At 34.4% G+C, this 72,089-nt stretch overlaps 1 protein-coding gene across 1 annotated transcript; it reads right to left on the bottom strand.

Moving 5' to 3' along the window:
• Positions 1-12,160: 12,160 nt before the first annotated feature.
• LOC118751018 (sodium/potassium/calcium exchanger Nckx30C-like) lies at positions 12,161-62,305 on the bottom strand (the record flags this gene model as incomplete). The annotated part of the gene is made up of 4 exons (XM_036485779.1): positions 12,161-12,487; positions 36,616-36,752; positions 37,931-38,185; positions 62,213-62,305. Coding segments are annotated over 4 exons (726 nt in total), but the record flags the coding sequence as incomplete, so codon positions are not given.
• Between the last annotated feature and the right edge of the window lie 9,784 nt (positions 62,306-72,089).

Here is a 72,089-nt window from a genome sequence, read left to right as displayed (position 1 = left end):
TCGTAATTGGCGGATCAAACAAAGTAATTCACGGTGCCGTAGGAAAGCCGTATTACCTTTTACATCACTGAAAGACTAGCTAGCATATGTCATTTCGTTTGCCAGATATGTATGTATGTATAAGTTTTATCAGTGGCAATATATGTATGTGTGTGGGGATTTTTTATCTTGATAAAAGAATTTGGAGCACAAATATGCTAAAAAAATTTAGAAAATGTGCTATTTCACATCCAAGTACATAATCAAAAATAACACAGGTCCAGCGGCGGATCCAGACTTTTTTTCGGGGATCTTTTCCGGGAAATTCTCCACTTATTCTTATTACTGTAGACGACTAATTCTTGTATATATATAATCAATTTTTTTTTCGACATCGTTCCTAGCAGATTCGGATTCTACATAAAATTCTAAGAAAAAAAGCCCTTTAGACCATAGCACTAAAATCAATTTCGAGCCTGCGCAATTTTAAAAGAAATTATTTTTAATTAATACTAAGTCTATAATCAGATTATTATTTACTAAAGTGTTAGGAATGTTTTTTTTTTGTAATAAAGAATTGTGTTCGGGAGTTTTGTGATATGAAAAATTCATTTCTGATATCTATTTTTTATTTAAAGAACCGCAAGATGGCGCTTCAAAGCAAATCTACTATATATTTGGGGAAGTATGTATGTATGTATGTACCAGGTTGCAGCCTGAACGGATGTATAGAATCGAATAAAATTTTGCCAAAGTATTGCCATGACTCCTGGACCTATAATAGGGCAAAAAAATTGAAACTCGCCAAGGGGGGGAGGGGATGAGGGATACCTCCCATAGTGAAAATTTTTAATCAGCTCTAACTTCGGAATTATAGTCACATGAGCTCGAAATTTGAAATGCACACATACCTATGTTAGGTGCTTATGGAAAGATATATGTATATAAATGAGTTTGTAAAAAGGGGCGTGGCACATCTTATAGGTGTGGAATCTTTTATCAGCTATAACAGCAGGCAGTATTAGTGATCTCATTGTATTGGATTTTGAAGATTTGTTATAATTGATCAAAGTTAAATTCAAATAAATTATAGATGATATGAAGTTTACCTGGTCATCTTCTAGTCTTTAATATATACTCAGTTAATATACGGATTAATATTTACTAAAGTGTTACGAACGTTATTTTTTTTAAAACAATAAGAAAAAAATAACTATAATTTAAAGGAATGACACACAATGGCTAGAGTCGTCGCATGAGTGTATTCTTTCATATACATATATATATGGACCGTTCTTACGGTTTATATATTTTTCATCCACTCGCTTATTCCTTACCGAAAATTTTAAATAAAAATTTAACAAGTTTTAACCGCTGATACAGTACAGGTAGCAGCTTAAAATGGGTAACTGGGTAAACTTTATAAAGAAAACAAATTCTCTGGCTAAATTAATAAGCCTGCCCGGATAACATAAAATCCCAAGCTTGATAAACATTTGGTGTTATAAAAGTTTTATAAAGCTCTACTTGTAATTAGGAAAAATGCCAAAAAAAATTATAAAATTGATTCATTGATTGATTGATTGATAAAAATAGAGAGTGAATTATGGCTATGACAATAGAAACTAGAAAAAAGATACCACGTGTTGAAAGCAAAAAGGATCTAAAACCAAAAAAAAAGATAAATACATTGTTAATCATAAAAAAATTTATGATTCGAAAAATAATTTTAAAATATTGTAAATTTTTTTTGGTTTTTTAAAGTTAAGGGTGTAAATAAACCCTTAAACTTACAGTAACGAACAAAAGTATTGGCACAGTAAATTTTACGCAATATAGGCAAAGTATTTTTTAGAAAAATTCCAAGTATGCAGTTTAATAATCCATTCAATTTTAGTTTATCAAAGTACAGGTTTGAAGTTGCTTGAAAATCTGAATATAGAATTGCAAATTAGTATGCAGATTTATTGAATTTTCCTGAGTTTTTCACAAAGTTTACACATTTGATTTTTATGTGTTTTAATGTAGTATGAACTATGTTTTTATAAAAAATTATCGGAAAAAAATTAAAAATTTTGCATATATGTAATGCGAAAATTTACTGTGCCAAAACTTTTGTTCGACACTGTACATATAAAAAAATACATACAGTAACTTCTCCCGTTACAATAGTAAAAAATATGTAATTTGCTTTGTAGTGCAATCTTACGGTTCTTTAAATAAAAAATAGATATCAGAAATTAATTTTTCGTATCAATAAGCTCCCAAGCACAGGTTTGTATTAAAAAAATATATCCGTAACACTTTATTAAATATTAATCTGCATATTTTATCAATTCGTCGGAATATATTTTTATGTATGTTACCGCGTAACTTTGGACTACGTTATCCGTTTTCTATAATTCTTTTTGAAAGGAAAGGTGGTTCCTCAGAGGTAGTCTCCTACTAATTGAGTGTAGATCCGATAATTGGGCCATGAAGAAAATAACGGTACTTTTAAATTTGTATATGAGAATTGAAGTCGGTTTTGTTTTTTTGTTTAAATTTTACTCCAGTGTCCACAGCTTCTATAAAAGAGTCGTAGGCCATATTTTTTTGTTAGTTCAATAGTGGAACATTTGTATGAACTGCTTCGGCTAATACTTCGGCTTTTGTTCTCTTTTTATATCGAGGCTGAGTGCATTGTTCGATGGGGTGATATCATTGCCAAACATGATAGTACTTTGTTTGCCATCAATAAACACTATCTTGACGGAGTTACAGTATTCCACATTGATGCGAGCCTCAAAAGTTTTGAACAATATTTGCGAGTATGGCTTTCAGTTTTTACCGCTCAGGTAGGTGGCAGGCCTATAGAAAATATTTCTTAATCAATAATTTTTCAAATACTTTTCGCTCGACACCTATATTATAATACATACTTTATCTTATTAACTTAATTGAATTAAATTTTCGAAATTGGTGGCAACTCGACTCAAAAAATATTTTCAGTAGTAAGCCTTCTTAAACCCTTTTAATTTGATACCCATAATGCAATATTTAATTTATCTTATCAATTTTATTTAACTAAATTTTGAAACAGGTGGCAACCCCCCTCAAAAATATTTTTGCCTGTATGCCTTCATAACCTCTTTCTTTTGACACTCATATTGCAATATCTAATTTTTGTAATTAATTTACTTATATTGGGATTTTTAAACAGGTGGCAACTCTCTATTTTTTCTGGTTTTAACAATCCGGATATTATAAAAAACAAACCAAAAAAATAAAAATATTCAAATCGGTCAAGCTGTTTTCAAGTCTTAGCGAGGCTAACGGACAGCAATCCAATTTTATATATAAGATATCTTCTTTTAAAAATGCGCAGGCTCGAAATTGATTTTAGAGCTACGGTCTGGAGGAATTTTTTTCTTAGAATTTTATGAAGAATCCGAATATGCTAGGAACAATGTCGAAAAAAATCGATCCATACAAATTGACCCGCCCTAATATATATATATATATATATATATATCAGGGAGAAGGAAATTCTCCAATTTGGAAAAATTTTTATTTCAATTTTAAAAGGTGTTAGTCGGCATTTGAAATTTTCTATGTAAAAAAATGTAAAATAAATTGTTTTCATTCAAAATGCTATTGATTTTGACCCGTTAAAAAAAGTTATAAAAAAGCGATACAGGTTTTCTCTAAGCATACTCTTGCAGGGCAGAGAGTTTAATCTCTAAATAATGACCGTTAAATTGGTTGTCTTAGAGACGGTTAAAAGTATTAAATATGTTAATGATAGTGCTGAACGAGATATAGCGTTGATACAAGATTATAATCGAGCTTTGACGAAAGACGAAGAACGAAAACAAGTAATTTTTAAACAAAAATCACAACCGACTTGAATTCTCTTATACAAATTTAGGTGTTCCGTTATTTTTCTCATGATCCAATGATCGGACTTAAATTAATTTAGTATGGGATGACATGTGTGTCACTAACTTTCTGGTAGAAAAATAACTCTCGAAATCGGTTGACGTGGTCCAAAGTTATGCGGTAACATACATAAAAAAAAATATTCCGACGAGTTGATAACGTTTTAATTTTTCTCTTATCTTATAATTATGCAACGCAGTGTACTATTAACTTGTGTTTGGAGAAGCTTTGAATTTGTAATTTATTCGTTATTATGACGTGATTAATTTTGTCATATTTGTTATAAACATAAAATTTATTATAAAGCTCCTTAGACCTGGGTGTTTTTATAACCAATAGCTTTTAAGGATTAAGTGCCGTTATATGGAGTTTGCACGTATTTACTTTGGATAGTCAGTTTATTTGCTTGCTATACTGGCTGCCCTAGGCCTGGGCCTCAGGGCAAATCCGCCCCCCTCCCGCCAACTATACCACTGCGAGTGAGAAAAATGGTACGCAAAAAATTTAAAACACGACAGGATTTTTTTTTTTCAAACAACGCATTTTATTCAAATATTTCATTCAAAATTCAAATAGTTGTATGTACGTTGGTAATGATTTTGTTATATGTATGTATGTATATAATTATAATAGTAATCATAATAATAATTATAATTTTAATAATATTCTTCACTTTGCTTCTGCTTTTATTTATATTTTTTATTTCTTTTGTTTTACTTATTTCTTTTTGGTTTTCATTAAGTATATAATATGAAGTGACTAATTTTCAACAATTTTTTTGTATGCAATTCTGTTGCTTTCTTCTGATTTTTTTGTTACCTTTTCTTTATATAGTAAATGTTATGCTTTTTTGGTGTATTATTTTTTATTTTTATTTTTTAATGTAACTTTTTTTTTCATTTTAAAACTCTATAACCATAACAACTTTTTCGCTAATACGTATGCCACTCTACCTACATATGTATGTATGTATGTATGTATGTCTATGTGTGTAAATCGTCTCTTGTTTTCTATTATAATTTTCAAGCTTTTTTCCCCGCTGTTTCAATATTTTGCGCAACGCATGATCGATCAGGCATAGTCAAATAGAGATTCGATTTTAAGATTAGAATCTAGTAACATTTTTGTATTTTTTTTTTGATATTCCATTTCAGATTTTATTCTAACTACCGTTATGGTTGGTGCCTTACAGTTGCAGGTTTTTTTTTGCGTCAGTGTGAGTAGAGAACGTCTCTAGAGGAAGAGAAGTTGAACGCTTGTGCTGCCCCTATTTAACACAAAACTCCAACGAAATTGGAACTTAAATAACTAAAAACGCAAAAACAACTAACTGCGTGCAATGTATTGTTGATTTTGCACTCTAAAATCTCAGAATGGTTATACATAAAAAAAATTTGAGATTTTACAGTAAAATGTAAACTAAATTGTCAAAAAAGTCAAATCAGCTGCTCTAGTGCTGCTACCTGTTCAATACCCTTGACCCAATTGAATTAATTAAATAATGAAATAGTAAGTGTGCTTTTACACAGTTCAAGTATTGAATTCAATTCTGCTCGGACATGGAAGAGAGGGGGTGAGAAGAAAAGGGACGAGTACACATGCGTCTGTACCGTCAAGTCGTTTCAACTTTCTTGCTTTGCTTTTGGCATTTTCGTTGCTTCCCATTTAAAGAACCAAAGACTTGAATTCAACAGAATTGAAACGTGTAAAAGCAAATAAAAAACACAAAAGAGAATGAGCAAGAATTGCTTTCAAGTACTTGAATCATGTAAATCAGGTGTAAGCACTGGTTGATTGTGAAATATTTTTCACAGTTCGTACCACAGTCGGGTCTACGTAACCGGGACGACCCAGTTTCATACCTGACAGTTCTTATCACTCCAGCATCATTCCCCCCCAAAAAAAACTCTTTGGGTAATTTGTATGCTGTTTCAACAACAACAAGGATATTCCAAATTGAAAGAAAAACTCTTACTACTCGAGGGTATTTGAATATTGACGTAAGTTTATGTATGGTCCAGCCAGGCTTAAGGTTAGGTGGAAAAGGCTGCATGTATATAAAGAGAGCCGCATACTTAGGCACAGAGAGTTCGTTGTGATAGCAATTGAGAGCTCGTATTCGATGCCGTCCGTCTGTCTAGGAGTAGAACCAGTTGGTTAGGTTAATAAAGCGGGGGAATTTATGACTGTCTGCTTCGCTAAGGTCCGCTAGACATATAACGAGGTGGCGGTGAAATTAGTGTCTTCTCGCTCACGAAAGGCCAGGGCTGTGACAGTGGTAGTGTTTCACACTCTCAATTTCTTTCTCGTCGCGACAGCTTTGGCACAAGTCTCTGGCCGGCAAGTCCATTCTCTCAGCATGCCTTCCCATCAAGCAGTGACCCGTTATAATACCGGTAACCTGCCTTAATAGAGGCCATTCTAACTGAATGAGTGCGTTCGATCAATTCTTGTCGAAGCTGGGCGAGATTTGTTAAATCGTCCAACATGTAGGTTCTTCCGACCATTTTTTAAGCCGTGTCTTGAAAGGTGCATAGCGGTATGCTCGCATTGTGAGAAGAGTTGACGTCAGACAAGGTGATTACCTTCCTCGCAAGCTCATCTGCTGTGCAGATACCTTGTACGTATCTGTGACCTGCTGTCTTTGAAGCTAACTCGCTGAGGACTTTAGTAGCAGTCACAAAATCATTTCCCCGTTCTTTGTTTTCATTACCTATATAACTGCCCGTTAATTCAACTTCTTCTGTATTTTATAACTTTTTGTTAGTTATTTACGTGGCAATTCTAGAAACTGTCTTTCAACTAAATTTTTTTTTTTGTTTTACGAAATACTAAATAAAAGATTTGCTAACTGTTTGTCTTTTAGCGAAGCCTTTTCTAATAATTAAATGAAATAAAAAAATAATACTTTTTAAAATAATAAAAACTAAATATTAAAAGAAAATCAAATTTAAAAATGAAAAAAGAATAAAAATAATAAAGCTTCTAAAAATTAAATTAAAGTATGCTTATTTTTAAAATAATAAAATTTGGAAAATAACGCAGTTTGTGGTTCTTTAAAAAGAAAATTAAATTAAAGAGAAAAAAATAAATAAATTGTGTCCCTATTAATTAAATGAAATTAAAAAAAATATATATTTTTTTCATAAATATAATCTTAAAATTAAACGAAAATAAAATACAGTTCCGTAAATTAAAAAAAAAAATATATATATTTTTTAAACATAATACAATTCAAAACTTAAAAGAAAATTTAATCAAAGAAAAAAAAGAAAACGATGTATTTAAAAAAGAAAAAGAAAATGTAAGTTTATGAAAATTAAATGAAAGCAAAAAAATATTTTTCTATGCAAAATTATAAAATCTAGAAATTAAATTCCACCAAATATAGTAAAAAAGGTAAATAAGTTTCTAATAATTGAATGAAATGAAAACATATACAAATGTACCTATTTACATATATATATTTTTCTTATTAAACATAAAATCTACAAATTAACGATAATTAAATTAAAAGATGAAAAATTTAATCAATAAAAAGTAGAGAAAAAACAATTTCTAAAAACGAAATGAAACAAAAAAAAATCATTTAGAAGGAACTTAAATACTATAAATTAAAATAAGTTCCTAAAAATTTACTAAAAAACTTTTTCGTTAAAAAAATTAAAAGAAAATTTAATTGAAAAAAGGAAAAAATTTAATGCAAAAAGAAGAGAAAAATTAAACGAAATAAAAAAAAAATGTTTTTGTTTTTAAAACAATTTAATTTAAAAATTACGTTGAAAAATAAAAAAGTAAAACAAGTTTCTAAAAATTAAGAAGATTAAAAAATATATATTCTTTTCCTTTGAAAACAATGCTAACAACGAATTAAAAGAAAATTAAATAAAAAAACAAATTCCGCTAGCCAAGGACTCGACCTCGGAATTCGCGATTTGCATGCCAGGATATACATAAAAGTGCTTTTTGTCAAAAGAGCTTTTCACCATGAAAGTTGGCAAGCTTTTTTTGTAAGACTTTCAAGACAGAATAAACAAAATCTTTCAAACTATCTTGTCTACAGTTTTTCCACTGCCTTACAAAAGGCGTTCAACTATCTTCGACAGAATTGTCCCATTAATTCGTTCACGTTCGTGCTGTTCGTTCACGCTCATCTTATTTCATTCGTGTTCGTATTGTTTCGTTCACGTTCGTCTTATTTCGTTCAAGTTCGTGTTCTGTCGTTCACGCTCGTCTTATTTCGTTCACGTTAGAGTTTTTCCGTTTCGTCGTCTTCGTTAATTTTTTATATGTAGTTTTTGTTGTTTCAATGATATACGAGTGAATATTTTCGTTCGGTCTCTTAGATTGGTTTTTAATTAGTGTAAATAGCGTATGAGTGAGTGATAAGATATGTTTAATATGTACAGTGGCGATCACAAGTGAGTGCATTGTGTTTTTTCTTAAATATTTGTCACGTTTTTCAAGTCAAAATGTTTTTGTTATTTTTTTTTATAGAAATATGGTTTATGCTTTAATCAAAACCACATGAGTCAAACTTTCAAACGACAAATTTTCATCTAAATTTTGAACTTTTTAATCTGAATTTTAAAAAAAAATTTGGGTACGCAGATAAATCGGTTTTATTTTTAAATCTGTTAAAAAAGTGCAAATTTCAAACGGCTATAAAATCGCGTTGATTTTTAATGATTTTTTTTTATCGCTGACCGCTTTTTGCACTTTTTACCATAAAAAAAGGAATTTCTTAAAGAATAAAGTGCGCAAGACAGTTTGCAAACAAAATTACGCATAAAACCGCAAATACCGCCAGAAAAAAAAATAATTAAAAATCAACGCGATTTTTAGCTGGTTAAAATTTTCATTTGTTTACCTAGAATTACATAACCGCATCCACAATTTTTCTAAAAATTCAGTATAAAAATTTCAAAATTTAGATGAAAATTTTCTGTATAAAGTTTATACGTTCTGTATAAAGTTTGAAAGTTTAACTTATGTATATGGTTTGGAATAAAGCGTAAAACATTGCAAATGTCATACCAAAAAAAAAAAAAAAAACAGACACTCACTTTTGATTGCCAGTGTATGTGTGTGTGTGTGTTTTTATTAGTTCTTTTATAAACATTTGAAATTAGTTTTTTTCTTTTAGTATTTAGGTATGCATTTTCGCTTATATTTCTTCTACTAAGTTTGCTTTGGTAAATGTATGGAAGATTATTCATTTTTTGAATTCGAATTTGATTTTTTTGTAATTTTTTGTTTTAATAGGTTTTAATAGTAAATTTAGTACCTTAATTCAGTTAACAAAATTAAAATGTGAAAAGAATGAAATATTCGCGATTTTTATAATTGTTTATTAGAATTGAAGAGTTTTTAGTTTTGTTTTTGTTTTTTCTTCTTTTGCTTGGACTTCATATTAAGGTAAAATGAGTTGCTATGCCTTCTTTATATTACTTAAATAGTCTATGTTTATAAAGTGTAATACGTATTTGCTGTCTCAAATAGATTTTGTTTCATTTTGTTTTTGTTTTTTTTTTTTTGTTTTTTGATACAATACTTTATGTTACTCGTGTTCATTTGCTTTATTGAAATTTTCGAAAATTAAACAAATTTTTCAGTTAGTTTTTGAGTTAAAACATTTTTTTTTTTGTTAGTTTACAGCTTGTTACATTAGATCTAGTGTAGTTTAGTTAGTTTAGCGCCACTTTATAAATTATTGCTTTCTTATAAGCTATCCGCTAAAGAGAGTTTATTTATCCTTACTGCCATCGCATGTTGCTTGCTTTTTTTCGTACTGCGTTTCTTTGCTTGCTTTTGCAACATTTGCAGCGAGTTAGATTAGTGGCTGTTTCCTCATTTATTAAGTCATAAATGCCTATAGATTTTTTAATAGATTAATTACTAACTGCTTGCACTGTTGCAGAGAAATTTAACAGGTTTTTACTAATTTGCTTTATTTATTTATTTATTTATTTTTTTATTTCACTTTGTACAAATTATCTTCTATGCATCTGTTACAAATTTTCTAACTTTCTAAATTGTTAACAATTAATTCTGCCTGTCTGCAAAATTTTATATTTACTAGTTATTTTTTTGTTTTTATGTTTTTTTGTTTTATTTTGGTAGCGCAAAAATGTGAACTGCTTTTGAAACGAGTATTGAAAAAACAAAATATTTATGTAGGTTTTATTAATATGTGCGTTCTCGTTTTCGGAGCGAGAGCTTGGAATTTGCGCTTGAATTCAAGCGAATGCGGAATAGGAGCGCTAACAAAACTAAAGTTTTTATCGCAGTGATTGTAAGAAGGTCCGTATGACGAGTTTTTTCTTTTGTAAGCAGTAAAATATTAAATAAGTGCTGTTAACTGTACAATACATGTAACGCCAACTAACTAATTTTTAAGCATATATGCAAAGGGTTAAAAGTTATAGTTTATAGTACTAACAGCTGAATGAGTAACGATCTTTTAGTAGGGCTTTTCATTTTGAAAGCAGTATAAGCTGCCTTCTTCTCCTTCTTCCTTTCGTATATATATTTTCTTTGGTTTAGTTAGCTTTTGTTAACCGATTTGGCTTAGCAAATTAGTAGCACGTTTATGAAAAATAATTTATGAGCTTACTAGCTTTTCGTTCAATTCAATTTAGATAGTAAAGTTTTGAAAATTTTCGAGCATAATTTCTATTTGTATGCAACAAAAAAAGGCTTGAACGCATTTAAATAAGTGCTGGCCACCGAAAGCTTTTGTTTTGTACCAGAATTTAAAAGCTCTGGCACGCGTGCCTATGATGTGGCCAGCTGTGATTTAAAACAAATATTTTTGCAAATGTTTATGATGGGTTTGATTCTAAAAAAAAGATCTAAAGCTAAAGTTGCGCTGTCGCTTCATCAGTTGCCAATTTAGAGTCATAAATAATATCGTGTCTGAGCATCAGTTTTTTTACGAATTCAGTAAAGTCACTTACAAAACATGTCTTGTGGTAAAAGCTTTTTAAAGCTTTCATTAAGTTGTTCATGGACGCTGTTAGAGTAAAAGCTCTCTCTGATCGTCACAGATTTAGAAGACTAGACACTGAATTAAGAACTATAATACAAAAGTTGACCAATTGTCAGTGAGGCTTAAAAAGTTTCCCGCTTCTTTAAGTAGCGCTTTTTTGTGTAGCTAAGCACTTGCGCACACAGCTGAAAGCTTACACTGCACTTTGTTTTGAAGTTGAAGCTTTGAATTGCGCAAAGCTATTATAAAAATCACAAGCCTTTTTTTCATGTTGCAGCTTTCGAAGCTGTGAAAGCATTTTTTTCGTGTATGTGTGTGTGTAAATCGGTGATGTGCACTACCTTGCCAGCGGGCAAAGCTCTTTTAAGGTTTTCCATAGATTTTGTATAGGAGCGTGCAGGGTAAAAGCTCTCTCTACCCATCGCTGGTGTAAATTAAGTAAGCAACCTCCAGTGTGGTAGTAGTGGTACGAGTACAATATAATTGCCGAACTGACGATTTTTCCAGCATATCTTCTAAGTGCTGCCATCAACATGCGTGAAAGTTCATTTGCTGTAAATTAATTAGGTTAAACACGCTTATATATACATACATATGCATGTTGTATACATACGCCAGTGTAGGTACTAATTCATACAAGTTTTTTCAAAATTAAATTAAAAAAAAAAAATTCAACACTTCAAAATACTGCCTATAAAAATTTAATAAATATTTTTTTACATTTTGTTACATATTTCAGAGAGAATAGAGGAAAGCGCATGAAAAAGACGAAATTTAACAATTACATTTTATTATATGTATGCATATATGTATTTATTAAGCTATAGCTTGTGAAAGTATTTAAGAGTTACATTTTTTGCTATATAATAAATATTTGTTTGGAAATAACGCTTAGTCTAAAATTTTATGCACTTGTATGTATATATGTACTTGTTTTTGTATTTATGCATGTGTGAAAGCTGATTGGCAACTTCAAATCTTCATTTGCCCGACTGCTTCCTCGCTTTTTTTTTGGAATTTTTAATTTAACTTAATATTTAATTCGTTTTAGCTATAATTATAATTTGTTATAATATTTTTCTAATATCTAAAGTTTTTTTTTCTGAAATATTATTAACAATTTTATTATTTCCTTATTTAGTTCATATAATTTTTTTCATTTATTTTACTTAAAAATATTTTAATCAATCACCTATTATTTTCTACATTATTTTGGTCGCAATTATTTTTTAATTAATTTATTGTTTATTACATATTACATTTTCCTATTTTGCTATTTTATTTTTATTTTTCTTAAATTTTTTATTTTGTATTTTATTTTTTAAATTTTTATTTCTTCATTTACTTGTCACCTTTTACACTGGACATGTTAGTGTATCATATTCGAACATTAACGAAACAGCAACAAAAACGAAATATAACAAAAACATTGTAAAACCTAAACCCCTATTCATTTTCCAACGGAAGCAGGCAATCGACATTACGACAAAGATCAACATCATAAAAAGTATCGTTATGGAACAGACCATGCCCACGGAGTTAACCTCGACAGGTGCATCGTAGATGATGCCATAGATTAGCCATGGTATAGGTAAACTGGAAATAGAAGATATGAAAGAAAAAGATTAGCAAAAAATATACAAAAGTTAAATTATAGTTATGTTGAGCTATAATCATAGGATACATTAGTTGCCCTCACCCGCTACGTTGAATGTAAGAAATTTTTTCGAGTTACATTAGGTGTAATTTATTTCAATAAAACATGAGAGATTTTTAAATACTTTTTCAACCCACTTTAAAATATTTTCAAACTACAACCAAACCCCTTTCGTCTGACCGCAATATTTATTTTAATTATCTAATTCTGTTACATAATTAAAGTTGAATTTGATCCTTTAAACAGGTGGCAACCCAGAAATGTTTTAAAAGTCTAAACTAAGGATTTCTTTCGTTTAACATCCGCATTTGTTTTCCGAAAACTTGTGTATAATTGAATTTAATTTAAATTTTCAAATCGGTTCCAATTATTTTCAACTACAGTACAATTTTCGTAAAGTCCTTTCGTCTGACAGCTTTGTTGTAATAACTATTCCAATTATCTAATTCAATTAATTCTCGTTGAACTTTATTCATCAAACAGGTGGCAACCCTTCTGCATATGGTTAAGAAATAAAGCCGTTTTGAAAACCATTTCGATTTATATCAATATTATAAAATTGAAATAATTTGAATTTAATATATTTTTTAACCAGGTGGCAGCCCTATTAGAATACCTAAGAAATATTTTAAATGTCAAATCTGAAGATTTTTTTTTTAACATTTTTATTTAACACACGTTTTTTCATAAAACTTGTGTATAATTGAATTTGATTCGAATTTTCCAACAGGTGTCAACCCTCTTCAATATATTTTTAAACTACAACCTTCTTAAACTCCTTTCGTCTGATAGCCGTATTGTGATCTATTTCAATTAACCGATTCCCTTAATTCAAATTGAATTTGAATCTTCAAACAGGCGGCAACCCTCCTACGTACAGTTAAGAAATAAAGCCTTTTTAAAACCATTTCCACTAATATCCATATTGTAATAATGTGTATAACTTATTGAATAATTTAAAGTTAATTTAATTTTGTACCAGCTGAAAACCCTCCAAAACAAATATTTTAAAATTCTAAACTAAAAATTTCTTAACACTTTTACGTTTAACAACCGAATTATGTTTCATATAACTTGTGGATAATTGAACTTAATTCGAATTTGTAAACAGGTGGCAACCCCCTACAAAAATATTTTCAAACTACAACCTTCTTAAATCCCTTTCGGTTTACAGCCATATTGTGATATATATTTCAATTACCTAGCACCCTTAATTCAAGTTGAATTTGATTCTTCAAACAGGCGGCAACCCTCCTACGTACAGTTAAGAAACAAAGCCCTTTCTATTGATACCCATATTGTAATAATTAATTTAACTTCATTGAACTTAATTTTTTAATAGATTCTTCACTGTTAATTATTTTTGAGTTTATGAAGGATTTTCTTTAGTAAAATTTTGCAGCCAGTTTGTATGAAATACGGCTAAATGTGATAAATTTTTTTACTAACTTAGCGTTACTTTTTACTCAATATCTTCGAAAAATGTTGATTAGCTCAGTATGACCACCACTTAGTAGTCACCAAATTACCGGTACAATTTTAGTGAATATCTCCGAAACTAAAGGAGATATCCAAAAACTGATAGCACCAACCGAAAGATCTTATTTTAAAATATATAACTAAAAGTCATAAAATTGGCGCTTACGATAATCGGTGAACCTGGTGCACCCGGTCCACCGACATCAAAGCCAACTGTTCATTGCAGCAAGGTAATGCTCTGCATTTGGCGGGACTTGTACTTAAATCGAATCGTACCGGATGGGAAATACTAACCGATCCACATTATAGCCCCGGCCATGCACCAACAGATTACCATTTGTTCCAGTCGATGCAGTGCACCCTTACAAGAGTATGCTTCACTTTAGTTGAAGGTATCAAAAATTGGCTTGATACTTTCTTAGTCTTCAAACACGAGTAATTTTATTACATATATATTTAATTTTATCGGAAGCCATGCACTGCTAGAGATGACACCAATTTTGCACAATAAAATTTCCTTTAAAACCTACTTCTATACCCAATATAGACATACATATGTATGTATGTATTAGATAACATTATGCAAACTTCTTTTCCTTTATATGTAAATATGTACATATATAAATTAGGATGGGTAGTTGTTTTACTATATCGTATGGTATTTTCTGATTCTGCATTTAATCCTCAAAATATTAGAATAAACCATGGGTCGGAAATGAGTTTCGAGCCGGCGCGCTTTTAAATGAAAAAATTACCTTTTCACGATTTTAATTTTTTCATATTTTCTTACAACTTTGGCATATAAAATGTGTGTATTTTAGTTTTTTTTACATTTGTTTTATTTATAATAGATAAATAAATTCACAAATGTTTATACTTACCGATTTTATTTTGTGAACAAGTAAATTTCTATTATAAATCCGTAGGCTATAAACTCATTTCCGACTTATAGTTTCTTCTACATTTGCTCTTAGAATAATCTATAGAAACCGACAATGCCCTGCGATTTGTCGAAAAACCTTCTTCCGAACAATTTGACCCATCCTAATGTACATCCCATCGTGTTTGAAGCGAATGCATATGAATAATTACTCATACGCCAGGGTGTCTTCAGAGATAAGCCGCATTCATAGGTTTTTATGTGTTACTATATTATAGTATATATATATATCTGTGTGTTCAGTCTGCTACTTAACGTAAGACAGACGCCATTGAAATTAAGTTTACCAAAGCTGAGAAAACCTGCGCCTTTGGGCATTGCCTTCAACTACTATCCCAAGCGGACAGTCACAGAAGAGTGAGTAGAAATGGCCTAGGAGATATTAGATGAAAAAGTTGACTACATTTGTGCATAGCTTTCAGCCTTCATATATGTAAAATGTATGTACTATGAGTACTTTCTTTTTGTTTCGCTCTTCTTTATAACTTTTTCGTGAATAGTGGCAGGTGTGAAACTTGTAAACATATAGAAAAAACCGCCTCCTTTTTATAACATCAAGGTCTACATAGCTTTTCAGTTTAGCAACATGTCGTTGGCGCTTCTCTGTATGCGATAACATGAAATACTTACATGCAGCTCCCACACACTCTTCTTTGCGCCGCACTTTCTTTTCACACTTTTAAAATCGTCTACATCTCCATATGTATATGTATGTATATGTATGTACGTTTGTACGTTGTTTGTGGTGTCGTTGTGTTGCCATCAGCACAATTCAAGGCCATTACTTGGCACTTACCGCACGCACTTGCAATAAATAGATGCATGCATGCGTAACGTAACACACACCTGCGTAGTCTTTTCTCTGTATATATGTACATATATATGTATGCAGATGCAAAGGGTTTGAATTTTGTTGTGATGAATTGCATTTTGTTTACGAAAAGATACACTTTATAACACATATATGATATTTAAGTGTATAAATAAGTAGATGGGTCTATTTTATAGTAACTAGTATGTAGGTAGGGAGTGCAATGGGGTATAGTCGTTGCGCTGGGTATGCAGTTACAGTTGCATGGCTATACTCAATCCCGACTCTTGCGTCCTCGTTCTCGCACTCTGGGCAACGTGAGCAACCCTTGTGCGAGATGCGGTAACCAATCCGAGTGGAGCCTTGGGTCACGGCAGAAAGAGAGGGAGCCTCTGTGGGGCTACTCCGACTTATTCGGTTTAAGGACTCACTGAAGTCTGCAGCGTCTGTTCACCAGTAGGTGCGGCTGCAAGCGGGTATCTGCTTGGAGCAAGCGGCTCGCTATATAAACGTGTATTTGGTTGCGAAACCACCCCCGTCTCAGCAATGGGTTGTGCGCTGGGCTTGGGATCCGCCACGTAAAAACCACGGCCAGTGAAGAAGCAAGGCAAATCCTCGGATGAGACCCCCCCTTATGATGACGACCACGGCAAACGTTTAAAGGACTACGATTTGAGGGCATGCACCTGGAATGTCCGGACCCTTAATGGGGAAGGTGCCTCTGCCCGGCTGGTTGATGTCCTCGTAAGGACAAAAGCTGACATCACCGCCATCCAAGAAATGCGTTGGACGGGGCAAGGCAAACAATGTCTGGGGCCTTGCGACGTCTACTACAGCTGCCATGTAAAGGAGCGCAAATTCGGAGTTGGATTTGTGGTGGGAGAGACACTCCGTCGCCGAGTACTGTCGTTCACCCCGGTGGACGAGCGTCTAGCCACAATCCGCATCAAAGCGAGATTCTTCAACATCTCGCTCATCTGCGCCCATGCCCGACGGAAGAGAAGGATGACGCATCCAAAGATCTCTTCTATGAGCGCTTGGAGCGCACGTACGAGCGCGGCCCCCGTCATCAAAATCGTGCTTGGCGACTTCAATGCCAGAGTGGGCAAGGAAGGGGTCTTTGGAACCACCGTCGGAAAATTCAGCCTCCACGACGAAACGTCCGACAACGGATTGAGGCTGATCGACTTCGCCTGGGCCCGAAACATGGTAGTATGCAGTACTAGGTTCAAGCATAAAAATATCCATCAAGCTACGTGGCTGTCTCCGGATCGAAAAACGAGAAACCAAATCGATCATGTGGTGATAGACGGAAGGCACGCTTCCAGTGTTTTAGATGTACGCACACTCCGAGGCCCAAACATCGACTCGAACCACTATCTTGTTGCAGCCAAGATAAGCACTCGCCTCTGTGCAGCAAAAAATGTGCGCCCAAATATGCAAGGAAAGCTTAACGTCGAAAAGCTGCAATCACAACAGACAGCCAGCGCTTTCGCTACTCGACTCTCACACCTGCTCTCAGAGAGCACTCTTCAACAAACCGACATATGCGAGCAGTGGAACCACATTTCCCGCTCATTAAGTACCGCCGCCGAAGAAGTAGTCGGATTTCAGTGAGCCCGAAAGAAAACTGGTACGATGAGGAGTGTCAGGAAGCTGCAGAGAAAAAAGATGCCGCCTACAGGGCCACGCTGCGATCGGGCGCAACGCGCGCTATGTGGGACCGCTATAGGGATCTGAAGAGGGAAGCGAGACGTTTTATGCCGCAATAAGAAGAGAGAGGCCGAAATACGTGAGTGCGAAGAGCTTGAAATGCTGGCCGATAGGAGGAATGCCCGAAAATTTTACCAGAGAGTTAGGTGACTTACGGAAGGTTTAAAGACCGGGGCGCACTCCTGTAAGAACAATAATGGCGACCTAGTAACTGATGTCCAGAGCGTACTTAAATTATGGAGGGAACACTTTTCCGCCCTACAAAATGGTAGCAGCGCTGAAACTAGTGAGGAAGACGAACCCGAGTCCCCAGTCGATGATGATGGAGTAGCTGTCCCACCGCCTGACTATGACGAGGTACGAATAGCAATAACGCGGCTGAAAAACAACAAAGCCGCTGGAGCTGACAGCCTGCCAGCTGAGCTATTCAAGTACGGCGGCGAGGAGTTGATAAAGTGCATGCATCAACTCTTGTGCAGAATATGGTCAGATGAACGCATGCCCGACGACTGGAATTTAAGTGTGCTCTGCCCAATCCACAAGAAAGGTGACCCCGCCATACGCGCCAACTACCGCGGGATCAGCCTTCTAAGCATAGGTTACAAGGCCAAATCGGCAAGTACATATCGTCCCCCGCATACCAGAAACATGAATGTGTAAAGATGAAAATTTTTGGGATTTTTTTATATGTGTTGATAAATTAAACTCTTAATTTTGCCCGCATAAGCTTTTTCACATACATACATACAATATAGTACATACGTACATATGTATATAAATATGTACATATGAGCGATGTATGTAGCTTAAACTCTTTGCCAAGATATGCCGCTGTGAATCCTCTGACAGCGTTCACTTTTCACTTAAATTTTAGTCGGTTTTTTACTACCCACACATTTGCTAAAAACATGTGCATTTATATCGAATATTTGGTTGAGTTAGCGGTAGAGCTTTTTCTAAATTTCACAAGTAATACTCGCACAAATGCACAAGTACATATGTACGTAGAAATGTAGTATGCACATTAGGGCGAGGCAATTTTTTTTTAACTATGCGCGCATATATACCATAGGATGATTCTACGTGTAATTCTAAGCAAATTTGCCGAAGAGGCCATGGGTCTAAAATCCATTGGTAGTTTGCCAAATTAGAAAACATGTCTCGAAGTAAATGTGAAAATTTGCACTGTTGCGCTCTCTGGTGGAAGTTTATAGAAGAAGATGAATGCAGAAATAGTTTCCAAAATACCACAAAAACCCTTATACCTTAATTTTATACAAAATTTAAGCAGCTCTTTACGACAGTACAGCAAAATGCCAAGAAACATATTATCGCAATTTGGCAAACTCCAAACTGATTTTAAACCAATGGTTTCTTCGGCAAGTTTGCTTAGAATTACACGTAGCAGCCTTCTGTGCTATGAGCACATAGTCGAAAAAAGCTCCCATACAAGCTGACCCGCCCTAATGTACATATGTATGAATATATATAAATATATGTTAAAACCAGAATTCCTTGCACGCAGCCCACTTCGACGAACCATTTTTGGTACAGTGAAAAATGTGTTTAAATGAAAAATACCACAAAACGAAATTACAAAACAAAAAATCAAAGAAATCTACGGGTAACATGGCATAGACGAAAATGTTGTGAAAAAATAAAAATAGAGCGTAGAAAATATTTGCAGTTTGTAGACTAACTACGTATGTGGATATGTGAAAAAGGTATGAAGAAGTGAACATATGTGTGGCAGCTTTAAGCGACTGCAGGAAAGGAAATTTATGTGTAATGAAACTCACCCACTATGAAGCTTACTATGTACAACTGTTAGTATGTATGTATGTATGTATGTATGTACAGTGCATATGCATTTCAAGCTAGGTAATTGAGTATGTATGTCTCTATGTGTATTAGACCGTACCACATTACAATTAAACAAAAAAGGTTCGCCCCGATTCTAAAGTATTTTTGCAAGGCAATTTCGAATTATTTTTTTTTTGGCCGAACATTTTTATATTTTATATTTTCAGTTGAGATAGGGCGTTCTTCAACCAAGTGTTGAGATAGAGCGGTTTTGAACCAAATCTTGAGATAGGGCGTTCTTCAACAAAATTCTGAAGTCGGGCGTTCTTGAAATGCTTTCTGAGCAAGGGCGTTTTCGAACCGAGATATCCCGTGTATATGTCCAAAATACATCTAGAGTAAAATATACTTCGTCTACTTAGAAACGTAAAGTATGGTGTCAGCACCGCTTTCGGCAAGAGGAACAATTTTTGAAGGTGCCCGGACCTGTTTTTTGGATCACCTTAACCTACATATTTATGTATATTCGGCAATAACAATACGATTTTTTTTTAAATAGTTGTACTGGAATGATCAAAATACTTACTTCCTTTGCAAAAGTTTATTGATTTTTGGTGAGCTTTAATTTATTGATATTAGGGTGGAGCGTTTGGGTTATAAGAAATGAGATCCGGTGGTTTAGTACTAGAGCGGAGTACTTAAGGACAATGAACTGTGGCAAAAAAAAAAATTGTCACCTCGAGAGAAGAAGCATCCATATGTCACACTTAAAGATCGAACTGTAAGTGCTGTATATACATATGACTAAAAGTATAAAAGGAAGGGTCCGGTTCGGGCAAAATAAAAAGTTCGAATTCGGCTTCGAGTGCAAATTCTTCTTTAACAAAAGTACACCGATTTTTGGCGAGCTGCAATTTAATGATATTAGGGTGGTACGTTTGGGTAATAAGATCTGAGATCAAGTGGGTAAGTATTGAAGTATTAAAAAAAAAAAAAAAAAAAAAATTGTCCCCTCGAGAAAAAAAAATCGCCATAACATACTTTTAGATATGTTGGTAAATGCCGAAGATTTGGCGAAAAATGTACAAATGCCATGCCTACGTTCGGCAAATGAAATTTTTTTCCAAATTGCCTTCCCAAAATAGTTCCGATCCGAAGGCGTACGGCGATATTTTTTTCCTGGTACGGTCTTATGTGCATACACTATTGTTTTAGTTTTTATTTTTTTTATTTTGTGGTTGAGTTTCCGCTTGATTTGTTCTATGCACGAAAATTTTCAACTGCATTGTCAGTGTGATTTATTTAGTGTTTTGCATTTTACACAACATACCTACAGGCGTAGCTGCGGCAATGTACACAGATGCATACATCCATACATACATACCTGAAGTAATATGTTTTGTTTTTTTTTTTTCTCTCGGCCTTGGCTCTACTACTCCTAACTGATTTCTAGTTCACTAAACTCTCGTGGAAAGTCCATTTCCTTTTCGTGTGAGTTTTTCGTTTTTTGCTTGTGGAATTTCAATTTAAACATGACATGCGAAAAATGTGTGCTTTCTGCACATTTAAGAGAATTCACATTTCAGTAAGTTAGCTTTGCGACTTAGGGCGCTTGCGTACATACATTCGGTGATTTAGCGCTGTCAGTCACACACGATTTTTTGTTGAAAAGTTTTGTTGTGTTTTATTTATAAAATAAAATCTCCGGTCATATTTAATCACCCTGTATCTGTACTTTGTATATAGGAGAGTCGTGAATTTTTGAACACGCTAATCTTGAAAACTAATGAATGAATTTGGACGAGATTTTCTCTAATACATTCTGACTTTTGGTATAGGGTTTCCACCTGTCTAAAAAATTATAATATCTGCACCGTTCATTGGAATACAAAAAAAGGATTGGCCTCTACCTAAATAAGCATTAATATCTTATTTTTTTGAGTAGGATTGCCATCTGTTAAGAAGCGAAGTTCTGCACCGTCACTGTCCAATGAAAATACGTAGCCTCTAGATGTTCAATAATGTATTATTTTTTGAGTAGGGTTGCCATCTGTTTAAAAATTAAAGATCTTGAACGTTCGTTGGATAACAAAATAATAAACCAAATGGCTTTCGCATGTACAAAAACTTGTATTTTTTGAGTAGGGCTGCCACCTATTTAAAAATTACTAAATATTTTATCCTTACATAGTAGAAGCAAAGTCGAGATTTTTTGACCTCGCTAATCTCGAAAATTACTGAACGGATTTGGACGAGATTTTGTTTAGTATAATCTGTATCGATAGGGGTATTATCTTTAATACAGTAATGTGTTATTTTTTGAGTAGGATTGCCACATTTTTAAAAATTATATTCGTTGAACTAAAAAACTAGGTATGCACCAAGTGAAAGAATATGGTCTCCAGACGTGAATAAAATTTTATTTTTTTAGTGGGGTTGCCACTTTTATAAAAATTAATACCTTACATATAATATGTGAAGGCATTTTTTTTTAATGACATCAGATTTACACAGTCCATTCAATTATGAAAAAACGAAGTGTGCAATGAAAGAGCTTGGCCTTCAGATGTGCATTAAAGTTTTATTTTTTCGAAAATTATAAGATGTGGGCTGTTCGTTGGACTAAAAAGTGAGTTGTCGAATGAAATGATTTGGCCTCCAGATGTGCAATAAGGTTTTATTTTTTCGAAGAGGGTTGCCGGCCGTCTAAAAATTATAAGATCTACACCGTTCGTTGCATTTATAGCATAAGATGTCAATGAAAAGGCTTGGCCGTTAGGTCTGCAACACGGCTTTATTTTTTCATAGGGTTGCCAACTGCTTTTTTCAAATACGTATATATATGTACACTTACGTATATATATGTACAAATACGTATATGTATCATACATACGAGTACTACATACATATGTCAGTACATTCAAATATTGTAGGGACGTCACCAGCAAACCGATTTTCTTATCTTCCTAACTCGCTGAAAAGAAAAGTCACAGATGTTTTGTTTCCTACACTGCGTGTAACAGTTTCTTTACATACCCTTACTATGTATTTAGCGGAACATTTTGCAAAAGTATGCAACAACTTTTTTCTTATTTCTACTTTATGCCCGCTCAAGTTGTTGCACTCACATTTACCACTTCCTTCCAATGCTTCGCGGAGCACAAAAGTTTAAATTGCACTTTCCTTTATTGTTTTTAAAGCAAACAATGTGCCAATTTACATATGGCAACTTGGGTACTTCCTCTGTAGATATGTATGCATGGACATGTTTCCTATGTTACATTGTCTTTATTTGCGAGTGTTTTTTTTTTTTAACCCTGTGTTTTATGTTGGCTGTAATGCAATGCACTGTTGTCTTTCCAAAGTTGGCGAGCATATAGTTACATTGTACGGTAAGTAGATACTGTTAATTACATTTGAATTAATATTCATACTTATAAGGGGAAAAATAAAGAAAATAATATTTGCTCTTCCAAAAATTAATATTCCTGGTACATATGCCAAGGAGTTGTTTGCATATTTATGGTCCTAAATAAATATCTAGAGTAGAGAGAAGGCGAAAAAGATCTTCTAAATGAACAGTGCGGCGGGGTACCTCTAGGAAATATTTGGTATCAGTATGAGATATATAGCAATATCCACAGTTATGATAAGACAGAATATTCCTAGACCTGGCACTAGCAGCCAGCAAGAAAGCAGTCACTGCCATCCGTGGCTGTCTTCAAAGTGCAGTCTTATCGCCCCTACTACTGTCGACAGAACGCTGGTGTGCTGAAAAGGAGTTGTCAACAAACCCAACATTTACCAAAACAAGGAACAGAAATTTAGTTCATAGAAGAGGCTAAGTGTTTAGAAGTAATTCTGGATAAAACGCTCAATCGGAACTCACATCTCTTGAATATTGCCAACAAGGCTACAACGGCATTTTTTGTCTGTCCGAGACTTCATGGACAATTTTTGGGGAATATAACCCAAGCTAACGTATTGGTCGTAAAACCCGTTTTTGCGTATACGAAACTGATCTGGTGGCCAAAAGCTTAGCCAGTTAGAGCTTGCGCCACCTGAAGCAAGCTTCTTTGACTGCTCTGCGTGGCCATCACAGGGGCTTTGTGCACTTGACGAACGGATGCTCTAGTCATTAATGGCATTCCCTACGCTCTACGGCTGCCTAATACAATCAGCATGAAAAATAGAGTTCTTCCACGCCATTTGGAGGTTCTCAAGCCATTCTTAGATGATGCCGCTTCTTGCTCACATACATCAATGCTACCGAAATTATTCTTCCTCAAGCCCTACAAGCTCAAAATGTTTGAAAAAGAATGCTGTGAAGAGATAGTATCTGTGATTGACAAAGGATCGAAAGTATGGTATATCCAGGGAATGAAAATTATAATGACAATAGAGATGGCTTAAAAATAGGACAAAGAGATTTTCTTTGAACGGTATTTTTTTTAATATATTTGACATAGTATTAGTTGCTGTGATATTTTTAACCCGATTTGTCACCAGATATAATTTTTTCTGACCATTTTTCAAAATCAATTTGACTTAGATTTTTGTGATCTTCTGATCACACTGGTTAATAGTTAAGTAACGAAATACCCACCAATCCTGGCAGTTAGGGACAAAACTGTACATCATGATAATGGCAGAGAGTTTGAATGATAATACCCCAGGTGGTACCCACACGTATGGAAAGTCTCCAGCGTCACAGATCAGGAGCGCATCTTGGAGGAAGCTGGGGTGGTAGTGTCAATCCTATATTCTTCAGAGTCGGAAGAGGATCAATCTATTGCTGGAGATGTGGTTCGAGAAGCAGCTCGCTGCGTTGACGGAGTTGGTCCTCTTTCACAAACCCCTAAAGAGGAGTAGAAGGAGGACGAATCGCGGGCGAAACGTAAACAAGGGAATCCTCTTGCGTGGCTGACTGAACTCCTCCTGTCACTGTATCTAGTAAGAGGACCAGGTCTACGGAGGCTATTCCAGAAGCCAGTGGGACTTTAGTGGTGGATGCACCGACATCCAAATCTGTTGGCGAACGCTGCAAGAGAAGGGAAACTTCGGCGACACCCACCAATGCCTGCCCCAATGCTTCTTGGAGTCATAGTGTGGCGGGTTATGGTGTGGCATTGTCCAATTCCGATCTTGGAAAGTATACCGCGCACAGGTAGAACAAGATTCACTATTTACAGTGAAGAGTATACCCCTATCAGGAAAATGCTATGCTGGATTCCAGATCCCAATCTGAAAACGGCGGATGTTCTTTCCTGCTTCCGTGCCCAAAATCCGCCGTTGACACCAAGCACTGGCATGCCATCTATCACAAAAAGGGTAGCACCGTGGAAGGTAGAGAAGATGCTACTCTAGTTGTGAAGATGGACCAGGGATCTTTGCATACCGTCGAATGAGGGTAAAGAAATCGCTTGAGTATCTTTTTCGGGACAATTTATTTCATAGCTGATCCTAAATGAGGGAGCAAAGCGATCCGGGATACCATTTAGTGACGGTTACTCAAATAAATGTTCAGCAATCTAAGGCCGCTGCTGCATACAAAACCCACATAACAGCCATTCAGGTGCCCTGGGTGTTCAAACAAACTTCCCGTGGACTGAGTGGGTTACGTGGTGCTAACATCCTATACGACGAAAACTCGGCCACACCGAGAGATTATCTTCTCATTTAACTGTGACCAAACGTGCACAATTCTGTTCTTAGGACTTGGGTAGAAACACTTCATTATTGCCTCCGCGTCCATTCCATATGACTCCCTGTTGCCGCCACCTCCGGGCGTATAATCTTGTTGAATACTGCGATAACCGAAACGTCAGGTTTCTTACGATGCTATTGCCAAGAATAAAATCTGGGGCAGCAGCAAATACAATGATTGGCGAAATCAGCTTTTCGTGTGGGTTGAGTACGTGGCACAAACACTTGAATGTCATGGGCATACATGCCAGCTCGATTTGCCCATCCTGCCTTGAAGAGGTTGAGACGGTGGATACTTTTGGTGCTTCTGTCCTGACTTTGCAAGAATTAGGTATGAGGAATTTGGCTGCAATGTGTTAAGAGACGAAAACCTGAGCTCTTTGATACCAAACAATTTGCTTTGGTTTATTAGTAAATCGTGCAGATTTAAAATAGATTAAAAGGCACAGTACAAAGGACGACATGTAGTCTGAGTGCTGTTTTCTGCACGCGTTGTTGTGGTCCTGGTTCCTACAAACAGAAGTGGCCCCTTACACTCTCTTTACCCGGCAATAACTCTTCAAGAGTCCTCTGCCTCTCTTGCCCTTCAGACAACTTCTGGTGTGGGAAAACCACATTAATTCGGGTGCCTTCACTTCGTTCTTGAATAAGCTCACTGTACCATGGTTTCATATATGGATGGTGCCCCACTGACCTTAACAGTGTTGTGTGTATGCCCCGATATGAGAATGGGTTCAAAATTAGGTTACTTAAATTACTCAATAGTCTAATGGACACCAGTTAGCTTTAATCAAGAATCGCAGAACCACACTGGGATCGTTTGGCTACCATCATAGAGCTTGCTAAATCCTCATAAAAAAAAAACATGCTCATCCAGCGTTTTTTTGAGTGACGTGCTTTCTGCCATCCTGGTAAGCTTACAAAACTTTTAAAATACTTTTACCAAAAAAACCCTACGCTCTTAGTTACTTAACCATCATATTGATACGAAAACCAAATGCTCAGCTCCGCAAAACCCTCAATACCCGTTCTTAGTAACCACATAATTCCCAAGCGAGTGCACCTTACCTTCTATGGCAACGAATTGCCCTTAAAGTTAGCTTAACATCTACATGCATATGGAAGACGAACTTGTTAGCTGTAGCTAGTGTAGATTTACTAAAAGCTGTCCTTCTTCCTTCACCTTCAATATTGATTCGTACTATCAGTGCACTCATAGTACTTTAATGCATTCAACTTTTACTTGGAAATCGTTAACCGCCAGCAATCCCAGTAAATGACACTTAATGCTGCCTCTATCTGTGCTCGTCGATGCACGCTGATACGCATACATATGCATTATATGTACATACAGACATGTGTAATCTACGTTTTTCACATCCTTATTTTTGTGGTTTTTGCTTGATAGCGCGGTTTTCATGCAACCACCGTTGGCAGCAGCTACATAAACCTTCAATCAATCGTGGTATTGCTACGTTTAGGAGCTCCTGTTACGTGCAGTGCACTTTACTACCTAGTACCTGATGAAATATGCGCGCGATAGCGCAATGCAAGGTGTGCTTATTTTGATGTTGATGCTTTTTTAGACACAAGAGTTTACTTCAATCGCTGCGTGTAGCTTGTGTGGTCGTAACTATGATTAGAGTAGGAAAATTTGTTTTCAACCAATTTCGGGTTATTTAAACAGAATTTTAAAATTTGTGACGAAGAACTCAACACCGGCAGGTGGGGCAAGGTAGGAAATACTTGAGACCTTACGATGTCTACTATAGCTATCATGTAAAGGGCCGCTAATTTGGTATTGGATTTGAGGTGCTAGAGAAACTAAGCCGCAGAGTAATGTTCTTGAACCCGGTGGTTGAACTTTTCCTTATGATTATGATGACCCACGCATCTGCCGATGAAGAAGGATAAGGCATTTGAAGATCTCTGTCAACTTCAAGTACATATTAAAATCGTACTGCTCGTCGGGGTAATAGGCAATCCTTGAATAGGACCCGAGGACGGCTTTACATCACTGTTAATGGACAATGACAAATGACCAAAGAGCGAGAAGTTCAGCCAGCTTTTCCAATGAAGAGGTACGAGAAGCATTTAAGTGACTAGAACCAGCTAAGGCTCCAGGGCCTGATTGCACTCCTATTGTGGCATTGGAAAAGGCGATTAGTCAATTCAGTGATATCATCGCTGCATTGTACAACACATGCATACAAGAAGGCTGCTTTAAAGCTTAGCTCACACTTTTCAATCTGGAAGCAACTGACACATGTGATACCTGCGCTGGAAGCGTTACCAAAAACAAGTTCGCCAGAGAACGGATTTTTTTGCGAGATGTCTTTAAAGCAGACGCAACACCTGATCATATTGTTGCAGATATGCTTCAATCCCCAGAAAACTGGAATGCAGTTTCCAATGAGCAGCAATGAACCCACTCAGAAGAGCCGAGCAAGGCAGAAGAAGAATCATGGTAAGTTAAACCAGTATCCTGACCCGCATGTTCGATAGGGTGGTAGTAAGAAATGACAAACAAACTGAAAACACTAGAGCAGTAACGTACGTATGAGCTTCGTGATCAAACTGCCTGCCGACGAAATATTTGACGGTAGTACCGTGAGGAAATACGGTACAGGACGGTAGGAGATTAAGTGCGGGTTAATGTCCTACACCGACGGTGTACACAGCTTTTCGTTGCTTCATCCTCGTAAAAAATGGACAGAGGCAACATCAGATGGGACGTGTCTTTGCGTATTCGAGACAAACAATTCTGCGGAAGATTTACGGATTCTTACGCGTTAGCGACGGCGAATGCCGCTTACGATGAGACGGTTAGTAGTTTGATTTTTGCAGCGTGTCTATCACTGGTGTAAGCTAGTGCTGAAAATGTGTGAGTATCCTCAGCTTTGGATGCAGTTTGACTCGAGAGGAGGGCGGGCTGCAAAGGATCCTAAGTATCCTACAAGTCTCTTGTTAACTGGTGAACTGAGCTCGTCTCTTGAACAATTGTCCTGCTTAGTACTGAGGTGGCAGCTTTTGGATACCGTCCGTCTTGCAAAGTAATATTGAGACCGAATCCAGTAGAATTCTTGGTCTTAGGGCACTTTAAAGGTCCGTTACCATAACGATGGAGGTGAAAATATGCTTGAGTCAACTCTTGCATGACCTTCGCCATTGTTGGGATCGTGGGAAGAAAAGCTACATTCGACCCAAGATAGCGGTCCCAGCTGGAGAGCCATGAAATAAAACGATTAGCAAAGAAATGTATAAAGACGATTTCGAAGGAGCATTCACACAATTTTGTGGTCCGTACGTTAGCCAAAAAACTATTGAATTAGCAGGTAGAGGCTTTGACTTCTATGGACTGGCAAACATAATATCTAGCGAAAGAAAACTATTCGCAAGTAAAGTCAATAATCCAAAGCGCGCTTTAAGCAAAAAAAAAATTAGACTAATATTGACAGCCTACAGAAGAAAACGATGACTCTGGGGAAGGCCATTGTTGAACTAATTGAGTTGTTTTAAGAGTCGAGGAGGATCGATGGAGTTACGGTATGCCATACAATTCCATACATATGGCTTCAAATTATAAAGTAGAGTTTTAGGAGGTGTTTCCTAGGAATAACATTTGAATAAAATGTTTCCGTCTACCTGACAATTATAGCTTAACTCGGTCACTATACATTCGCAAATGGCAGAGAAGTTTGCTTTGCACCTGGTATGGGTACCATGCACCTGGTATAGATACAGTGATCCATCAAGATATTAGAAGGTAAACACAGCCTGGAATGGGATATATACGCTACTACCATTCTGCTAGTTGATACAAAGGGAAGATTTTCTTGAAGAACCAGGTACCAGCTGGGAAAGTATTGATGCCTGAAATACAATGAAGTTTATACGGCCTGGATGACATAACGATGGACATATGGAGATCAAGAGAAATTCTCATTAATTCAGAAGCGAAATTTCAATGACCATTAGGTTATTAACAAGAGCTATTTTCATAGGAGGACATGCAGAACGACTCCGGATCCGCCCTAACGACATCCTCAGGAACTGGTACAACGAAAAAAAAAAAGCCTGAATAAATCTGGAATTTACTCTGCCATTGCCCTACACTCTGCAGGAAAGCGATAGACATTTAGTCGAGGTCTGGAAAGAAACAAGGCTCAACACATTGGCAGTGCAGCAAATAGATGGTTAGGTTACGTTGAAGCCAGATGTGTCGAGTAATCCTAAATGCAGGCTCTGCAGACCGATCTCTGTTAGCTCGATTGATAAATTGCGAGAAAATAGCGGCAAACCAGCACTGAGAGTGGAATTGATGGCAGACAAAGAGGTTGGCTTCCCCAGCAGTTCATCTAATGATTGTAATGGGCGATTTTCAGGCGTTTTCGAGGTTAGGCTTGCGTGGGAGGTAAGCGCTATGCTAAACAAATTTTGTACATTTATCGTATTTTACTTGATTTATGTCCATAAAAATTACATAAGTATAAAGAATGGATGCCCTACGCCAACTCCTTCTGATTTTTTCCAAAAAATGTATGTGGATCACACCCACTGGGCGGCGGTCCCGCGGAGTTGAGTTTGAACATGCCCCTCAGGTATAGTGAAACCACTAAATAAATCAAAATGTTAGTTTGCGAGCAGCAAAAACCTTTTTTCTCTACTTTCTATTATACGTGGGTGTAAGCTATCGCTCTCGTTAAACAATTTGTCAGTTAAGTAAAACCGGCATTATTGGTCGCGCATTCAAATTTCACTACACCACCGCACTAAACACTGCTTGTGTGTCCTACGAAACTTTACTACGCATACAGTCGGTGCAAGTACAAAAACCTATAGTTTTACCTTTCCGCTAGTAAGGGCGCTAGTAGTTGTTGTTGTCCAGCGGCAATTTATACGTTTTTTTATCACAGGGCTTAGCAAGGCATACGGCCCGACGCAGCACGATGTCTCAATTGCTTATTGCGTATCGACTGATGGGGTGTGTGAATGTGTGTTGCGAGAGCGTTGTGGGCAGTGTTGCCGTTTTGTGCTTTTGGAGCTAGATTTAGCTCTTGGGTTGTAGCTCCCAGCTCTTTTTTTAGCTCTTCAAATTTATCTAGCGCTCTCTTAGCCCCAGAAAGTTTTAGTTGTATTTGGTATATATATGTCGAAACTTAAGCGTTGATATAATGGAAAGTTTCGAAATGCAGTGTGTCCACCATAAACTCTTGGATCTAGGTTATAGAATTCAAATATAATTTAAAAGAAAATCCTTTTTCTGATAGCCCGGATTTTGTTTTACCTTACTAATTTTACCTTTAAGGAGAGCTAGCTGGAAGGGAAACTTTCTAGAAAAATTTTGCGAAAAAATTATTCAATTCAAATATCTGAAGGTACAGACTTTAACAGTTTGTAAGATGTTTTTAGTTCCCTGTTATAAGTGCCATAGCAACGAATTCGAAATATATGCACCTTATTTTGGTTTTAAAAGATTTTTTTCAGCCCTTAAACTTACAAAATTCGTTGTGTTTATTAAAATTGCCGAAAATGTAAAAACAACCTTACGTCAATAAATGCTAAACCCTAACAAAAATATTTAGCTCTTCATTTTAGCTACTATTGGTATTATTTGGCTCTTTTTTTCGACCGTTTTAGCTCCAAGCGAAATTTTTCTCTGGCAACACTGGTTGTGGGAGAAAACAGATCCGCTGTGAAGGTAGTTTTTGCGGGTAAGACTTGACTGCTTGACTGTGAGGAGACTTCACGCATTGGCTGCACACACGAACTTGACTTGTTATTTGCATGCATGCCGGTCTATCGGGGTATGTGTGTGTGTGTGTGAATTCCCTGCAGGAAATGTATCTAACTATAAGCTAACTTTAAGTTGATTAGGAAGGAGCTAAAAGTCACTTATTATCTGTATATTTTCTTTGACGAAAGCTAACTATATTTCTATGGCGATGGCCGCGAAACAGTCAAGGGTGGTTTAACTCTGCATTTGATGTAACTAACTTGTAACTAATTACTTTTGCACATAAAATATCAATAGGAAAACCAAAATATTTTTTTATTTTATTTATTATTTTTTTTTTTAATTATTTTATTACATTTCATATTTGTTTACATATTCAGCTGTAGGTGGTCCCATACTTGAACTCCGTTAGAGATAACTTCAAAATGATAATATGTATGAAATTTCGATCTTCTTTTATTTGTCCTCAATTTGAAAAAAAGTATTTGCGAAGTCCAGGATATTTTAATAGAAACGCGTTTAAAGAAAACAATCCCCCTTATTACTGCTGCATTACTTGTCAACTAGTTTCAAGTTAGCTTTTGTAGCTAACCACAAGTTATATATTTAATAGAAATCCCGCAAAAAAGCGCGCTATTTTTTTATCAATTGATAATTTTTTTCTGCAGGGTTATGTCCACGTTTATGTGTGGAAGTTAAGTTAGTGCGAGTGAGCGTGCACGCAGATAGGTCGGCTTTACAGCAGATTTGTGGTACTTTGTTAAAAATTGATGTACCTCAACTTGTCACTGTCTCACTGATTGTACTTGTCTCGGCCATATGCTTGCATGTGCATAAGTACGAGTATTTCATTGCCACCGCATAGATATGTATGTAGGTAGTAACTACATGGTATGCATTTGAACTCGCTCAAGTGTGTGGTTAAAAATTTATGCCTGTACGCGTGAGTTTGTTGATTGCTTCTGTAAGCGATTTTTTGGTTATACGAGTAGAAATAAGTGCACCTACATTTGAGCCATGCTCACATACGTTTACATTACATGTGCTACAATTTTTGGGGCATACAAACAAAACTAAAGAATTTTTTTTTGCATTTATTTCAATCAATAGAGTTTCAGAAACTAGCACATTTAAAAATAATTCAAGTATTTGAACAACTTAAGGACTTTAGTTTTAAAATGTTTATTTAGGCTAAAAAGTATTACGAAATTACATATTTTTTATTGTCGGTCGCAAAAAATAACAATTGTTTTTTTTTTAATAACTTTAAGAAGTTTTGAAATATGATGTTCATATTAAAAGGAAATGAACGTTGGCATCAAGTACAACATATCTGTGAAGTTTTAAGAGTGTGCCACAAAAAAACAAAAAAAAAAAAATAAAAATCAGCAGCTGTTTTGTAATTTTTGATATTTAACGATTTTTTCGTGAGATTTACTCATATACTTACATACATTGTGTACATATGTATGTATGTATGGATTCAATAGTGTATTATCGCTTGTGCATTTCGTATGGCTTGTGAACATTTTCATTATTCAATGTCATTCCAAATGTTGAATGGCGTATTAATGAGTGTTTGTGAGACTTAACTGCCGCAGCTTAACGCACACAAACACAAACACAAGTGCCAGTAACATCCTTGCAAAAAATGCGACTAATCCGGGATGACTCCGGGAGCAATCGCAAAGGAGCATGCGACTAATATCACTTTTGATCTCTTTATATGGAATAAACTGATCGCTTTTGTTCGAGCATGTCCTATGAAGCGACTAATTGTTCACCTTTATATCCGAACGGGTATAAAAAGCGACTAGTCACTTTTAAAAAAATACAAATAAAAATTTGCGCCAGCTGAAATTCGAACCGGGGTGCTCAGTTTTGTCAGGCGAACACTCTCTCTGTGGGCCAACGCCGCACATGAAATTTCATTGACTAAGTGCGTACGTATCATTAAATCGTTAATAGTACCCGTTAGAGATGAGTCGGTGACTAATTGATCTCCAATTATACCCGTAAGGAATGAGTCGAGACTAATTGATCTCCAATAGTACCCATATGCGACTAGTTGTGACTAATTAATGCCCCATTGTACCCGATTGAGAGTAATCTCGGAATACTCTCTTTAGAGATTAGTCGCACAATGTGTTGCAAGCATAGTATACATTCATATGCACAAAACAGGCATACATACATACGTACATACTATGTATATATGTATGTTACTGAGTATACTATTTGTATACGCAAGGGTTTGAGTTTTTTCAATTGTTCGACATTTTTCCACATTTTGCTGGTTGCCTTTTTAGCCCACGGCACTCGAAAGCTATATTGGCGTAGGTGTGTGGTACAAGCACTCATGTACGATATGTATTCATATACAATATGTACATATGTATGTATGTAACCCAAGTTAAGGTTAAGTGCTGAATGGTTACATGGTTTAACAAGGCTTAAATTTTTGCGACTTATGTCTGTCAAAGTCTCTTTTCGGTTTTTAAATGATAAGCCATACGGGAAATATGGTGAACACATACTTGCATACATACTTATGCTGTAGTGTCCTTGTTGATTCAATTTTAAATGTTATATTTAGAAAAATTGACTAAAAAAAAAAAGTTTAAATAAAATTGAAATTAGTGTAAATATTTTTAACACAAAAACGATCATAGATGTATGCATATACATTTAAAGGAGAAGCCGCTTAAAGTTTCTAGTCGATAGTTTCTATGTTGAACATGATCGTGAAGGTTCATAGCTAAGTTAAAAGAGTGTAAAAAGTTAAGTTAAATTAACTTAATAGGAGTTTAAAAAGTTAAGTTAAATTAACTTAATAGAACATTAAACAATTTTTTTCAGAGGGTTGCCAACTGTTTGAAAAATTAAATTCCATTAACTTGATTAGGTGGAAGAAATGTTAAAATATGGGTGTTGAAAGAGGTTTAAGAATGCTCGCTTTCCAAGTAATTTCAAAGAAGGCTGCCACCTGTTTGGCTAAGTAAACTCGATTAAATCATATATGTATACTAGGGTGATATTTTTGCGACCATTGTTTTTTTCACTCCTACCTCGAAATTTTGTGGAAAACACCTAAAGAACTCCCTGAAAATTTGAACCCTAATATTAATATTAAGTACTCGCCCAAGGCGTGCAAAGATTTCCCATATAAAATACACGTAAGCTTTGATTTTTTTTTCAAACCTCTACAGCTCAGAGGAATTTTATCGTACAAATATAGTCCATGACGGATTTTCTTCAGATTTGAGTACTCTACAAAACTCCCACCAGCGAGTTAGTACGTGTCACCAAACTCAATATTTTGATTCAATTGCCGTTTTTTTTGACCCTATCTCTTAAATTACAAGAGCTACAGAAAAAATGCGAATGACAAACTTGTAGGCCATTCAATTTTATAAAAAAAAAATTCTAGAACACCAAATCACTAACATTGAACACGCAGAAATTTCACACACTCCTGTTCACCTGGGAGTTGCCGAAAAAGATTCTTTTGCATCCGGTTTAAGCAGCTCATAACTTCCGGATCATGCATCTTCTAGGTAGCTACTGAACACCCCTTCGGAAGCTAGCTAATCTGTAAGAAGGAGAACGCCCAGCATTGCGCTGCGCGGTACCCGCCACGTGAAAGCAAACTGCAATTAAAATATGAAGCCAGAGACAAGACCTATTTCTTCTGATGATGACCACGACAAATGTACCAAGGACTAGTAAGATTTGTGGGCTTGCGCCCGGAACACCCGGACCTTTAGTGAGGAACGTGCCTCTGTCTGGCTGGTTGACGTCCTTGCTGCTCCCGTCACGATATTAAAAACATGCTTGGCGATTTCAACGACAGGCTCGGCAAGGAAGAGATCTTTGGTAACACTGTCGGAAAACTCGGCATCCACGACTCAGTGAAATTTCGCGACTTGACTCAATGACTCATGCTCATTTTAATGTGTCAGTTTGGCGCTAAGAGAGTGTTGAAGACTAATACGAAGTTATTTCAATTCGCGAATTCTGCGGTACGAAACGAAACAGGGTCTGCAACTGGCTGAGATAACAGGTGGCGTTCTACAAGAACCCGTACTCGGTCCTTTGCTATGGGATATTATCTAAAATAGAGTTCTTAGCACCGAATTAGCCGAGGATTCATTTATAATAGGCTTTGCAGAAGATACTGCGGAAGTAGTGTTTGCGAAACAGCCTGATGCCATATGCGAAAAGTTGGCCTCGTAAGTCGGACTGAAGCTAGTCGAGCAAATAACATAAACAATACTTATCTCGAGTCGCAAGAAATTAGAGGAGATAGCGCTGAAAATTGGCTACCACATCATCACGACGAATCCCACAATTAAATACCTCGGAGTGGTGCTAGACAATCGTCTTCTTTTCAGCGCCCACTTGAGCTATGGGAGAGAGGAAGCAACTTCAACGATCACAAGACTATCGCGAATAATGCTTAAAAGGAGTCTACTCTTATCAAGAGTGGTTAAAAGCCAAAGACTGTATGTGGCCCCAATGAGGTCAAACGCGGCACAGTGTCCAGCAAACTTCCGCGGAGTCAACTCAACATAGTGTTTGTCGGACGAAGCAGCTTTCGTAATCGCCAGTATGATACCCGTCCATACTTATACTGGCGAGAAAATCGACGCACCTTGCATCCACGCCGCATGCTCTAACTCAAATAGGAAAAAAGAAAGGAAAAAGGAGTGGAAAATTAAGCGGAATAGTATGACTAAGCGTCGTTGGAGCTATCTCTGCTTACCAAATCTGGTATCCTAGCCTAGTATAGCGCATGGCGAAGAAGATTTTTTTTGAGCCAGTTCTTGAGCGAGAATAGCTGTTTTAAGGCATACTTATCTGTTTATATACAAAGAAGAGCAGGACCCGTACTGCGACTACTGCAGCAGTGGCGTGGAACAAATTAAAACTAGCCGTTGGAAGAGTGTTAACGCCAAAGTCAGTAGTCGACTATTTGATGAAAGGAGCTAGTGAATGCGCATCAACCACCGATACACTAACTTCAATTCTGAAGAAGCTGTGGAGCCTAGAGAGACACCGACGTATCACCCGTGATTAAACCAACTCGAAGCGTAGCCGCGGATTGGAACCAAACCATGATGTTCACCAGATTGGAACCTTTGCCGTTCCAACCGCCAAGGCGCCATGGCCGTGCGGCTTAGAAACTTGTGCTTTCAGACCGCCTCTTAAATATAAAACTAACGCGTAAGCGCGGACTGGAACCTAGGCCGTTCCAGTCGCCAGAGCCGTGCGTTCCAACTGCAGAGGCAGTATACAAAACGTGGAAAAGCCTACTAGTGGTAGCCTAGGACTGAGTACAACCAACTGGAGCGAACCTGCGAGCGTAGTGCTCAAACCGCCTCCCGACGAAGTACTCTTCACCGGTACCGGGGAGGTCAGTACTTGGGGGGACGGTTCTTGGGTAACTTGCGTCGCTGTTTTCTCTTCTTCATTTTCATTATTTACAGCGTTACTGAGCCACATTTTTTTTAAGAAGTCAGTCCGAGTGTACGGCACACTGCTGAGAATCAGCTCGATAACTCCGTTCAGTGCTGAGCTACCCAGCGCAAGCTTCCGCACCAAATTTCCTGTTAAGAAGGCTGTCACAGCATTTCTTGGAACAGTTTTTTGCTTAAATAAAGTGATGCCTTACACGCATATTTGCTCAAATAAATATTTTCATGAGATTAGCAGTTGAAATACCTCACACAATCGACCAATAAAGGCATTCAAAAATTAATTAATTTCTGACAAAGAATTAGATCAGCAAAAATAGCAATATTTAAGTTCACAAAGCATAACTTATTAAAATCAGTACATTATGTATGTATTTAGGTACATAAGAAATGTTACTTACCCTACAGTGACGTCGAAAATATTGCTACCCACTGAACTGGAAACCGCCATATCACCAAATCCTTTGCGCGCCACAATCACCGATGTTATCAAATCGGGTATTGATGTGCCGGCGGCGAGGAAGGTCAAACCCATTACCTAGAAAATGGAAGTGTAAGAGAAGGAGAAAAGAATTATATACATATACTACACATATGTATGTATACTTATTTATGTGCACACGAAAAAGAACAAAGTTAATAATGAGCTCAGAAAAGAGATGCCAGAAAGTACCATTATTAAAAGATAAAAAATGTTCATGTGCACACAAATAATAAGAATGTTGACCCACATTGCAAGTCACAGTGGCGATATGTAAAATATATGTATTTAAGTATAGGCCTGTGCAGCGGTAATTGCCGAGAAGGCGCAAATACCCTGCAGCGAAACCGTGGACTAGTGAATCAAATTTCTAGTTCCGTACTAGGTTTTTATTGCCAAAAAGGAACTAGTCCGATAGGAACTAGATCCCCAGCAGTCCAAAATCGGCGAAAAGTGGTACTTTTAAGAAACAAATTTTTTCGGTTTTTTTCACTACAAATCTATATCTAAAGTGACGAATTTAGAAATGGTTCGGAACTATAGAAAAAGGGATGCAGAACGAACTAGATCCTATTTGTCGAATTTAGAACTATTTCGGAACTATCGAATAAGGGATGCAGCGGGGGGCTTGTTTACTTTACATAGATATGTGTTCGGCGGCTTTTTCGTTCAAATACGCTTCTATGCTGTACTTCGCAGATGCTATTTCATAGTTTGGTAATACAAAACAAAGCTTTGTGTTAACATATTAACATCTTGGGGCCGTCTGGTATCTAACCAATAACAGCGAGCACCTCTGCAAAGTCAGCTACAGCAAGGTATGTAAACGTACATTTCTTACAATCATTCAAACAAATTTAATTTCAAATTGAAAAAAAACGTTTCTTTGAAAATAATGTAAAATCGCACACACGGAAGAACCAAAAAGATTGAAAAATCATGATACTTTTTTCTTTCGTCTGTCGGTTTTGGTACTGGTTCGGAACTATAGAATTTAGGACTAGTTCGGAACTATCGAAAAAGGGATGCAGCGGGGGGCAATTGACACTTCCTAGGACATCGCCATGTTAAATTCGCCAGTTGCTTGCATGCAAAAGAGATTTATCGCGAACCAGTACTGGGTCTAAATGTACTAGAAGCGCCCCAGTTCAGAACTAGAGATTTTCCCCACAGGGTATGTATGTGCTTACGAACACACTTACAACATACATTTTGTTTTTTTTTTTGGTACTCACCTCGGGTGGTATGCGTGCCGTATCGCCGGCAACATTCGCCCACCACACCATCAGATACGAGAAGGCAGCGATCCACAGTATTGAGCCGATGAACGTGACTGGGTAGAATTTTTTGCCACGCGGTGTTCGCGTATCGGGCAATGTCAGCCACATGGGTATAAGCAGTGGCGCCACCAATATATAGGTGAGCCGTTTGCGGGCAGTATCGGGCCAAGCCATGCTCAATGGTTCTGGTTCATCTTCAATTTCATTGGCCTAAATTTTCGCAGAAGTCCATTTTGTGTGTATGAGTGAGTGTGTGTTTTTTGTTGTTGTTATTTTGGAAGTGGGGGTGTGTGTGTGTGTGTGTGTGTGTGTGGTAAGGAAGTTATTTGTGTTTTTGTTATTGAAATTTTTGAAATCAGTAATATCATTGCATTGCAAAGGCAGTTTGGCGTGGGTGGGAGTGTTCATGGAAGTGGGTAAGTAGTTGGAAGTTAAGGGAGAAAGGCGTAAATATGAAAGAAAAAATAGATTAGTAAATTATATTTGTACATTTTTGCAGAGTTTGTCTTTAGATGTTAATTTGTATTAGCATATAGTTATGTATGTAAATTAGTAAGTAGTTAATTTAAATTTGGTTTTTAATAAATTTACAAAAGGGACTTAATTTGGATAATTTTGTTCAAAATTTGGTATAAATGTATTATGATAAATATTTTTCGGTTTTTGATATATGAAAATTAAATGACTTATACAAAATGCAGCTATGATTTATTGTGAATAATGAAATTTGAATACAACTTTTTTTTTGTAAAATGTTAAGAATATTTGATACATTTGATGTATTGAAAAAAATAAATATACTTAAAAAACTTTTGCTATAAGTACGTTGCCACGAGCTTCAAATTGGGCAACAAATTCAATTTCACGACCAATTTCGATCAAATTTTTTTACAAAATAAATAATTTTTTATAAATCATTCAAAGTTATATAACTTCCTAGTTGCTACGAAAAAATTTTACTTTGTTTTCAATGTCAGCCAAATTGAGACTCGAACACAATTTTAGCTGAGATTTTTTTCTATGACAAAATTGAGAAACATATCACCATGGTGCCAAAATTAGGAAATTTTGGGCTCGCGGAGACGTACTTTAGGCAGGGGAGTGAATAAATTGAGTGAGATATTGAAATAAGTGAGCTCAGTGAAACATTTGCATACGAATTAAATTTACTTCGATAACATGAACCCATATTTTTCAGGCCCTGAGACCAGACTATACTATTCCAAAGGTTTTTGTTGGCTAGATACAATTTTCTCCATCACCCCTGTTAAGGAGATATTTAAATGGATTTTCACTATGTTCGTCGTAACATTTTTAATGTGTAATAAACATCTTAACTCTCAGTATGGGTAAAATTTGTGCTAACCCAGCAGAAAATTTGGAACTGCTTCATATGAAACCCAGCAGAAAATCATTGAATGCTTTTCTGTACTACATAGTTCAGGGCTACCTCACCAATTCGGGAATAATTCGGGATTATTTTGGGTTTATCTGGGATCGTTTTGTTCCAGTTCGTAACTAGTTAAGGATTATTTTAGGATTATTTCGTCACCAGTTCGGGTTCGTTTCTGGTTTAGTTTGCGAGTATTTAAGGACCCTTTCGGAACGAGTTCTAAACTAGTTCAGGACTATTTTAAGAAGATTTTGGGATAAGTTCATATCATTTTGGCACTATTTAAGGAGTATTTCAGGGCCGTTTGAGCCTAGTTTGGGATCATTTTGGGAGTAATAAGATACCATTTCGGGCCGTTTCAAGGCTCGTTTGAGATCATTTGGGGACAAGTTCACGACTATTTCAAGACAATTTCGGGACCGTTTGTGGACCTGTTCATTGCCATTTCGGATCTATTTCAGACCCATTTAGTTCTGTACCATTTTCGCACTAGTTCAGGACAATTTTGGAACTCGTTCAGGACTCTTTCGTGACCATTTAGGGATAGTTCACTGCTATTTCAGGACCATTTCGGGACTAGGTAGGGCCAGATTCAGGCCTATTCAGGGTGTAGTTCAGCAACGTTTCGGAATCTCTCCAAGACTTGTTCGACTTCACGCATTTTTTAAAACCAATTCAGCACTGTTTCAGAACAATTTTGAGACTACTTCCAGATAATTACAGGGAAGTTCGGAGTTATCGTCAATTTAAGTTAAGAGTTTGATGATGCATATCGCTACCTAAAAGTGAAAAGATCCCAAGTACATTTTTTTTTGAAATTATTCAGGAGATACGAAAAATCGATATAGATTCGCATTATCTGCCCTTCTGCATCAAAATTTAAATTTTGAAAAACCAAGCACCTTTTCCCCTTTAGATAGAGATATGTATTTCGCTACATAAGCTCTTAAATATTTGTAGTATAATTTTAGGCTCGCATCGGTGACTATAGAACAAAAATTATGTAAATGAAAAGCTTGTTGCCAGTTTAAAATTCAGCGAATCAAACTCTCTCAGAAAAGTACAGGTTGGTCTCAGGCTCTTCCGTTTTTTAGGCACCGTTTTCAAAAATAAAATGAGAGCCTCTGATTCAGGACCCGAACAAAATGGATGATGACTCATCTGTTAGGGCGATAGTCGCATAGAACAGTCCACCTCCACCAGCAAATGAGGACGTTGATGGACTGCAAATATGGGATGAAAATCAACAAAGGTAGAAATGACTTTCTCGCCATCTGTTTATAGAAGGCCATGGGCGAGCCGAAGAACAACCCGAAAACTGAGGGGGTGTACGGGAAGGATGGTGGACAAAGCGATCTGCTCAGTTTTATCGAGACAACTTGGAGGGCATTCCTGGGATAAGGTTCTTTAATTTACAGGAACCGTAATCTGCTAAGTTCCCTAGAAGAATTTTGCTTTCAAAGCGTCCAATTGGACCAGGCAAGTATAAGCCCAAACGTAGCGAGAGCTGAAGATAGCCATTGGTGCTGTACTGGTACTTGTAAAACTACCAAACGTTGTGACGAAATTCATTTTCAGACAGAGTTTACACCGCTTTTTTTCACTGAACTCCTTTAAAATGCGATATGTAAAAAGGAAATCTTGATAATGAATTTTAAAAAGTGAATACAAAAAGACTAAATAATTGTTATTATAAAACAGAATGACGTAGATATAGTTGAAATTTACAAATAAAAAATGTTTTTGCTTAGTCTGCATTTCTACATAAATAGTTTCGAAATATATTGGATTTTGTGGCGGGGTTTGGCTATGAACTAGTTTTTCTATGCATTTTTCTAAATAGAGTGCTACTCTAAGAGACTAGGTTTTTCATGTTGTAAATATCTTTAACAGATCTACGTAAAAGTTGCATAAGTTATTGTTTTCTTTTTTTGAATAAGCTTCGTTTTCAAAAACTAATTAGATTTCTTAACTTTCATAATTACTATTATTAGCAAGGCTACTTTCTGACGCAGTCAACATCTTACTGCACTAAATTTAATTTTTTTTATTAAAATTTTTTTTAAAACATAAAAAGTATTTTAAATATAATTTCACTTAACAAAATGTTAAACCAAAGTTTTTCATTTAACTGTTTGAAAATTTAACACTTGCATAAATAACCTTCAAAACAATTAGTTTTAAGAAATCAGAAAATACGTGTTTAAATATCTGGTTCTTATATTATCTTAATTTTTAATTTTTTTATGCGGAAACTTCCAAAATTTTTTTATTATGTGTACCATTGCATAAATAAATTTTGTTGTAATTTTTTTTCTAACTTTTGCATACGAAAATATTAGTTTAAAGTTTTTAAATATTTTTTGTGCAAAATGTCAGTCAAAAGTTTATTTTAACTTATCCTTGGTAACTAAGTTAAATATTTGTATATAAAAGTTTAAGTTCATTTAACTGTTTGAAAATTTAACACTTGCACAAATAACCTTGAATAAAAATTGTTTTCAAAAAAATAGGGAAATAGAAAAAGATGGATTTAAATAATTTTCTTTTTATATTACTTTCTTATAAAATTTTTTGTACAAAAAATTGGCTTTCGAATTTTTATTTTTATGCGTTTGCATACAAACATTTTTTTGATATTTTTTTAGACTTTTGCATACAAAAACATTTAAACGAATTTTTTTAAGGTTTTATTTAAAACTATTAAAATATTTTTTACGCACAATTTCAGCCCATTATTTTTTTAAAACCAAAGTTTAATTTAATCAACCCTAATTTTAAAATATGAAGAAATAGAAAAATTGTATAAAGAAAGGTTTAAATAAATGTTTTTATATGTATTATGTTGTTTTTTTTTATGTGAGAAATTTGTTTTAATTTTTTTTTAAGTTTATTTTAAATAAACCTTAAATAGTTTAATATTTGTATAACAGTTAAAAAAAAAACAAATTAATTTAAGGGTTAGAACGTGCACCAAAAATTTGAAATAAAAATATTACTTTTCAGATAAAAATTGTAATAAAAATTATAATTTTATTTTTAGGTAAAATTTAATTTTTTTTTATCTATTACGCAAAATTGCAGTTCATTATTTTTATACTATGTATATTTTATTAAAATTTTTTCAAACAAAAATTTATTTTTGAGTATCAAAATTAAAAAAACGAATGTTTTTGTAATAAAAATTGTAAAAAATTTAACTATTGCTTTTTAAGTTTTTATTATATACAAAAATTTAACATTTTGATAATTTCGACATTGAAATTATTGTATGCAAAACAAAATAACTCTGTTTTAAGTTAATTAAATTATTGCTAACGCAAAAACTATATTCAAAGCATTAATAAAGGTTTATTAACATTTTTGTATCCAAAATTTCAATCTATAATTTTTTATATAAAACTTTATGACGCTTAATACATTACAAATAAATTTTTTTAAACTAAAAAAACTTTGTAAATAAATTTTTATTCTGGAATAAAAAATTTTATAAAAAATATGTCTGGTAATTTATTTAGAATTTTTTTTTTGTGAACTCAATTTGTTTACATATTCAAAAAAAGGCAAAACAATAAATTATGCAAAAGTTTTTTTTCTTTAATTTTAGCATAATGAAGCTTTGATCTACTATTTTATTGAATTTTTTGTAACCATCATTACGAAAAATTTCTTTTCAGTTATTTTCTGTATATTAAGTGCTCCTATCTTTTAAATTTTTCAATTTCATTTACTTTTAATAAATGTACTTAGATGACTGCCTAAATTGCTACATTTTACTAAGACTTAACTAACATTTTTAAGTTTTCAAATTAATTTTAAGATATTTCGCAATTTATATTTTGCTTAGAGTTTAAGGCAGTTAGAAAATTTGTCATGGAAATTGATTTGATAGTTAATAGTGATCGAATGCATGCAAGTGCAAATGAACCCTGTGTGATCATGCTTGATATGAGTGATTCGTATATATGTACATTTACAGGTGATTTATAGCAATAAGCGAGCAAACTACCATAATTTTTATGCATTTACAGCTAGAAATAAAGGGATAAACTCTAATATTTCAGAAATTTTTTAACAGTTAGAAAAGTTATTGCATAAATCGAAACATGTCTCTTGCATTTAAGGCTATAATTTTTTCTTACGTTTCACTGTTTCTATTTAAGATTTACAAACAGCTTTGCTTACATTTTTACTTCTGATATCTAACGCTAAATCTTTTTCAAGAAAGTGACCTAAAGTGTCATAAGAAATTAAAAATAAGTCTTGCGAAATTATTCATAAATTTTCAGAACTCATTACCATGGCTGGTTGTAACTAGGCACGCATTATCTTCATCTACTCGCTTCGCTACACTTCTTAACTTAACAACTTAAACATACGATTTTCCAAGTTCCCAAACTTTCTTCAATTCGAAAGTTTTAAATTCTCGTCAGTAAAAAAAAAAAAAAATATGAACTAATAAAAGAAAAGCGTCGAAGTAGAAGATAAACTAATGTCGCCAATCTCAGTGGAGATTAAAAGGAAAATCAGTAAGAAAAATAACAACAAAAACTGAATCTCCACTAATGAAGGACATCATCGTAAGCGCATTTGGTGGCTACATCCACAGCTGCGCTGACATATTATTATCCTTCACACTTGAATACAGCAGAAATGCTGAGAGGAAATCATGCAATTTTTCACAATTGAGTGCATTCAGCATGAGCGCCTACAGCACGCAGAGCTTGATTTGCTATTTTATATTGCGCTTTCGGGCAATGACAGCAAAGTGCGGTAGACCACAAGTTACGCGTTAGCTAAGTAAGTTCTACAGATATGCAGTAAGTTTACTATCAGCCGGAAAGCGCTCACGACCATGAGAGAGTGTGGACACACAGCAGTCGTTGATGCATAATGACAATGTAAAAGTTAACATTTTATTTGCATTAGTTACTGCTGTCTATTTGTAGACTTGATTGTATGATGTATTCCGATTTTTTTCCAAACACTACTCATCGATATATACATTTGCACATAGCGATACGTAGCCCTGATATTCTTTTATATGCAATGGTGACTGTTATTTTCACGGCGGAAACAACTTCTCTCCTTCCCCCGAAGCAGCCTCTATTCATTCCTTTTTAAGACTCCAGAGAGGCTGATATGACCTAGAATGCAGGGAATATTTTCTCCAAAAAAAAGTGGCTTATGTATGCACAATTTTTAATTAAATTTTTGCCTGACAAATATTTTCCAGAAAAAAAGTTCCCAGAAAGAATATTTTACAATAAACTTCCTACTAAAAACTTTGAAATAACTGTTCGCATGAATTTTTTGTGCTAAAAAATATTTATATTAGACACAAATAATTTTTCGTCTAATTTTCAGTAAAAGAGTATTTTCTTTAAAAATTGCTAAAATTTTTTTTCAAATATATTATCCCACCCATCTGCGTAGCGAGATAACATCAATAAATAAAATTGAACAAAGTTATTTGAAAGTTAAAAAAAAAGTTTTATTAAGTGTATTATTTTTTTTTTTAAATAATTTCGCGGAACTTTTCCTGTCTCTTCAAAATTGTGCATATTTTTCTATAAACAATTGTATGCTAAATATATATTTTAAAAATTATTTCCTTTTTCTGAAAATTTTCGCCTTTCAAAAATAAAAAATTTTTCCAAAATATTTTATCACCAAATATGTATTTTTGTACATAGAAATTTTTTCGGCAAAATATAATTTTCTACAAAAAAAAATTTAACAGATAAAATTTACCACAAAATGAAATCAATTTACTCGAGACAGTCAAACTAATCGAATTATAAATTTTCTCAATATATTTACGCGAATCTTTTACTTAAAATTTTTATTATTTTTATTTATCCATACCATATTCATTCGTGGCGAAAAAAATTTTAGTGATAAAATTTATTTAAATTTAAAATTTATTAAGGACTGCCCCAAGATAATTGCATTATAAATTTTCTCAACAGGATTTCGTGCATCTTTTACATAATATATTTCCCTTTTACCATTTCTTTTATCTAGAAATATTATTTTCTCCTAAAATTGATTTCTTTAGAAAATTCTCAAGCTTGTGTACAACAAAATATTATCCTCAATCCATTTGCGTAAACAAAAAACAAATAAAAATTCTTATATATTTAAGCAATTTTTTAAAAAAGCTTTCCAAGGAAATTGAAGTAAATTTTTTCTCAAAAGAAAGGAACTAAACGTTTGTACGTATACCTAATAAAAAATTTTCAGAATTTTTTTTATTGGAAAAAAGAAATTTTTTAAGATAATTACAGAAATCCTTCGCTTATTGTTTTCGTTTTTTTCATTGGATCATCTTTAAGAAAAAAGATTTTTTCCATTCCGTTTTCCGTATGTATGTATTTTCGCTGAAATTGTAGTTTCTTTCAAAATTTCTAAATTTTTTCTTCAATCAAATAGCAAAAAAACCAAATTTATCAAACGTTTCCCAAAATAATTGAATTCAATTTTTTCAAGATAGGTATTTAAAAAATTTTGTTTTTCCAAAAATTTTCAGATTTTTTTCAGTGTAACATTTTATGAATAAACCAAATTTCCTCAAAATTACAGGAAACTTTCGCTTAATATATTTGTTTCCTTTTACAAATTTTTCTTAAACAAATATTCAGCATGTTTTTCAATGAAGCATCTTTATGATCTTCCATTCCTTTTTCTCTAATTATACTTTCTCTAAAAATGTTGTTTTTTCTTAAATTATTATTTTTAATTTATCAAATAGTCTCCCAAAATAACTAAATTCAATTTTTATTTTAAGTTTATAAAAAACTTTATTTTTTTTAATTTTCAGATTTTTTCAATGGAACATTTTATGAAAAAACTAATTTTCTCAAGATAACTAGAGGAAACTTTCGCTTAATATATTTGCTTCCTTTTAAAACTTCTTCCTAAAAAATATTCAGAGCATTTTTTCATTAATTTCACTTAAAATATAGTTTCTTTAGCAATGCCGCAAGCTTTTCTTCAATAAGATATACAAATAATTAAAAAAAGGACTAAAAATATAAACAAATTTATCAAAAAGTTTTCCAAATACTTAACTGAGGTAAAATTTTTTTTCAGAATTCATCATTGGAAAAAGAAATTTCTTAAAATAACTACAGGAAACCTTCGCTTAATTTTTATTATTTGCCTTTTTCCATTAAACATCTTTATAAAAAAATAAAATAATAAAAAAACGGAAAAGAAGAACTAAAAACATTTAACCAAATTTAGCAAACAGTTTCCCAAAATGATTAAATTAAAGTTTTTTCAAAATATGAACATAAAAATTTCGACAATTTTTTGTTGCATTATTTTATTTTATTTTTAATTTATGTAACAAAATTTTTTTCCGAACAATTTCGAGGTTTTCCTCATTGGAGTATTTTATGAAAAAAACTAATTTTCTCCAAATTTCTAGAAATCACTACAATATATTTGTTTCCTTCTAAAACTTTTTCCTTAAAAAATATTCGGCAATTTTTTCATTGCAGCATCTTTATGAAAAATGAAATTATTTCCAGTTCTTTTTCTTCTAAATATATTTTCACTTAAAATATATTTTCTTTAGCAGTGTCTAAAATTTTTCTTCAATAAAATATCAGTATAATAGAAAAAGAACTATGGAATGTACACAAATTTATCAAAAAGTTTTGCACAATAAATGAGGTAAAATAATTTTTCAAAATAATTTCGGGAATCTTTTGCTTTATAATTTTTGTCTTTTAAACATTTGTACACTAAAAAGGTTTTTCCAAAAACTTTCAGATTTGTTTCGATGGAGCGTTTTTATGAAAAAATAAATTTTCCCAGGAATTGTGCGAATTTTTCCTGAAAATTATTTAGCCTAAATACATATATTCAAATAAGTGTATTCTAAAAAGTTTGCGTCCCTAAGCCTTTAATAATTTTTGAAATGATGTAGTGTTTAAAAAATTTTGTTCTGAAATTTTTTATCTTGTGGTTTTCCTCTCCTTTAATTTGTATCCATTAGACATTTTTATTTTCCTTTCGTACCCTTTCTTAAGTAACTTTCATTGACGGCCAATTAGTATCTAATTTTTAACTCTGATTTGGGAAATTGGCTTAAAAACCACAATCCTGGGATTAAAAATTTAAATGCTTAGCCTGAATTTGTTTTCCATTTTTTCCGTGACGATTAGTTAAACATTGCACGCTGTGGCTACTCCTGCACTCCATTTAGGGCGTACGTGGCGTATACGTAACATGAAACTTGCTCATATATGCTTTCCTACAATTCTATTCTATTCTATTTAATATTACAAAGATATGCATTTGTAAATGTGAATTAGTCGTAAGTAGCTTAAAAATTTCAATTGCACAATATCATTTTTTCCACTTAAACCTTCACTTTACGGTCCCACTCACGCGCACAGCAAGCAACTTAGACATGGCTTAGCTAAAGTCCCCCAACTTTCTGCGATTTCATGGTTTCTCGCCAACTTAAATTCCATTTTAATAATTTAAGATACTTAAGTGCCTTGCCACGCATATCTGCCACTCGATTCAACAACAACAAACAACAAAGCATACGTCAAGGGCGTGCGGGCGTGCGGGCGTGCGGGCGTGAAGGACATTGGCACGCATACGAGCACATTCATAAGTAAGCATGAATGCTGTGGACGGCACCTGGAGGGCGGCCGGGGATTGAATTCATAATGCGGCAATAGATTTGCATGCCTGCAAGGTGGGGTCACACATAATTTCACTACGTAGTTGGCTTTTACTCTACACCTGCGTATACAAACACATATACCTATGTAGATACATGTGCGAGAAAATAAGCTTTTGCCTGACATTGGCATTTAGTCCCTTATCGTTTTGTACTCGTAGCTACAACTAACATGTGCCATAATGTACGAGAGTGTCTAGTAAACGCTTCTCTGCCTACAGCATTTAACATTTGGTATTCGAATTGCATTTCACTTATGAGAATGTCTATTCTTTTCATTTTTGTTTGTACCCCCGATTCCTTGGTGACAAGTGTTGCCCCTGCTGCTGGTGCTTCTCGTGCTGAGGCTGGTGCTGCTGCTGTTGCTTCAAGCGCTTCATTGCCTATGAATATGTTAGTGCGCACAGTCGTCGGTGTGTCTGCTTAATATTTGCACTCGCTCTTTGACATTCCGATTTTGTGCATATCTACTCAAATGTGAAGGTGAATGAATTTCATTGCCATTCTTTGATTTTGTGCCTATTTAGCTTCGTTCAATTTTTAGTGCTAATTTGTATGCCAATCTTTATCTGTTAACACTGTTTTCATAGTGCGCGTCGTTCTAAAGTTTGGGAGTTACTTCTAAGTTTTGTGGTCGGAAATCGACTGCCGAATGCGAGTAAACTCTCCGCTGTGAAAGGGTTCTTTAATGTTAGTAAGTGGAATAATTTAAATGGAATGGCTTACAGTAAGTTACGAAAGATATGCATTTGCATTTTAAAATATTTTGCAATTTGTATCAAATATGAATTTTTGGTTGCATTACTGTTCCGTTTCACATTCTTTGTATCATTTGCTGAACATTTAATTATTTCTCCTGCTGGTTCTTATTTTATAAAAAGTTTTTGCGTGAAAAATCGTTTAATACAATTTTTTTTTCAGTTCCAGACTGTTCCGCTCTTGGCTTTGGCTTTTTTACTTCTCGACTTTGCTTGCCTTTGTAAATATTAAAAAAAGTGTTTCTTTCTATAAAAAAAAATCATTTCTATTTTGTTTTATCATTTGCACTGCATTTTTCAACTGTTAAAGAAATTGAAAAAATTAAATAATTTTTTGGAAGAGTAGAGTGTTTTTTTCGTGAAAAATTCTTTAACACAATTTCGTTTCAATTTAAGATTATTCCGCCCATGGCTTTGGCTTATACACATCCTGATTTTGAACACCTTGGTAAAGACTTAAAGAAAAAAGTTTCTTTTCTACATATTTTTCTCATAAAGAGTGTTTCACTTTAATTCTGTTCCCTATGTGTTTATATTATCGTTTCCATTTTCCACATTCGAGTTTATAGATGTTCAACAAATTGAAATAATTCAAGTACGTTTTTATAAGAGTTGGGTTTGTTTGTTTTAGTCTCGTTTCGATTCCACCTAGTTGCGCTCGTTTTTTCGCAGTTTATTTGCTGCTTCGCTTATTTATTATTTTTCTTCTTCCATTCTAATTTGGTTTCTGTATGTTCGCCACATGTTTTCACCATCATTACTCTGATTTTGCTTAATCTGTAATTAAATTTCGAATATCGTTCCAATTTCATTTTGTGTCGCCAGATAATTGTGCTTCATATTTTCAGTTTTTCGAGGCTACCCTTAAAAAAGAGTAATTGATAAAAAAATTTATTGGAATGAAATGGAAATAGAACGTGATATGTGAAATTTTGTTGCTCGGTTAAAGACTCTAATCTGTGACCCACCGAGTGATAGCAAGCAGCTCTAGCCACATTTACTCGTTTACATTAGGTCAGTAAACGTTGGCCTGCATCACTGAACTGGAATGACGACTGCCTACATTATTCCAGTTATTCAGAAACCAGTGAAATGAAAAATATAGTGGCCATTAATTGAAGCTAAACGCAGTGAAAATACAGATTTTAAATATACCCAATTGTTATGGGTACAAGAAGTTGTGGATGTGGTTGATAAGGATTTCAAATATGAGAAAATCTTAAATCATGTAATAGGCTACAAGTGCTACCTTTTTGATTAGGATTACTACCTTCAAGGTTTACTGCGACAACTCGGTAAAACTATGCTTGGTAACACGTCATTGCGGGATTGAGGGTAACGAAGTTGCTGCTTATACAAAGGGAAGATCGGCAGACTCAAATGTCCTTAGGCAAACTGAGACGGCTCTGGACAGCGAATAATGTGTGTTGTGGGTATTGTTGAATATGGCAGGGGTCTTTAAAATTAGACTGACGAAGATAGTGGTTCACTCTGCAACTTCGAACTGGATATGCAGTATGTTGAGGTGGAGAATTGTTTCGGAGCACTGGAATAGGCATGAGACCATCAAACCGGTCAACAAAGCGGAACGAAAGAGGGCGTACCTTCATCACTACTTTGACCGCTGGTGGTCAAGAGGATACTAAAGGAAACGCAAGGATGACCTGCCGAGCTGACTGCATATGTTGATGATATTTCCGTCATGGTAAGCGGGAGGTGTCTGTCTACACTCAGCTTACTTATGAGACGAGCGCTACGGGAGATACACTTTTAGGCAACAAAATTATGGCTCAGCATCAATGCAGAAAATACAAATGTAGTACTATTCGCCAAGAAATACAAGTTTTAAAACTGATCTAAACGTAAGCTAGATAAAGTGACCCGCCAGCTGCAGCAAAGCACCAAGTATCTCTGTATAATACTCGAGGCGAAGAAGGCTTCGGTGGCATTTTATGCATGCAAAAAGATGCTGGGATGCACCGCCTTATCTTTCTCATTGTATATTTACGATAATCTTCAGGCCGATATTGTTCGATGAGGTATTGTTTGGAGGACAGCAATGGAGAAGAAAATATTTTTTAAATATGCTATTCATTATCGGCTTGATAGGAGCACTCAGGACTACACCAACATCTCTTGCCTGTTCGTCAAGAATATAGCGTCCAAAGCTGCCAGACTTAATGACACAGGGCAGTTTGTGTGCAGACGGATGGAATATAAGATCCCGGATCTGCACTTTCTGACCCTCAACAGGAAGGATGCTAGGTTGGTGCTCTAACAGGTTATTTTCTATTGGTATCGCATGCCGCTAAACTAGCTCTCATCAATGATAGATCTATAGGAGATGCGAAGCAAAAGAACACTGTGTAACATATCCCCTGCGAGTGTTTTGCCTTTAGTGGACTGCAGATTTGTTACTAGGGGCAGGTTTTTTTCCTTTAATTCCTTTTTCCATTGTATAAAATTTTTGCTTTTACTTATTAAATAGTAAGTTGGAAGTATATTGAGCTTAGCAACTCGTCCGATGTCAAAGATATTTTAGGTTGAAATTGAAATATATTGTTTGTTGATCCAAATAATTAGGCGCATATTTTTTTGGCTCGAACACATTTTTTGATCGACTTAAAAGCTATTTCGTTTTGTAGATAAAAATCGGTATCTGGGAAGATTTTTTAATACCCATAACTTTGTTAAAAAATAATGGATTTCAACCATCTTTTCACTCAAATGTATGTAACTGTTGTCAGTTCAAGATAAAATGGCAAAACAATTTTATTTTTTATAAATTTTTATTTATTTTTGTGAAAATTTTTTCGAAATTAAATTTTGCAAAAACTATACACATTTAGTTTCCTTTTATGCTTTTTCAAATGAAAATAGGCACTTTGAACTACAATCAAACTGATATAAAGAAATCATCTCCCCAAAAAAAAGTAGCTAGTAGGGATTCAGCTCGATTTTAGTTACAGGTGCCTAACATGTGAAAAAGTATAAACGAAAACAATTTAGTTTATGCAAAATTTGATTTCGAAGAATTTTTTATAAAAATAAATAAAAATCGATAATTTTACCAATCTGTCTTGAAGTGGTAAGAACTACTAATATTCGAGTGAAACAATTTTTTAAATCCATTATTGTTTAACAAAGTTATGGGTATTTGAAAAAAAATCCCCAGATATCGATTTTTATCTAAAAAACAAAATAGATCGGGTCTCATTATTTGAACCAAAAAACGCATACATATTTCGTGTTTCATCGAAATTAAATAACATGCCCGTATCTGATTGGTTGTCTTGAAATGGAAAGCATCCGATATTATTTTAATATACCAACCAAAAGCAGGTGTTTTCCTTTTGAAATCGTTAAATATCACAGCGACTTTTAGCGCAAAAATTCTACTTTGTTGATGTGCAAATACCAGCTCAATTGATTTAAAATGCTCCATTAATCAATAGAAATCAATTATCAATTAAAACCACTCGTTTGCTTCAATTAATACACTTTTGTATTTCCTTAACCCAAAGCCTTATTGACCATTTATTTGCAAGCTTTCATTAATTGAAATAAAAACCCTTCTTGCCTATTCGTTCAATTCAAATGCCTTAAGGGTGTGATAAATGCCATAAATTTTACAAATTCCTCTCACCATTTTATTTGCACATATAGTATGCATTTTAACACACACACACACACACTCTTACATATGCCCATTTAAACAAGCAAACGTTTTTATGCAGCTGTCGTTACCGCTGCTGTCTGCCGTCAATAGCTTTTAACTTAATTTTCCCCCAATGAATTGAAATTCATTGGCAGTCTCAGATTTTCACTTCTCAGAAAGAGTACAAACATTTGAATGAACAAAGCGTTTATTTATCGCACGTAGGGATATACATATGTATGGGCGTAGGGATACGTATAAGTTCATACGGATGTAGGCACGTATTTACATACATATGTATGTGTATACATGGCCGCATGTGAACTCGTATGTAGTTTCAATTTGAATGCATGCATACAAATAGAAACCATGATAAGAGACTCTACTTTGCTTTGTATGCTTTCGCATGCCAGAGGCTCGACGAACTGGCCGATATGTAAGGCATTTATCAAGTGGCTGCTGGGTCAAAAGGCTGCTACGAGATTTCAGAGCATGTGAAAATGAATTGCTTTTTAGTTTCGAGTGTGAAAAAACAGGAGCACAAATATTGAATTGCTTGTGAGCCTTTTGGACGCACACCAACCTATGTAAATATAGTGGAGGTAGAAGAAGAGGTCAATTGGTAGGCAGCTTTTTGTGTGAAGTTGCGCTTTCTATTTAGGACCGAAATGTTTGTTGCCTAAAACCAAAATTGTATTGTACATTTGCGTTCAAGTGTATACCGTTATATACATATGTAAATACAATACAAACACAAACATAAAAAGTGTAAAGTGTATATGTCCCAGATGCAAAAATTCTACACATAAATCTTATAACATGGAAATCAATCTGATTGAATTGGATATCCTTAAATGTCTTCCTTTTGCTTGTTGTTAGCACATAAATATATTTTACTTGAATGGGTGTATGGAGATATATTAGGGCGGGTAATTTATTATTTTTTGAATATGCGCTTATAGCATAGGAGTGTATTTTACGTATAATTCTAAGCGAATTTCCTGAAGAAACTATGGGTGTAAAATCAATTTGAAGTTTACCAAATTTCGAAAATATCTAGGCTTCGAAGAAAATTTGAAAATTTTGCGCCCTCTAGTGGAAGATTTAAGAAAAAGATAAACGCAGAAATGGATTGCTCATACCAAAAAATTCCTTATAGCAAAATATACAAAATTTAAGCACTTTTTTACGATACTACAGCAAAATGCTAAGAAACCTATTTTCGAAATTTGGCCAACTACAAAATGATTTCAGACCCGTGGTTTCTTCGGCAAATTTGCTCAGAATTACACCAAGTATCCTTCTGTGCTATGAGCGCATATTATAAAAAATCTCCCATACAAATTGACCCGCTCTAATGTACATACCATACAAATGTATGTATGTAGGTTTGAGTTTTACGAAAGCAAAAAAGGCAAACGCAGTAGTGTGAACGCAAAGCTGCCAAATGCTTGTCAGTTGCACCACAAATATAAAACAAACACACGCACACATCTCTATATGTACATATATATAGTTACGGTCAAAATAATAGCACAAAAATTGAGAACGGTATTGCTTGCAAATTACATATGTTTATTTATTTATTTTTAATAATTTTCAATGAAATTATAGTTTGATTTATAACAAAAAATTTCATTATTTTTTTTTTTATCTACAATTTTTGGTAAAATTTTGAGAATGCAATGAGAATCAATTACTATTACTGAATTACTATTATTTTTTAAATAATAAACACCCTGGGAAAAAATTCTAAAAAATCAGGGATTTGAGACTTGTATTTTTTATATACTAAAATGAATGGGCTATAAAACTGCATACTCGAAGATTTTCTAACACTTTCTTCTGAACTTTCTATGAGCTTTGAAACTTCCACTCATGTGGTTTCTGTTGCAGGTCGATGAACTATATTTTAAATGAAATTTATTAAAAATAAATAAATAAGCATGACTTGCAAACAATATCATTTTGAAGTTTGGTGCTATTAATTTGACCGCAGCTGTACATACATATTTACATATGTGCATATGTACACATGAAGTTGTGTGAATTCAGAAGCTGGCAAAAGGTAAATTGATGACTGCGCTGATTGATTTTCGCTACTAATGGCAGCAATATGAATGGGTGATTTGGTGGGTGGCTGCTTGGTTGTTTCTGTGTTTCAGATCACTGGTCCAGTTGTCGATAGATTTGGCTGACTATTTCTTTTGCAGAGCAGCGGAGCGTTGCTTCGTTCCGCCGGCGTCACTGTGGCGTCGCATGTGTTCATAGTAGTTGATATATTTTTCATTTTTTAGTTTTTGTTTGTTGATGCAAGCTGCTGAGATTGATTTCTGCTTCTGAAGTTGTTGTTGTACTTGCAGTTGGCACTGTACTAACTAAATATGTACAGCAGATTTTTTGGTATCAAGGACATACAAATGGGTACATAGTGGAAAATTACTCAAAAGCAAGCGGCAGCAATTGCAATAGAGACCAATAAGTATAAAATAAAAGCAGGTAAGTTGGTATGAGGTAGAAATATTCGTAACTCACGGGCACAGTGTCTAATTTAAGTATTTCGAGCTTATACACAATTTTTTTTTTTTTGTAAAGTTCCACGCAATTCTAAATGTGTGTTTTTGTGTTTAGAATGCAACTATTTGCGCGTCGTTAGAATATTTAAACAAAATGATTATGTTTCAATTTCAGGACGTGCCACAATGTAACGAATCATAGAAGCTCAGAAACGCATGATTTATACGAATTCAGAACAAAAAAATACTTAACAGTATTAGCAATTTTTGTTACACTCCTCCGCCTTTAAGCCGGCATCCTATATGGTTGACGATCGAAAATTATTAGAATTTAAAAGATTACAAAAAATATACGCTGCAGCGAAACGTCCACCTTTTTCGTCGTTTGCCAAGTTTTCTACAAATATCTCTCTCTGAAACTTTGGTTCACATTCCCTCTTTCACAGCACAGCTTATTACGAAAAATAACTGTTTCGATTTCATTTCGTTCCATAAACAACAACTTTTTTCATCTTTTACCTATTAGCAGCCGAAAAAAAAATATTTCATTACAAAAAAGTCGTGATGATTGGATATTTTTTTATTTTCCCGTTATAGCGCTAATACATGGTTAAGGGTATAAAAAATTGTCTAGAAAATTAACGCGAAAAATTGTTTTGTTACCACTTCGTATCATTACTCATTTTTATTTTTTAGTTTAACTTATTTTGTTTCATTCCTTCAACTTATTTTTATTCTCCCTTTATAGTGCGATACATAGTTTAGGATACAAAAATCCTAGAAAGTTCAAGCGTAAAAGTTGTTTGATGCCATTTCGTTTCATTATTTATTTTGTATAACCCACTTTATTTTTTTATTTGAATGCATTCCGCCGAAAAAATCGTTTGATTCAATTTTAGTGCCGAAAAAAATGTTTCGATTCCATTTCGTTTCAGCCTTTATTTTGTTCAGTAAACCTTTCAGAAAATCTAAATACACAATTCCAGAAGACAAGAAATTTAACCTAAATAAAAGTTCAAGCTGACAAAATGCTTTGATTTCAGTTCGTTCCACATTCCGTTCTATTTCCAAAACATCTAAAATATAGCGTCAGCCAAAAAAATGGTTTGATACAATTTTAGTAACGAAAAAATGTTTCCATTTCATTACTTTCGGTAATAGCTGTAATATCTTCGACTATAGTAGCGCTGACGTGGGGGTTGAGGCTTAGGAAATCTGATGTAAAAATTTGCTTCCCACATTTAAGGACCACCCTTACCTATTTGTATGTATGTATCCCATCAACTTCAAATATATTGTTTGGGGCAAAAAATATTTGTACTAAGTGAAAAAGGTTTCGATTCCAATTCGTTCCAAAATCTATTTTATATCCGAAATATACCAAAAATAGTTTTTAGTTATTTTGATGAAACTACATAATTTTATATTGGCTGAAATTTAAAAACGAAAAAAATGTTTCGATTCCCCTTCGTTCCGTTTAAAATTGTATTTCATTATTTAGAAGGATTCAGTATTTCTCATTTGCTTTTTCTTGTCTCAAAGTTTGTCCTATTCATGAGACACTGTGCAATACATGCGCTATTTGTTTTGATTTCTTTGCAATCCTGACTGCTAGCAATTTCAATAGTAAATAATGTGAGAATCGATCAGCCTCTCACTTCGATTTCCTTCATTTGCCGGTCTATTTGGCACACAGTCTGCAATGCTTGCTTGCCTTATTAATTTCTGTAGTAAACATGTGTGTACGTGAGAGCTTATATACGATTGACGGAATATGTATATGTTTACGAATACGTATGTACATACATATGTACGTATGTATGTTTGCACTTGTACCATTTTGCGATTGAACCGGAGAAGCTAGAATGCGCAATTGTTGGTGTGAGTTTGAAAGCTTGTCGAGGCCAACGGGCTGTTCCTTTGGCTTGCGCTAATAATTGCACAGACTTGTTGGCGCTGAAAGTGCTTCTCAAAGTGTATGTACATACATATATATACATATTTATATATCCACTGACTTATTGTGCATACATACATATGTGTCAAAGTTCAATTGATTTTTTTCCAGGCTGCTTCTTCACCCACCCCGCCTCTTCTTCATTTACTCTAAGAAATTAAAAGCAAAATTGAAGATTTATTGCTGTCACTGCCAACAAATACTCAAGCCAGCCATATAATGCATGTATGTTTGTTTGTATGGATGTATACAATATATGTACACATGTACATACATATATATATATACATATTTATGCATGCTTTTACTTTAGTAAACTTTTCACGAGTGTGCGCTGTGTTGGGCACGGTGGTGGCACATAAATAGTACATTTCCTAGGCGGATGTATGTAAGTATCGGTCATAGTTGTAGGCAGATATATTTTTCTGCATTTTTCAATACGAGTATATACATACATACAATAAATGTATGTCATTTCGTCGGCCAACAAAAAATTTGTATTAATTTTTTTCTAATTTGTCATTCACTGATGACAGTCGGATGCCCTTCGCTGCTTTGTCCTAATGCCGTGAATAATTTGCGCCAACAATTTCAATAGAAATTCTGGCAGCAACTCTAAAAGCCAGTCGACTCAAACAGACGACAAAGATTGTGCAAATATGTAGTTACGAGTATGCAACGCAGCTTATTTCGCTTGCGAAACGAGCATTAAGTAATCCTGTTATTAGTTGCACAGTCGATTGCCTTCGATCGACCCATATCGCACATACATATATAAATGCTATGTACATATGCATGTATGTATGTATGTAAGGCTGCAGTACGTGTTAATTTGTGAATACTTGCTGAGCTCCTACGCAAAGGCACTAAGGTGATGGCAAATGCCAAGGCAAGCAGCTTAAAATCGATTAGCTTCAATTTCCTGTCATTGGTAATGCGTGTGTACAATCCATGCATACAAATATATGTACATACATACACATGTATTGCCCTCACAATGGTATGGTGGCGCTTGTGCGCCTTTTGTCTTACATACATATGTCGCTTGTCTATAGCCCGTGGCAGACATTTAGTAAAGCATATCCGACCAGGCGAATGATTTGACCATTTTACCTTCGGTAAACGTTCACACACATATGTATGTACATGTATACCTACATACATACATAAATACGAGTATAACGATATGAGCTACATACTCTCCGTGGAGAAGTACATTAAATCGTTGCAATTAATTGTAGGCGTCACTGGCGAGTTTGTAAAATGGCTTGTGTGGTTTTAATTAAATTTAAGCCGCTTTTGTGTGAAGCTTACTTTGAAGCATACATTCATAAATACATGCGTACGCATGCTGTTACGAGCCAACGATAACGGAAACAGTTAAGTAGGTTTGCAAGCAGGCATTGGCTTTTAAAGCGGCACATACATACATACGTATGTATGTAGATATGCATGGCATGAAAAACGGCGCGTAAAAAAGTGAGAAAATTTAAATGGAAATTTCTTTAAGCATATTTAAATGTCCAAAAATGTCGTTCCAATTCCAATTAGTTCCGCATGGAATTAACAACAATTTGACTTATGCGAATGTAAAAATCACAAAGAAAGACGATGATTCAGCAAATAAATGTTTCGATTCCGTTCGTTCCCCATACTCTTTCTAACACGAATTGCAGAAATATATATGGTATCTAGACAAAAAGTGTTAGAAATTAGGTGAGTTAAATTTTATTATGAAATTTGTTTGCTCTGATTCCAAAATGTTTCACATGTCTTTTAAATGCTTCTTAAGATTTAAAAAAAAAATTTTGTGATCGAGTTCTTAGCCCCCAAAATTTAAATGGAAAATATTTAGTTTCAAAACAGGTTAGCATGTTTTATATTTAACATTTTTAGAATAGTTTTTCCTGCTTTTGTGAAGTATAAATTCGCGTGCACCCAATGAAAAAAACATCGCGACTGCAAGCCGCTCCCGCAAAGATCACACGCTTGTAATTTATATCTAATATAGCTAAAAAGAAAATGTTTTTGAAAAGTGGCAACCTAATTTTATTACCACAATTTTTTGTTCCGATTCTAAGTTGTTTCACTTTACTTTTGAATTTTGTTTCTTGTTTATGTTAAAAATAAATGCTTATATACTCGTCGAAATAAAAACTGTTCTGATTCCAAATCATTCCGCCCTCATTTCTGCCCAAAATAGAACAGAATCAAATGCAAAATAATTTAGGCCGTTAAAATACTTTTCTAGATTCCTTAAAATGTCTATAAACCCCTTAACATTAATTCCTTTAAAAATTAAAGAAAAAATTGTTTGCGAACAGGCAAACTTCTTTTGTTATTAAAATTTTGTTCTTTCCAATTTCAATTTGTTGCACGTGTCTTTTAGAAAATTTAGGAAAATATTTTAATCTTATATCTTTTTTTATCTCATTAAAAATAAAAAAAAGAATGTGAACCTGATTTTATAACAAATTTGTTGGATTCGATTCCAAACTGTTCCACGTGTCTATAACAACACCTTTTTTCTTACTCCTGCACATTTTTCTTGTTTTTACGTGTGTGCGTGTTGAAAAAAAATCGATCCCAAATCGTTTCGCATACCTGATACATGCCCACACTTAGAAAACTTGAAAAATAATGAAATGAAAAATAATTAAAGTTAAATTTTGTATTGCATTTTTTATTCCGATTCCATGTTGTTTCTCACCCATTAAAATACAGGAATACAAACGAAAAGCAGACTTGAATAAGTAGATATATTGCTTGAGTCGAGTCCCAAACGCTCCAATTCCATTTAGTTCCGCTTTTCAATTGATTCTCGTGTGCAAAGAAAGCTCTCGACAACTACTATTTTGTGAAGTTTGCCTTGTATTTAACACATATTCAAAGTATTTTTTGGTTGAATGATAGTTGAAATATATGTATGCACAATGCTAAAATTCTTCGTTCCAATTCCAAATCATTCAATATTTTGCAAACAGTGTTTTTGTTTACTTTTATTTTGCCTTGCATTTCTTATATAGGGCCTGTTCGAGGCACGTAATAGAAGCGGCATTACTGCCGTACTGATGAAAAATGGCAACATTGTTGCAACTGCCCAACTGGTAATTCATTGCTAGAAATTCACACAGAACGTGATACTTTAATAATTCGGGCAACACTGCGGTTGTGCTTGCAACTCGAACAAGCCCATTCATATAGCCTTATTTTCAGACATTCCTAGTTATTCCTGCTAATGGGGTTCAATACTTCTTCGTTCGTTCAATCTACTCAAAACTGAATAACTACGCTTCTGAAAGGTATTAGAAAGCTAATTAAAAAACCCTTTTTTTAAATTCCTAATCGTTTCAGTGTTTTTGTTACCCATACTTTTGCACCTACATTCCTTAAGCTGGATAAAAAAAATACCCTAAGTATTTTCAAACAGGTTCTGTTCTACCCAAAAATGATATGACATTTGTGTTTGCTACTTCTATCGTCCAAACTTACGCAGTTCAATTCCCTTTCGTTCCTGTGATGGAACTTATGCAAACAAGTAAGTAATTATTAACGCTCACAAGCGCTACAACCGATATTATTATATTGTTATTATATTATTATGTATTGTTTCTAAAAATTTAATCACTCCGGTATTTGCTATTTAGTGAAACAAAATTCATGTCTGCTAACATGCAACTTTACGTATTCCAAAACCATTTCGTGCCAGCCCCTGAAATTTGTGCAAACAACTTCGAAAATACTAACGCAAGAGAATACAAAAAATAATACAAAAACAAAAATTTGTTGCAATTCCAAATCGTTTCTACATTTTTATTACCCACTGTAAGGGCAGCTATTTTAAAAATCATAAGGTGATATCTTCACGCTTCATTTACTAAAATGGAATACATTTGGTTTCAATTTCACGTCATTCCAAAATTTTTTTTCCCTGAATTTTGTTTCCTTTTATGGTTTTACGTAACTACCGCTAAACGCTTCAAAGGAAATATTATAAAAAATTTTCCAATTCCAAATCGTTTCAGACCATTACATTACCCTTTATTCGGCACATCTATTTTAAAATACATAAGATGATATCTTAGCGCTTCCGTTACCAAAAAGAAAATACTTCCAATTCCAAGTCGTTCCAGCATATCTTTCTACCTAAAAATTTATGCTTTTTTAAATCATAAAAAGTCATCTTTCACATTCACTTCACTAAAATTAAAAATGTTGTGTTTCAATTCCATAGCGTTTCAACAACTGTTTAAATACTCGTTAAACTTATTTTAAGAATTTTCTTTCCTCGCTCTACTTTCTGCTTTTTCAAAGAAGAAACCCAACTGTTCCAATTCCATATCGTTTTCTAATCTGAAAAAAATTCTCAAACATTCAAATTTAGAGCACCCAGAGACGTGTTTCGATTTTACTGAGTTCAAATGTTTATATCGAGTCCTAACCGCCAAAATAACATAAGCGAAATTTTTTTTTTCAAAATTTTCTTTTTGATGCAGAAGCGCATCTAGATGTATTGGGAATATTTCTGCATCAAAAAAGAAAATTTTGAAAAAAATGTCGCTTACGTTATTTTAGCGGTTAGGGCTCACTATCAATTTTTCTACACAAAAGTAAAAAAATCCATGCCAGAAATTTAGTTAAAAACATTTTTATACTATATATGTATATACATATACATATAACAAACATTAATTTACGCTAAATATTTACATTACAATCGTTAAAGGACAATTTTACTTCGATTAGCCGAATTAAATTTCAGGCTTTTTAATTCATTAAAAATAAAATAGTCCCTTTTTGATATAATAAGTGTTGGTTAGCGTGGTTTATTTTTTGTGCAGTAATAGCATTAAGGCTCGCTGTGATATATACATTTTTTCCGCATTTCCGTAACTAATTTCTGTTGTCAAACAAAAGGTATGCGTAATCAATAAGAAGCCAACTAAGTAGCAAAAACTAAATTCAAATCTACGAAATTTCGTTTGTTTTTGTAGCCAATGCGGATTTTTTGTTTAAAATAGGTTAGTGTAGCTACTTATGCAGTAGATATTTGATTAGTTAAAGTAAATATTAATTATTTTGCCATAAAATCGCTTAAATGCATATCAATAATAATAAAAGTCGTGAGGAGTAGCATGAATATATTTTATTAATTAAAAATTTGATAGCGTCATGTGTGTAAAAAAATTGGAAATTAATTATATATAAGAAGAAAATTTATGTGATACTAAATTATGGTGAGACTAACTTTGATGCTAAATTTGCGTGTCTGAATTTTGACCCTCTGATCAATCCAGCTCGGACGACGACCGCTTTGGCTTTGGATGGATGGCTTTATGTGTTACGAGTACAACGTGTGAACGATTTAACGGTAACGGTAACGGTAACGTTTTTTTTTTTTTTTTTTTTTTTTGTAACAGCAAACAGTAGTAATAAATCGGAAAGTAAATTTGTTTCATAACGGACACAGTTTCAATTTGTTCGAATCGTAACAGTAATTATTGAGTGGGTATGGATTTGAAGAAAAGAATTTTTGAAAATTTTCATTTAGTAAATTTGTTTGTTTGTTTTAGTATACGTTTTTTGGTGTAGCTTTTTTAATTAACATAACTACGAGTACTTAAGAATAGTGAGTATGTAGTAGTCTTGGTAATTGTTTTTTTAGATGTTTAGAGCATAATACAATAATGGTATATGTATTTGAATAAGTATTTAACATTTTTAGAATATGTAGTATATAGGTGTGTATGTAACGGGTGATTTTTTTGAGGTTAGGATTTTCATGCATTAGTATTTGACAGATCACGTGGGATTTCAGACATGGTGTCAAAGAGAAAGATGCTCAGTATGCTTTGACATTTCATCATGAATAGACTTACTAACGAGCAACGCTTGCAAATCATTGAATTTTATTACCAAAATCAGTGTTCGGTTCGAAATGTGTTTCGCGCTTTACGTCCGATTTATGGTCTACATAATCGACCAAGTGAGCAAACAATTAATGCGATTGTGACCAAGTTTCGCACTCAGTTTACTTTATTGGACATTAAACCAACCACACGAATGCGTACAGTGCGTACAGAAGAGAATATTGCGTCTGTTTCTGAGAGTGTTGCTGAAGACCGTGAAATGTCGATTCGTCGCCGTTCGCAGCAATTGGGTTTGTGTTATTCGACCACATGGAAGATTTTACGCAAAGATCTTGGTGTAAAACCGTATAAAATACAGCTCGTGCAAGAACTGAAGCCGAACGATCTGCCACAACGTCGAATTTTCAGTGAATGGGCCCTAGAAAAGTTGGCAGAAAATCCGCTTTTTTATCGACAAATTTTGTTCAGCGATGAGGCTCATTTCTGGTTGAATGGCTTCGTAAATAAGCAAAATTGCCGCATTTGGAGTGAAGAGCAACCAGAAGCCGTTCAAGAACTGCCCATGCATCCCGAAAAATGCACTGTTTGGTGTGGTTTGTACGCTGGTGGAATCATTGGACCGTATTTTTTCAAAGATGCTGTTGGACGCAACGTTACGGTGAATGGCGATCGCTATCGTTCGATGCTAACAAACTTTTTGTTGCCAAAAATGGAAGAACTGAACTTGGTTGACATGTGGTTTCAACAAGATGGCGCTACATGCCACACAGCTCGCGATTCTATGGCCATTTTGAGGGAAAACTTCGGAGAACAATTCATCTCAAGAAATGGACCGGTAAGTTGGCCACCAAGATCATGCGATTTGACGCCTTTAGACTATTTTTTGTGGGGCTACGTCAAGTCTAAAGTCTACAGAAATAAGCCAGCAACTATTCCAGCTTTGGAAGACAACATTTCCGAAGAAATTCGGGCTATTCCGGCCGAAATGCTCGAAAAAGTTGCCCAAAATTGGACTTTCCGAATGGACCACCTAAGACGCAGCCGCGGTCAACATTTAAATGAAATTATCTTCAAAAAGTAAATGTCATGGACCAATCTAACGTTTCAAATAAAGAACCGATGAGATTTTGCAAATTTTATGCGTTTTTTTTAAAAAAAAAGTTATCAAGCTCTTAAAAAATCACCCGTTAGTAGCATTAGGATACGTATATAAGAATGTTTAAGAGAAAGAATACATGTATTTGCATAGCATACAAGAGAGTAGAAGAGTAAGAAAAGTGAGAGAGTCATACTAGGGAGTCACTCAAAATCAAAATTGAGTCGTTAAACACTTTTGAAAGGTTGAAAGGTGAGTACATATGTAATTGCAATTATGTGGATTAAATGAATCCACTTCGTAGGAAAATTTGGGATTTATAGAAGAAAAAAAATCTGGAATTTACTTTTGTAAGAAAACATTTCAAATGAAGACTTTATGATAAAATGAAAAGGAAACTAAAAACGTTGAAGCGTAAATTTGCTTTGTAATTTGCAAAAAAAGATACTACCCGCATAAAATACAAAAACAGTTTTAAATGAGTTTAATTTTATAAAGCGTTTTGATTACGAAACTTGAAGATTTTTTTTTTATCAAAATGAAAATGCAGAACAATTAGAGATACTTAAACTTTCAACTAAAAATTGTGGTTAAAATATCTTTTTATAGCATAGGAGCTTACACTTAGTTAATTAGGGGCGCCGCCAGTGTTAGAAGTGGCCACAATAACTCTCTGGCTAACTGCTATCTGCATGGCTGCTCTTCGCCTTAGCTACATATATACCGAAGCTAGTGAGAGAGGTAAGAGTGGTCCTAATTCCTAGAGCGGTGAATACGGGCCATAGCAATGCAAAGAATTTTAGACCCAGCAGTAACTTTTCATTTCTCTTCAAGATAATGGAGAGTCTGAGATTTTCCTCCGAAAATTTCAACAAGGCCCAACATGCTTATCGAAAAGTAGAACAGTTCTTCTATGAAATTGGTGGGAATGTTGAATAAGTCTTCTACCATATGAAATAAGCGACTGCAGCCTTTTTGGACGTGGTAGGCGCCCTTAACAAAGTTAGTCGGATACCAAAGTTACTCCCCGCCATGGTAGCTGCAGCACTAGATCCACTGATCATTCTCTGGACTGAAAATGCGTTGAGTACCAAAAAACATCAATTGCTCCCAGAGAATCTTTAACGAATTCCTGTTTAGGTCTTCGAAAAAATGCACTAAAGCTGTTGCGTATGCAGACGGTTTTTGTCATTCTGGTCGTAGAGAATCATTTCGACAGTCAATGACTCTACAATTCGCACTGAATGACCTGGCAAGCTGGGCAGAAAGGAATGGTCTAGCGGTTAATTTTGAAGGAAATTCGAGACTGTGCAATATAAGTATTTTAAGATTTTTTCATAAATTCAGTCCTCCAAAAGTTGTTCGTGGTTAAAGTTTACCACTAAATATCAATAACCTTTTCTTCAAAATTTTATAATATATAATTTTTTTACATCGCTAAAAAATTTTAACAAGGATTTATACGGTTTTTGGTCAAAGAACACACTATACATATATGTATGAAAAATAACTAAAATTAAATAATAAAAATAATAGTCAGAACTTTTAAATTTGTGGTTGGCGTATAATTGTGATACATACTTTATTAAGCCTCAGGATCCGAAAAATCTAACATTTTCTTTTTTTCAAGCATGACCTTTTTTTCAATGAAAATTAAAAATTTTTGGCGGATAACTTCTTCGAGAGGTTACACAACTTAATGAAAACTCCATTAGAGGATTTGCTAGGATTCGCTGAAAATCAAGCCGGTTTATAGAAATGTCATAGGGAAACCCTCTCCTGGACATCGCAACAGGCCTATGTACATACCCGTATATACAGTGGGGATCGAAAATATGTACATTGTGATTTTTGTCGAATATTTGCAGGGTTTTTAAAGTTATTTTTTTTATAAAAACATGCTTCATTCCTCAATCAAAATCATATAAATTAAACGTTCAAACTTTATACGGAGCTTATTTGGTTGGTTGGTAGAAGCTTCGCCTGAGCACATGCCCAGAACCCAATTAGTGCTTACCGCACCATTTTGATACGCTTTCTCTGGGATCCGTGTTTTTTTTTTCTGCTTTCAAACAATCTCGATTTTTCGATGAATCTATTTAGGCTGGTAATGGTGCATTTGGCGATCTCCCTAGGATTTTTGATGGAAAAACTCCCTAGTGTGTCATACCTCATTCGTGCTAGTACTGGACCACCGAAAAGATAGTGTAGAGTCGTTTCCTTACTTCCAACAGCTACGGCACCGAGGTGTTGTAAAGGTGGGAATATGTGAACACATAGGCGAATGGATCGAACAAATGCTTAGAAACAAAATAGAGGCACTCCTCAAGAGGGGTTCTGTCTTCGCTACTGTGGGTGGTGGCACTGAACGACATTCTACTTGACCTCAACAAAGGTGAAGTGAAGGTAGTTGCATATGCAGATGATGTAGTGATGGCTTCACCACAATTCGATTGTAATGTTATTGAAGGGCAGTTTCAGTCGATCTGCCCTTAATGTGTGCATGTTGAGCTATGGAAAGTTTGGAGTTTCCCAGAAAATGCCTTCTGTGTAAGTCTAACAGTCTTTGCAATAACTTTAGCAGGAAAGATGTTAGACTTATTGGTCTGAAGTCTTTAGCTTTTTCATTATTTTTTCTTCCCGGTTTGGGAATGAAGGCAACTTTGACCCTTTACCAGGTTTTCGGAATGTATGTTAAGCTGATACTGGCTTTGTAGAGCCTTTCCAGCCAGAATACCGAGGACTGCTGTAATTTCTGAAGCATTATCGGTATGATACCATCTGGGCCAGGGGATTTATGTGGGGAGAATTTGTTATAGCGAATTAAACTTTTTCTCTGTCAACGATTGAGTCGTGTAACTCTTTTGAGAGTTCCTGACAAATTGTTTGTGGCCATATTTTCGGCCTCTGATTGCAGCCAGGAAAGTGTGTATTAATGAGGGTTTCTAGTGACTCCTTCGCTGTCCATGCACCATCCTCTCCCTTAAACAGGCTAGAGCTTGTGTTGTCTTTGGCTAATACTTTGCTTAGCTTGACGGAAGGAATCCCTACAGTTCTCTATGGATATGCAATATGACTGCCAAGAGGCAATTTTAATTTTCTTAACCATTTTTTTACTGCTTTAATCCATCTTTTTATGGTTGCCACAGTTTCGTTCTGTAGCACTCCTTGAAGATTTTTCTGAGATTCGATCTGTGCACCCTAAGCTTACAGAGCGTAGAAAAGTTCATTAAAATTTTGAACTTTTAATCTGAACTTTTGGAAAATTTTTGGGTATGCAGTTTTATAGCCTTTAAAATTTTTGTTGATTTTTGGTAATTATTTTTTTTGCTGACGGCCTTTTCTATATTTCCATATAAGCATGACTTTCTTATGGAAGAAAATGTGCAAAGAATTAAAAAAAAAACGACGCCATTTTTTATAAACTGCAACTGCTATATGAAAAAACCCGCAAAAGATGAGAGAAAAAAAATATATATATTAAAAATCAACGCGATTCAGATTAAAAATTCCAAAATTTTTTTAAGGCCCGTATAAAGTTTGAACGTTTGATTTATATGGTTTTAGTTAAAGAATGAACCATATTTTTATAATAGCGAAAAAATGTAGCTTTAAAAACCTTCAAAAGCCACCATGTACTAATTTTTGCTCCCCACTGTATGCATATTAGATATTTAAAAATTTTTGTTTGAGTTTACAATTTATAGTTCAATTATTTAGTTTTTTTTTTTTAAATTTAGTTGTCTTAATCAATATAAAATTATTTAAAACTGTTTTTGTTTTAAGTTTGCTTTTTTAGTATATTCACAAAACTTTTGTTAAACACTTTACTAACGAATTTGCAAATAATACAACTTGGAATTAAAAGAAGCATGGCATTGCGGTTGCAGGAATTTACTAAAAGTTTTTGACCTATAAAATTATTATTTTTTTTTTAATTTAAGCTGCATTGCGGAGCTGAACAAAATCTTACACAGAAAGTGTTAAACTCACAATTGAGTGGCTAGTCTAGGTAAGCAAAAAGCTGCAAGTAAATTAGCGATTGAAATTTTTATTTAGTAAAATCCGCGTACAAGCAGCAGGAATAAAATTTATGATTTTTTGCAAACAAAAGACAAAGCAAATGAATTCCTGCAAGTAAATTAGCGATTGAAATTTTTATTTAGTAAAATCCGCGTACAAGCAGCAGGAATAAAATTTATGATTTTTTGCAAACAAAAGACAAAGCAAATGAATTCCTGAAAGTTTGTGGTTGCGTGTTTTGTAAATTCAATTTTTTTATGCGCAATGAAGAAATGGATTTGCTATGCGATTTTCTAAATTAAGAACAAAAGACTTGTAGTATACATAAGTGTTGTTAGTTTACTGATCTTAGAGTATAGATTTTATTGTTGTGAGTGACCCTTTCAATAGTATAAATATATAGGAAAACATCCAAGATATACAAATACAATATGCGGGCATATTCTAAGCAATGTTTTTTTTTTTTTTTTAATTTTCAAATAATTTAATAGTCACACATAATCGTTGCAATAAAAAATACAAACAACTAAAAAAAGGAATTATACGAAAACATACACCTGACTGCTTAAAAAAACACGCTAATATTAGAAGGAATGGCACTAAGAAAAACCATACCCTCAAACTTACTAATTTAGAAAAAAGTAAAAATATATTTTAAAAAAGAACATTTCAGTTAGAAATTCAAATTACAGTAGAAAAATTTTGCATACGAGTATATCAAAAACCAGTTAAAAAATGATGTTAAGCTAAAAAAAAACAACAATTCGTCACTACCTCTGTATGCTGTAGTCTTAAATTGTTAGTGTCTTTTAGTTTTTAATGTAATATTTTGCTTGATTTGAAGTGCTTATATACTATGTATACTATGTATAGTGTGCATATGTGTTCGTGCTATCAGGCACATGACTTTTGGCCAAGTTGATTTTTGCACTGGTTAATCGCAGCTTTTTTGACTGCTCCCCGCTCGGCTAATTGATGTTGTAATGCGCAAAGCAATTAAAGTACATACACTCCATTGACACAGTATGCATACTCATATACATACATATGTAGATTAGGGTGCATCACCAGAAAGAGTTGCCGGCTTTACAACCAAATTATGAAATTAGTTATATTTTAATGGCCTTATTCATAAAAAATAAAGTAGCTTTAAAGACTGAAAAATGTATGAAAACGTCATTTTGTAAAGCTCTGTAAACCTTTTTTATTTTTTATGAATAAGGCCAGAAGACTTTTGCTAGAAAAGTTTTTCGAAAAAATACTAAGATTCCCGCAAGCTCAACCGATTTGAAAATACCTCCAAAAATTTTATTATTTTGATTATGTTCATAAAAATTGTAAACATATTTATGCAGACCATTTAAGCTTAAACTTTTCTGAACTTATTTTTGAAGAAGAATTTTAAAAACTAATTTAATTTATAAAAAAAAATCGATTTTTAGAGCTATTTTGAATTGGGTACAGCTCACATGAATCTTAATATTTTTCCAAAATATTTTGGCGAAGGTATTAAAATGTAATAATTATATATCCGACGGTAAATTAGTACCGATTTTTATTTTTTATGGGGAGTGATGCACTCTAATGTACATACATACATACGGGTATGACCGTATACATTTCTGCATACTACAACATCGCCATAAGTTGCGCAACAGCAAACTTGCACCAAGTGTATTGCCTCGTCGAAATTCTACACGCTGCTGCTGCATAGAGGGAGGCGACAGGGTTGCACGAGCCAATTTTATGTTAATAGCGTAATTAACGAAATTGTGGTGGCTAAGTAGTAAGCGTTTTCACTTGAGTGGGTTTGCATAAACTGCACTGAGTTTCCCATATCTGTGTATGACTCATTTTATTTTAAGTGAGACCCTGGGAAGGGTGAAAATTACTTTTAAGATTCAACTCTGGAGTATATGTATGTACTCGCAATTATAACTAGCTTATTTCGCATATTTCTACCTACATACGTACTAAAGTCCAAGACGACGGCAAAGAAAAATATATAGATATGAAATCTATTGTACCCTCTACTCTTCACAATGCTTCTTTCAAAGCTAAGTGCCACACAAATTTCAGCAGCGCTTTCGGTGGTGCGGAGTGAATATGTTGAAGCTGTGACTAAGTACATTCAGCTTATACTTTTTTGTTTTTTGTCGAAATAGAACCCACACCCACGTTCCACTACTCGACCAAGCCAAGCTGAGAACAGCAAAGTACAACGCCTCCGAAGCCGATGGAACACTTGCTGAGATTTTCAAAGCCGGCGGTGAATAACTGGTAGAATGTTTGTACCAGCTATTAAGCACTATTTAATCTGATGATAAAATTCCGGAAGATTGGAATCTGCTGGTTGCGCCAATCACCGGGGGTGAAGCCTTTTTAGTACGGCGTATGAGGTCTTATCGTCTGTATTGTATGAAGCCCTTCGTAAATTAACGGTGTGACGTCAGAGCTGGAAAATCCAGCATTGTCCAGATTTTCACAGCAAGTCCAATCCTGGAAAAGATCATCGATAAGCAAATTGACGCACACCATCTTTTTATCGATTTTTAAGCCGCATTTGACTAGACGAAGGTAATCTGCTCCTACGACGATGCCATGCCTGAATATGCAATCTCTTCAAAACTATGTAGAGTGAAGTTGAGCACAACTTTTAGCTTAATTGGAATTGGGAAGGATCTGGCCGCGTCAATTTGAGTTTGGAAAGCGTAAAAAGTATGAGTTGCCAATATATAAGAAAAGCTTCGATGACCTCAATACCAGAGGCATAAATGCAGCATTCTCCAGCTTGAGCAGATGGTCAGAGCAGCTAGTAACTAAATATGCTAGTGGATTAGCTAAACCACCTGCGCCGTATCGCGCTCACTCTGGCCATTGCTCGATGAGCTTATAACACTACCAGGCTCTCATAACCAATTGTTAGGCTTCTCATATTAATACTAGCGGTACACTGGACCTTAAGACGCCAGGTTCGTAGCGTCGCATAAGGAGGTCTGCAGACGCTGTAGAGATGAAGGACAGGTAGAATCCATTCAAGACTTCCTGGGAAATCATTGCTTCGAGAGCTTGCAGAGCTTAGGGAAAACCCCAGTAGAAGGTCTGCTAGGATTCGCAAGAAAATCGGTAGGGCTTAAAATCGTGCGGGGATAGGCATGCGAAACCCCCTTCAGGGCATAACAATGGGGATATGCCGTCATAGAATTAGGTATAACCGAACCTAATCTAAGGGATTTGATAATTATGTATTAGTAATTTTCTGAAATTTCACTGGTTACACAAATACACTGAACCAAAAATCCATCTCTGGATCAAAGAAAAACTTTCCTTACTTTAAGGTCGAAAATTCTTCCGAATGCGTCAAAAATTCTCCATAATACGTAATTTTTCTTTGGAATGTGTAAAAACGTACACGAAAATATGGAACCGTGGATGTAATCTATCATTTTGAAGAAATGTTGGACATGAAAAGAGGATAAAACTTCTTTAGTGCTGTTTCGTTCCCATTTTTCTTCATTTTGATTGCTGTTTTTCTTCAATTAAGAGAAGTTTTTTTTTTGGGTGTAGCCATATCGGTCGGAAAGACTCCCGTTTGTTTTTTTTTTAAAGCAATCATGGAAAATTAGACCTTGTCAACCAATTATACTTCGCTGCAATTGGTTAAGACACGATAGACCCGCCAAATTTAACTAACTGGTAATAAGCGTCAAATATAAATATTTATATAACTAACCAAAAACATATCTTTACTAAGCCACAGCGCATGCGCAGAGCAGTTGATGAGTATTAGGACTGTAATATGTTTAAAACATTTAATGTATGAATAAATTATTATGCATGTGTGTATTTGGTTATGTAAATATATGTATGTGTGAATATGTTTTTGTGATAAAGTGTAGAAGCCATTATTGACTCCGATTAGGTTTTTGATATGTATTTGTCTTTCAAAAAGTTGACACCTTTGAAGTACCTAATTTTTGTGTTAAAAAAATAAAACTAATTTAATCCTAAAAACACTTATACAAAAAGTGAAACTAAAAACCAAAAATAATATGAATTCTTAAATATAATTGAGACTAACAAATAACTCATTAAACACTCATACATAAATACATTCATAAACACACACACCACAC

The sequence above is a fragment of the Rhagoletis pomonella genome, unplaced genomic scaffold, assembly GCF_013731165.1.
Source record: "Rhagoletis pomonella isolate Grant_MI unplaced genomic scaffold, Rhpom_1.0 Rhpom_scaffold_00494, whole genome shotgun sequence".
NCBI classification, from domain to species: Eukaryota; Metazoa; Arthropoda; class Insecta; order Diptera; family Tephritidae; genus Rhagoletis; species Rhagoletis pomonella.
This window is presented reverse-complemented; position numbering and strand designations above follow the sequence as displayed.